The 61,896-nt window shown below is 34.8% G+C and overlaps 3 protein-coding genes and 2 long non-coding RNA genes across 7 annotated transcripts; 4 read left to right on the top strand and 1 right to left on the bottom strand.

The window, feature by feature from the left end:
* Positions 1-18,276: 18,276 nt before the first annotated feature.
* Positions 18,277-20,330, top strand: LOC120575917 (uncharacterized). Its single transcript, XR_005642163.1, has 3 exons — positions 18,277-18,947; positions 19,053-19,154; positions 19,589-20,330. It is a non-coding gene; the product is annotated as an uncharacterized lncRNA (long non-coding RNA).
* A 1,494-nt stretch (positions 20,331-21,824) lies between these two features.
* Positions 21,825-23,843, top strand: LOC120575906 (uncharacterized). Its single transcript, XR_005642152.1, has 3 exons — positions 21,825-22,474; positions 22,569-22,668; positions 23,085-23,843. It is a non-coding gene; the product is annotated as an uncharacterized lncRNA (long non-coding RNA).
* A 3,666-nt stretch (positions 23,844-27,509) lies between these two features.
* LOC11417312 (pentatricopeptide repeat-containing protein At1g62680, mitochondrial) lies at positions 27,510-28,834 on the bottom strand. Its single transcript, XM_024786585.1, has 2 exons — positions 28,564-28,834; positions 27,510-28,450 (listed from the first exon to the last, which is right to left on the bottom strand). Exons 1-2 carry the CDS (start codon positions 28,832-28,834, stop codon positions 27,510-27,512), a joined length of 1,212 nt encoding a protein of 403 aa, XP_024642353.1.
* Positions 28,835-30,641: 1,807 nt separating this feature from the next.
* On the top strand, positions 30,642-33,945 carry LOC11418273 (uncharacterized). 3 transcript variants are annotated; one of them, XR_005642107.1, is made up of 4 exons: positions 30,929-31,342; positions 32,299-32,484; positions 33,322-33,659; positions 33,696-33,945. XR_005642107.1 is itself a non-coding variant. In XM_003620313.4 (3 exons), exons 1-3 carry the CDS (start codon positions 30,929-30,931, stop codon positions 33,604-33,606), a joined length of 885 nt encoding a protein of 294 aa, XP_003620361.1. In that variant the 5' UTR covers positions 30,642-30,928; the 3' UTR covers positions 33,607-33,945. The 3 variants fall into 3 exon arrangements, 1 of the variants encoding a protein (XP_003620361.1); XR_005642108.1 differs by having other exon boundaries at positions 33,322-33,658; positions 33,693-33,945; XM_003620313.4 differs by having other exon boundaries at positions 30,642-31,342; positions 33,322-33,945.
* Positions 33,946-49,736: 15,791 nt separating this feature from the next.
* On the top strand, positions 49,737-56,337 carry LOC11422260 (nuclear poly(A) polymerase 1). The gene is made up of 13 exons (XM_003620317.4): positions 49,737-49,870; positions 49,960-50,574; positions 50,827-50,904; positions 51,424-51,531; positions 51,722-51,784; positions 51,875-52,036; positions 52,317-52,430; positions 52,522-52,584; positions 52,707-53,036; positions 53,381-53,545; positions 53,760-54,698; positions 55,342-55,412; positions 56,109-56,337. The coding sequence occupies exons 2-13, from the start codon at positions 50,455-50,457 to the stop codon at positions 56,152-56,154; spliced, it is 2,259 nt and encodes a 752-aa protein (XP_003620365.1). The 5' UTR covers positions 49,737-49,870; positions 49,960-50,454; the 3' UTR covers positions 56,155-56,337.
* Positions 56,338-61,896: the final 5,559 nt, after the last annotated feature.

Consider the following 61,896-nt stretch of genomic DNA (forward strand, 5'->3'; position numbering starts at 1 on the left):
CAAATTTGAAATGAATTTTAACAAAGTTTACTGATGACATGTTTAAAAATAATCTGAAAAGACTCAGAGACAGTCACAAGGATGAAAATGGGTCCCACTGCAGGAAATGACCAAAATACCCTTCTGTATGACTTTTTGCAAATTTTGAAATAAACTGTAGAAAAAGCAATGTAATGATTCAGAGACACTTTCGAATGACTTACAAGACAAGTAAAGACATTTTGAAAGGTTTTATGCAAGAAAAACAGAGGTAAAAATAGGATTGAAAACACTGCGTAGCAGAGACAATTTGAACTGTGCAGTTGAAATTTGATAATTGACAAAGTTTGAAATGAAATTGGGCCCAGTATTTTTAGGTCCAAAAACAGGGTATAACAGCTGCCCCTATTGAAGTTTCTTTGTCCGGAGAGTCAAGAGACGGAGTCTTTGGCTTGACAGGACGAAGATACTTAAATATTAGCATTTGCACCGTGTTTGGACGTAAAAATACGCCTACCCATTTTCAAATAATATGCATGCCATGCATCATTTGGATTATGAATGCAAGACCTCATGGGGACTGGAATTAACAAAATATGTCGTATCCATTGCGGGATTGGTAGACATTGACAAAGATAGTGAATAGCAGAGTAACGGGAAACTAGAAACAAGTTGGACAGGTACAAGCTGCTCTTGGATTCAAACTAGCCACTTGACCGGGAATGAAACAAACAGACAACTGCGAGTTGTTCTTATGGATTCGAACTGGTAACTCCACAGGGGATAGAGGTTATTGGACAAACATGAGTTGTTCTTATGGATTCGAACTGGTAACTCACTTGGGTATATTGGAAAGTGCGAGTTGTTCTTATGGATTTGAACTGGTGACCCGACTGGGAAAAAAAGAAAATTGGCAAGTACGAGTTGTTCTTACGGATTCGAACTGGTGACTCGACTGAAAACATGTAAAATTGGCAGGTACGAGTTGTTCTTAAGGATTCGAACTGGTTACTCGACTGAAAGCAAGGCAAAAAGACAGGTGCGAGCTTGTTCTTGGATGCGAACTGGTTACTCCACCGACAGAAACAGATAGCCAGGTACAAGCTGCTCTTGGATTGAGCTAGGCACTCGACCGATAACATTGAAAAGTAAACGGGTACAAGTCGTTCTTGGATGCGAACTAGTAACTTGACCAAACAGAAACACATTCACTGGGGATTGGTTTGTTGACAAAATATAGATTGAGATTGACTTGACGTCGATTTGAATTGAAAGATAAAAATTGACTGATATTATTGGCTCACAAGGTTTTGACAGAGAACCTGACATGAGTATTGAATTGAGACTGATGTTGACATTGGAAATGCAATATGCATGGATGATATAACAATTTCATTAAATGCATGGGCACGTAATATGCATGATTATGCATGTATGAATGCTTGTAATGCATGACTGTTGGCATTTTGTAGGCACGACTTCACGGGGAAGACAAGATATCAGAGTATTGGGCACGTAGTGGCTCGTGCTATATTACACATTCTTGGAAATCCTCTTTGGAGATGACGTCGTTGGGAGACGTGTCGGAACCATAGCTGAGGGCAGGTAGCTATGCATCTTGCTGGGGATAGAATCTTGGAAGACCCGACCGGGGAAAACGCCGTTGTGCTGGGCATTTCAGCGCTGGGTATGTTGTAGACATTGCATCTGTGGTCAATGCTTTTGCATGTTATATTCTCATTTTCATTCATCATTTTTTTCATCCCATTTTTGCCTGGATCGCCCTTTCGGGTTTTCGATCCACCGGGGAAATAAGTTCTTTTCAATGCCCCATTTTTGCCTGAACTGCCCTTTCGGGTTGTCAATCCAGCGGGGTGCTCATTTTTGCCTAAGCCGCCCTTTCGAGTTTTCGACTTAGCGAGCCTTTTCATTTTCATGCATTTTCATTCTGTTTTTTCATTCTTGCCATTGACCACAGACTATCCTGGAGGAGAACCTGCTTGTAGCATATATTGAAATAGACATTCACATACCCTCGCTCATGCATGTTTCATTTGATTGTACCCTGTTGCTCGGGTTTGCTTTTCAAAATAGACAAAAGGTTTTCAATTTTCAAAATGTTTGTTTCAAGCATTGTCATTATCAAAATAGAAAGAAAATGTTTTTGTATATAGCTTTGAAAGTAAAAAGAAAACAGAGTTTCAAACAAAAGCACAGTCTCAAATTGATGTATAAGAGTGGTGGTCAGCCGAAGGCATGACTCCACGGATTCACAAAGCTTGGAAAATGGTAATTTTATTGGTTGGTGGTACATTGAACACAGCAATCATTACATTTCCTGGGAACTTTGAATCCACAAGTACAGAAGCTTTTTGATGAAGACGGTCATTAACAGCTGCAGATGCCCCCCAAGGGGGACGGTGGTTAGCCAGATATAGTTACTTGCCTTTTGTTTCAATCTCATTTTTGCATGAACCGCCCTTCCGGGTTTTCGGCTCATCGAGACGCTCATTCTTGCCTGAGTTGTTTACAATCTCAGCGAGCTTTTCATATATATTTTTTTGTCCCTTATTTTGCCTGGACCGCCCTTTCGGGTTTTCGATCCACCGGGAAGCGCATTTTTGCCTAGGCCGCCCTTTCGGGTTTTCGACCTACCACGCTGTTCTTTTCATATTTCTAGGCAAAGTATTTCTTGACTATATCGGCATTCACTGGATTTGGAAGTTCTACACCATCCATGTGTGTAAGGATTAAAGCACCACCGGAGAAGGCCTTCTTGACAACATAAGGACCTTCATAGTTAGGCGTCCACTTGCCCCTTGGGTCGGGTTGCTGGCTTATCCTCCTTTTCAATACAAGTTCCCCTACCTTGAATTCTCGGGGATGGACTTTCTTATCAAAAGCAGTCTTCATTCTTACTTGATATGACTGTCCACGAGCCATGGCATCCATACGTTTTTCCTCAATCAAATTCAACTGATCATACCGGCTCTGGCACCATTCAGCCTCTGATAACTTTGCTTCCATGATCACACGGAGAGATGGGATCTCCACTTCCAAAGGAAGAACTGCTTCCATACCATATACAAGAGAGAAAGGGGTTGCCCCGGTTGAACTGCGCACGGTAGTACGGTATCCATGCAGAGCATAGGGTAACATCTCATGCCAGTCCTTGTAAGTGGTTACCATCTTCTGGACAATTCTCTTGATATTCTTGTTGGCGGCCTCAACTGCACCATTCATCTGAGGTCTATAGGGAGAAGAGTTATGGTGCTCAATTTTGAATTCTTCACAAAGAGCTTGCACCACATTGTTGTTCAGGTTAGTACCATTGTCGGTAATAATCTTGCTGGGAACACCATATCGACAGATGATGTTGTTCTTGATGAACTTAGCTACCACTTGCTTGGTCACATTGGTATAAGATGCTGCTTCAACCCACTTGGTGAAGTAGTCAATTGCCACTAAGATGAAACGATGACCATTTGAAGCCTTTGGTTCAATTCTTCCAATCATGTCGATACCCCACATTGAGAACGGCCATGGGGATGACATAACGTTGAGAGCGTGCGGAGGCACATGAATCTTATCAGCATAGATTTGACATTTGTGGCATTTCCTGGCGTATTGGTAGCAATCATGCTCCATGGCCATCCAGTAGTAACCTGCCCGTAGCAACTTTCTTGACATAGTATGCCCTGTAGCATGGGTCCCGAAGGTACCGTCATGTACATCATGCATTAACTGCTCTGCTTCGTGTTCATCAACACATCTTAGCAATACCATGTCATAGTTCCTCTTGTACAGAATATCTCCATCTAACAGGAATCTACCGGCCAATCTTCTCAGGGTCTTCTTATCTTGTTTGGAAGCACCCGGCGGATACTCACGGCTCAGCAAGAACTGCTTGATGTCATAGTACCAAGGTCTATAGTCAACCCCATTTTCACCAGCCTGATCGATCACATCCCCAATAGCAAACACATGCGAAGGTCTTTCAAGGCGTTGCACTTTGATTAATGGCACATCATTCCAATGGTTTACTCGAAACATGGAAGATAGAGTAGCAAGAGCATCAGCCATTTGGTTCTCATCACGAGGAATATGGTGCAGCTCAACCTTTGTAAAATATGTCAGAAGACGTCTCGCATAATCACGATAAGGAATCAAATTAGCATGGTGTGTCTCCCATTCACCCTTTATCTGATTGATGACGAGCGCAGAATCTCCATAGATGTCGAGGTGCTTGATTCTCATGTCAATTGCTTCCTCGATCCCGAAGATGCATGCTTCATACTCAGCCATGTTGTTGGTACATTCGAACAGAATTCGAGCGGTGAAAGGAATGTGATGCCCCTGCGGGGATACAATGACTGCCCCAATTCCCTTACCATAAGCATTGACAGCACCATCAAAGACTAAACCCCACTTGCTATTGGGATCTGGACCTTCATTAATCAACGGTTCTTCACAGTCTTTGGATTTCAAATACATGATCTCTTCATCAGGGAAGTCGAATTCAATTGGTTGATAGTCATCAAGAGGTTGATAAGCAAGGTGATCGGCGAGAATGCTACCTTTGATTGCCTTTTGAGTTTTGAACACAATATCATATTCAGACAAAAGCATCTGCCAGCGTGCAATCTTTCCAGTAACAGCAGCTTTCTCAAAGATATACTTGATCGGATCCATTCTGGATATCAACCAAGTTGTATGATTCACCAAATAATGACGCAGGCGTTTGGCAGCCCAAGCTAGAGCACAACAAGTCTTCTCAAGCATTGTATACCGAGTTTCACAATCGGTGAACTTCTTGCTTAGATAGTAGATAGCGTGCTCTTTCTTTCCAGTTTCATCTTGTTGACCAAGCACGCATCCCATGGATTCATCAAACACTGCCAAATACATAATCAAAGGCCTTCCTTCCACGGGTGGGACAAGGATAGGTGGTTCCAGCAGGTAATTCTTGATGCTATCAAAAGCTTCTTGGCATTCATCATTCCATACAACAGGCTGGTTCTTTCTAAGTAGCTTGAAGATCGGCCCGCAGGTTGCAGTCATATGAGATATGAATCGGGAGATGTAATTCAAACGTCCCAAGAAACCTCTGACTTGCTTCTCTGTCTGTGGAGCTGGCATTTCTCGGATGGCCCGGACTTTATCAGGATCGACTTCAATGCCCTTTTGGCTGATAATGAAGCCTAATAACTTTCCGGACCTGACACCGAATGTACATTTGTTGGGATTCAAACGCAGCTTGTATTTTCTCAACCTTTCAAACATCTTTGTTAAATATTCAACATGCTGCTCCTCATCTGCTGACTTCACAATCATGTCATCCACATATACCTCAACTTCTTTGTGAATCATGTCATGAAACAAAGTAGTCATTCCCCTTTGGTAGGTAGCACCAGCATTGATTAGGCCGAACGGCATCACTTTGTAGCAGAAGGTACCCCATGGAGTGATAAAAGATGTCTTTTCTCTATCTTCAGGAGACATCTTGATTTGATTATAACCGGAAAAACCGTCCATGAAGGAGAACACCTTAGATTGAGCAGTATTATCAACAAGCACATCAATATGAGGTAATGGAAAGTTGTCTTTCGGACTGGCTTTGTTCAAGTCCCTGAAGTCAACACACATCCGGACCTTACCATCCTTCTTTGGCACAGGCACAATATTGGCAACCCATTCGGGATACTCAACTGTCATGAGGAAACCCGCATCAATCTGCTTTTGAACTTCATTCTTGATCTTGAGAGCCATATCAGGATGAGTCCTTCTCAATTTCTGCCTGACGGGAGGACATTCAGGCTTGGTAGGGATCCGATGCTCCACAATCATAGGGTCTAGACCTGGCATATCTTCATAGGACCATGCAAAAATATCCGGATATTCCCGGAGGAGTCGGATGATCTTCTGTTTAACCCCTTCTTCTAGAGTAGCACCAATCTTGATTTCTCGCTTGTTTTCCTCGGTACCTATGTTGATAAGCTCAATCTCTTCCTGGTGAGGCTGAATGGCTTTCTTTTCTTGCTCAAGTAACCGAGTAATCTCATATGGTATGTCATCACCTTCCTCATCTTCGGCTTCATACACAGGGAATTCAAAATTCGGAGGAACCGCAGGATTACTGTGTTCAACGGGTTTATTATGGTTCAACCTGCATATAATGATTGGATGATTTTAGAAAGAGTTTTTTTTTTCATGCAGATTTTTGAAATTAATAAGAAAATACAAACGTTTTGGTTTTTTCTGGCATTACCATTGTTTCCAAGGGAAAAAGCACTAAAAAAAAAGTAGTCGTGGAAGAAACGACAAAATTTTATTAATCAACGGCAATGCCGAAACAAACATGCCCTTACAGAAAATATCACTCTCGCTTTGGGCAGAGCGAGAGGATTGTTATTTTGAAAACAAAGCATTAAAGCAACAAGACACATTACTCAGAAACATGCATGATTGAAGGAATGTCAATGGCATCCCAATCTCTCGCAATGCCTCCTGGTGTAACAAATGCAGGCCTGAGACCAGATCCAGTGGCTTCTTCAGAGATAGCATTAACAAACCCTGCACTGTGGAAGACTCCCGAGGAAACCCTTGATGACGGGGAGAACCCGAGACCTTCTTTACGCTTGTTCTCACAGAGCTGTATCACCTTGCCCCAGCCGGCAGTCTGACCTTCTTGAATGGCTCTCTGAGCATCCTTCAATGAAGCCATAGCAGCCCCAGCTTCCTTAGACTCTGCACCTTCAATGGTCAAACCTTGGAAAGCGGTCCCTTCAGCAGACCCTGCTTCAATACAAGAAAAAGAAGACAACTGGCTGACTAAGTATGCTTCTTCACCATGGATTGTAACGAGTTTTCCATTCTTCACAAATTTCAACTTCTGATGTAAGGTGGAAGTAACCGCACCTGCATCGTGTATCCACGGTCTTCCCAGCAGGCAACTGTAGGATGCATTAATGTCCATCACTTGGAAGGTAACCAAGAAATTCTCAGGGCCAATGGTTATCGGCAAGTCTATCTCTCCCAGCACATTCTTTCGAGATCCATCAAAAGCTTTGACCAAGAAAGTACTTCTCCTCAACGGGGTCCCACGGTAGCTCAACTGATCTAGAGTCGTCTTGGGCATTACATTGAGAGAGGAACCGGTATCCACCAACACATTTGATATCATGTCTGATTTACAATTCACCGAGATGTGTAAAGCCAGATTGTGACTCTTTCCCACTTCCGGCAACTCTTCTTCACTAAACCAGAGGTTGTTGTAAGCAGTAATATTTCCCACTATGCCACCGAAACGATCTACCGTAACTTCGTGGTCAACATATGCCTGCTCCAGCACTTTCAACAAGGTATTCCTGTGAGCCTCGGAGCTCAAGAGCAATGACAATACAGATATCTTTGAAGGAGTCTGCAGCAATTGATCAACGATCTTGTAGTCACTCCTCTTTATTATTCTCAGAATCTCATCTAAATTCGAATCCTCTATAGATTTGCCTGGCTGATTCATATCTGTAGCAATGGGTGAAACAACGGTTGGAGTTGCTTCTTCAACTTGTGGAGCGATTGGCGTAGCTACCTTCTTCTGAAATAACGGCGGACGGACTTTCCCGCTTCTTAGCGCTGCAGAAGTCCCTTCGGCAATGTTGCTTACTGTGGCAAAGGAGGCTAGAGGCACCTCTACTCCATTTTCTATCATAGTAGCATTGTATTTGTATGGAACAGCCTTATCCGAAACATAAGGAATTGGTCCTGGCAACCTTATCACCAAAGGCTCAGCATTCTTCTTCAAAGGTGTACTCTTGACAGGCGGATCGTGAAAAACCGGCACAATCACGCAAACATCACTGACAGTCAGAAGATTATCATTCATCAAGCTTTGGATGTCTTCTTGAACAGTATAACAACCCAAAGGATCACGGAGACATCCCAGACACTTGGCATGATCATGATTGAACAGAGAAGCTTTGCACAGCTTGATGTGTAGAGGTACCAGAGGAGTTGCGACGTTGCGGACATCAAGTCTCGGAGCTTCTTCACACACCTCGATCATATTCACAGCGGCATGATTTGGAAGAGGATTGTCGAGGACGTGTGGGACATTATTCTCAAAAGTCAGCTTTCCCTGATCAATGAGCTTCTTCACGATATACTTCAAAGCATAACACCCCTCGACATCATGACCTAAGGCACCTTGATGAAAGTCACATTTAAGATCAGACCTGAACCTTGGAGGCAACGGATCAGGTGGTGGCTTGCCCTGTCTAGTTGTACAATGACCTCTCTGGAGTAAGGTTGGAAGAAGTTCTGCATACAACATTGGTATAGGAGGAAAAGTAGGCCTAGCTTGCTGATTTTGTTGTTGTTGTTGAACCGGCAACTGTTGTTTCATCTGTTGGGCAATTGCATTGACGGGCACTTGAGGCTGGCCCGGTGGCAAAGGGTACTGATGATAAAACGGTGGGAAGAACGGATGCTGAGAATATGGCATATATGGGTATGACGGAGGCATTTGAGCTGCATTGATGGGAGCAACGGTAGCCATGGATTGACCGGCTCCAGCTGACACCATCCCCACTTCAGTTTCTTTCTTCTTGTGGTGTCCATTACCATACCTCTTCGATGCACTCGTAGAAGATTCAGCTTTCTCAAACACAATGATCCCATCCCTGACTGCTTCCTCAAGACGGGTTCCCATAGTGACCATCTCCGAAAAGTTGTTCGGGGCAGCGATGATCATCCTCTCAACATAATCTTTCTTCAACGTCTTTAAGAACGTCTGGGTCATTTCTTCCTCATCTAAAGCAGGAGTGATACGGGCAGCCGCCCCTCTCCACCTTTGCGCATATTCACGGAAACTTTCCTCCTTCTTCTGAGATAGGGACCTGAGAAACTCCCTATTTGGCCTCAGTCGAGTGTTAAACCCATAATGGCTCTTGAAAGCGGTGGCTAACTCATCAAAGGTGTGGATGTCATTCTTACTCAAACTAGTATACCACTCTGCGGCATCCTCCATCAGACTATCCTGAAAACAGTGGATCATAAGGGAATCATTGTCTTTGTAATTGCCCATCTTCCGGACGTATTTGATGATGTGATTTTGAGGACAAGTTAGCCCGTTGTACCGGTCGAAGTCCGGAATCTTGAACTTTTTAGGAACATCCACTTTTGACACTAAGCAAAGGTCTTGAGTTTTGACAGAGTCTGCACTCCCTCGATTGGCCTGGATTTCGTGACGGAGTTCTTTAGCAAGTTCCTCCATCATCTCTTCCATAGTCTTGGTTACGGGGATGCTTCTGCGCTGTGTGTTGATGTTAATACCTTGAGGCAGAGTGTGGACCAGAGGCTCAGTGACGGCTACTGTTGTTTGTGGCAAAGTAGCAATGACGGAGGCGGCATTTGTTGCCGGGATCAAAACATTGTTAGCAGTGCCCGAGGTACTTGCTGTAGCGACGGGAGTGAAGAACGGTGGAAGCCCATACGGAAACCCCACTGGCATAGTAAAGCGATTGTCTGCAGAAGTGGTAGGGAGCACGCTTGTAGTTACTGGTGCAGCTGTGGTTGTAGGGATAGCTGTAGCTGATTGCTCTTGAGCAGCTAGTAGAGCAGTCATGACGTCATTAGCTTTAGCCAATTCCTCCTTTAGAGAGGCTACCTCGGTGCGAAGCTGAGCGTTCTCTTCTTCCATAGCCCTTTTCTTTCTTCTGTATTCTCTGGTTCGATCAATTCTATCTGGTTCGTAAACTCTCTGAGCACGAGCCACCTTTCACACTGCGGCAGAGGAACCAGGAGATAGTGAGCACTTGGAAGCCTTTGTGACCAATGCATGATGCATATGATGCATGATATGCAAATGCGAATGCAAAAGACTTATTTTTTTATCGAAGGATTTTAAAACAAATTAGAAATCTTGCAAATAAACAAAATTACACAACATTTTCAACAAGGTAAACAAATAGAGCTCTCAAGCATAGGAAGTAGTCGGAAGATCATCGGACTCGGAATCTGAATCACAGTATCTGTCAAAGAAGTCTCGTCGTCCTCGGGCTCTCTTGGAATCCCTCATAAGCAGCTCGTCTTTCTCTTCTAGTTCCCTCCGGGCCTTAGCTAGCTCTTTCTTCAACATCAGATTCTCATGAGTCTTCTGCTCATCTCTACCATCCAAAGTCATGATTAGATTCTCGGCTTGATTGTACCGAGCTTTCCACACTTGCTTCTCACGACTCTCCATAGCTAGATGCTCCTGATACATATCCTGAGTCGCGGGGAGTAGAGGTAGAGGCATAGATGGAGTAGACGAAGACACGTATCTCATAGCTGGATAAGGCATACCAATCTCCTCAGCTCGATCTATCACCCACTGAGTATAAGCCTCATGAGCGACACCGGATCTCACACCTAGATGCTTCACACTCTTCCTTCGGACCTTAGACCAAGCATCCATGAAAGCTTTCCTTTGTCCGGTAGGAGCATTCGCGTAGAAGAAGAACTCTGGAGATGTAGCAAGATTAATGGGCTTCGATTTCATAGGGAAACCGAACTGTCTCATAGCAAGCTCGGGGTTGTAGTTGATTCCTCCACGGGTACCAAGAAGAGGTACATTGAGAAAGTCTCCACAACCCATGATGATTTCCTTGGCTTGAGCGGCGGGAGTGATCCAGACCACCTCATTAGGAGTGAGAGCCATAATCCGCTGCGAGTAGGACCAGTTTTCCGAGTTATCATGGAAGGAACTCGGAAGGTGCGAAATAAACCACCTATACAGAAGAGATGTGCAGCAAAGAATATACCCACGGCCCTTGAGAGTCCTGTCATGAATGGCGTGGTAGGTATCTGCTAGCAAAGGGGGAACCGGGTTCTTGGAATGAAAGATCTCGATAGCATTCATGTCCACAAAGTTGTCGAGGTTCGGAAAGAGAATGAGCCCGTAGATGAGCAAAGCAAGAATAGCCTCGAGTGTATCCTGACGAGTAGTACTGAGATTAGCCTGATCAAGAAGATACTTTGAAGTGAACCCCCGGATGTGAGACTTGGTAATAAGATGGTTGGAGACGTCGGAAGTCTTGAGGTAGAGATCCTTAGCGATAACCAGAGGAGTAAGAGAAGTCCCGGGACCGGTGAAAGGCGTCTTTTCGGCTATAGGTAAACCCACTAGATTGGAGTAAGCCTCGAGAGTAGGAACCAACTGGAAGTCCGGGAAAGTGAAGCAGCGGAAGCTCGGATCATAAAATTGCACCAGAGTGTGCACTAGCTTCTCGTCCACATCGGTTCGGAGCAAAGTAAGCAATCCCCCATACCGGAGTCGGAACCCTGTTTGACTCTTGACCTTGAGTGCCAACTCTCTCAAACTAACCAAATCCACTTCCTTGAACTTGTAGCACTTAGTCTTCTTCATACCTGTGATTATTTACAAAAATTCTCATTTGTTTAAACCCTTCGATGAATGCATGAAAAATGTTTATGCATGAATGCATGTATGCATGATTGTGTTGTTAAAGAACAAAGTGGGTTGAGTTTCAAAGTAACGGGGCCACGGATGGACACGGCGTCCGGTGAACTAAGGCTTTGGATAGTAGTAACCAAGGTTCTAACACAGTTCCCAAACTGCAACCTCTCTCACATATATCATGGTAGTACAGGACGACACCCGTTCCATGATTATTTGTGAGAAGGTCTAGTTTGAGTGTAGTATCGCGTGACGACTAAAGTTTGAGACAACACTCAATTTAGCCACCGCACTACGTCCTAAAAAGGCTAGGATGGGTTTGGTAACTACGGTTCATAGCTTCGTCGAACAATTGAAAGTGAAGTGCCTAAGCATGACAACACACGCCGACAATATCACCTTCAAAATGCCTCAGCTATGTGAGATTGATCGCATAATCCAATACACGAGGCAACCCCCGGATCGAATTGTCGATTATATCTCTCCCTAAACATAAGTTCACTCAGCCCGGGTTAGGACTTTTGATATTCTCACCCCACACGTCAAATGAAAGTAAACAAGTATTCACATATGTAAGCAATAAAACAAAGCGTAAATATAAACTAAGGAAAACTAGGCGCGACCCGCTAAAAAGAATCCCCAGTGAAGTCGCCATTTCTGTTATCATGGTTTTTGGGTGCCAAGCCATTAATTGGACTTGAACCTTTTGACCGTTGATATCTCTCTTTTTTCTTGGGAAGGGTAAAAGGAGAAAAACCCTTGAGTTTCCGAATTCGGGGGTCGGTTTTACTACGGGAAGGTGTTAGGCACCCGGAGTAACTATAGTCCTCTATAGGAGCCGTTTTCCTAAGTCTATATTCACGCTTATTTTTACTTACTTTTGAAAATGGGAGGTTTATTTAGTTAAGAATGGGGGGAGAGAAGTTGTAAGACTTGATTTTTATTTCGGCTTGGATGAGTTTTGACTCATTGCCTACGTACCGTTTTACGGGATCAAAACCGGCGTAGTTCTTGCTAAAAAGACTTGTTTTTGTTTTAATTGTTTGATTTTAAGTTTTGAAAAAAAAGTTTTGAAGAAGGAGATTGGGAGGCTTCATGAGCATTAGATTTAGCAAAAAAAGCGAGGTTTGATTAGTGATTAGAAAGGAAGTCTAAATGATTAAGATGGATTGAATTTTTCTTAAGAAAAAAAGAAAGGAAAAAAATGAAGTGTTGACTTCATATTTATTATGAAAATTTTTGAAGTGAAGTTCAATTGTTTTTTTTGGAAAAAGGATGGATTTTCTCTAAGGGTTTAAAACCTAAACGCTTGTCTAACCATACAATCCTATGCATACATCTAAGGTGAGTGTGTGCGTGTCGGTGCGCCATAGTGTCCATAGTTCATATTACAAAAATTGCCTAAATACATTCTATGGCCCCTTTGCCAAGCTACAAACCAATGATAACAAATTACATTACCAAATGAATTAAAACTTGTAAAAAAAAAAATAAAAAAAAAAAATAAATGCTAAGCTAAAGAAAGTGGAGAGAGTGGTGGAATGCTATGAAAGGTATGGCACATGAGATGAAATGGTTAGTAATCATAAAGCACACAATAGTAGGAAGTAATCAAAAGGAAATGCATAAAAATGGCAAAGAAAAGGTAATAAAGTGGCAATGAACCTAAAAACTTTGATGTGATACCTAAAGGTGCTTGTAACCCATAATCATCACATCCTGGCAATTTTGCAAGAAATTTGGTTTCAAGCCATGACATGAAATTAATGGAAACATATGCAAGCAAGGTATCACACCAAATTCATAGAGAAATTTGACACTTTATTCTCTAAAACAAACATTTGTTGCTTGTAAAACAAGAAATCCATAAAATCATATTCAAAACAGCAAAAAGAAGCACATGTCCAGAGGCATATTCATCATAAGATATGGTATCATTTATTCATAACACATATCAAAGTATCAAGAACAAAAACATAGCAAAAAGTATACCAAAAGTGTAAAAACACATGGAAATTTGTTCATGCCATTTTGATATTTTTTTACATGCAGGAAAACACCATAAAAATGCCAAAAATGTACCAAGAAACAACTAGGATTTTTTAGAAATTTTGTAAACAAGAATGAGCAGGCCACAGGTGCAAATAGCAAAGAAAATGGTGCAAGCAGCAAAAGAAGCAAAAAAACGTACAACAGAAGGCCCAGCCCAAAACCAGAGGAAACGGATCTCACAGGGATACTCAGGGACCGTTGGATTGATCCAAGGTCCCAAACCCTAGATCTAAGGGCTCACAACGCAGGGGATTGGACCGGTCTTGAACCGGTCCGGTCTAGCGCCCTATATAAAACCCTAACGCGCCGGTTTTTTCATTTGTCACACACCTTTCTCTCTCTAACTCTTCTCTCTTCTCTCATCTCTCTCTAAACCCTCACCGCCGGTGAGGATGAAGCCACGGCGGAGACCTTGAAGGTCCGCCGGAAGCTTCATCTTCTCCGGCGCGCCTAAACCACTCCGGTGACCTAATTTTCCAGAACTTCAAAGTTTCTACATCAAACGATTCGCCTTCTTACCCTAAACACGAATCCGGCATTTGTTTTTTTGAAAACGGCTTGGAACGACGTAGATCTTGAAAAAGCTTTTACGGTTTTGAAATGATTTTTGATTTTTTTGAATGAGATCATTTAGATCTTTAAAGATCTACATCGTTTCGTCGTTTGATTACTTTTTGACGCCTGTTTTCGCTTTCAAAACGTTGATCCTTACGGATCTAGATTTTGATGTTTACGGTTATGGTTTTCTTTGAATTCTGGAACCTTTGGATCTGTTTTGCTTGCGTGATTTTTAGGTTTAACGGTGATATTGCTTTTGAAAAAGAGTATGAGTTTTACCTAAGGTTTTGGTTGAAACCTTTAATGGAGGAAAACCTTTGGGAAAAACTTGAATGTTCTTGACGGTTTTGATGATTTTGCTTGCTTTTGGACCGAAAATAAATCGGTTTACCGGTTCATCTTCATCTTCTCTGATTCTTTCTCTGCTTCTCTGTGATTACGTGCTTGAGCTTGCTTCAACGTTTTTTGAATCTGCGTGAAAAATCCCTATGATCAGTGCTTGAGCTTGCTTCAATGTGAGCTCGCACTTTGAATTGTAGGGGAAATCTTCAATCCGGTGATGAAGATTCACACGAATCTCTGAGGATTGATGTGAAAATCAATGAATTTGTGTATGAATTTGGTTCTGGAGATCTTAGGGTTCTTGTGTTCTTGGTGATTTCTCTGTGATTTTCTTGGTTTGATCTAACTGACAAGAAAGAGAAAAATTGAATCTGTTTTGGTGAAGTGGCGTGTGATCAATGGCTTTGATTCTGACTCAATGCTTATATAGTTGACATGTGTACACTTGAGCCAATGAAAATGTGACACCTGGATTTGTATGGAAATGGCACGGCCTGGACCTGAAAAATGAACTTTGGACTTTTCTGCAAAAAATAAAACTTCAAGGACTAAACTGCAATTTGACAAAAAAGACTGAAATGAAAATTAAAAAAAGGTGGACTGAACTGCAATTTTGGAACTCTTTGAGGACAAAAATGCAAAAATAATAAAAACACTAAAAATTAAAATAAAATTGGTAATTTGACCAAACGTAAAGCGAAACACAAATAAAATTGACAAAACGGACTAAAACGAACCAATGGCCTAAATGAGGTACTTCAAAGTAACCTCCCCATGCCAAAATTTCGTGTGAAATGACCAAAATGCCCCTAGGGCTAAAAATGACCTAAACAGATTCAAATTGACTTGACGCTGACTCAGACGCAAATTTGAAATGAATTTTAACAAAGTTTACTGATGACATGTTTAAAAATAATCTGAAAAGACTCAGAGACAGTCACAAGGATGAAAATGGGTCCCACTGCAGGAAATGACCAAAATACCCTTCTGTATGACTTTTTGCAAATTTTGAAATAAACTGTAGAAAAAGCAATGTAATGATTCAGAGACACTTTCGAATGACTTACAAGACAAGTAAAGACATTTTGAAAGGTTTTATGCAAGAAAAACAGAGGTAAAAATAGGATTGAAAACACTGCGTAGCAGAGACAATTTGAACTGTGCAGTTGAAATTTGATAATTGACAAAGTTTGAAATGAAATTGGGCCCAGTATTTTTAGGTCCAAAAACAGGGTATAACAAGAAAGACATATTTTACTTTTTTATTATTTAATAATTATTAGAATACTCGGTATCCGGCATAAAAATAACTAATATGAAGGGTCGAATTTTACGTTCCACTTTCAAGAACCCCATTTAAAGCCAGAGTGAGGAACTATATAGACTAAAACCTAAAACCTTAAGAGAAATACATTGAAAAGTGTCAAGTCATGTAACATTTTACAAGAGAAACCATCTTCGTCGACAATCCTTCTCAAAAATGATAAAAAAAAAAAAAATAAAAAAAATTGTCATTTCTAATGCAATACATGATTTTGTGATGAAAAAAAAAAAGATATGACATATGTACAACCAATTATAAACTGGCATAGTGGTGAAAATGAGAGAAATGATATTAGAACAAACGTTTTGTTACAAATTTTGTGATAACTATCTCTCTCCCTCCTTCTATATTGTTTTGGTTTTCGTGCCAATACCTACATTTCTTTTTATTATTTAGTTGTACCATAAGTTGTCATAAAAATGGTTGGTCAACTAACATGCGTCTTATAATTATTATGAAGAAAGTGCGTCCCGTGAGCATAACTCAGTTGGTAGGACAATGCATTATTATATGCAGAGGTTGAAGTTTGAACCCCGGACACCCCACTTATTCACCTTATAAGGTGAATTCCAGCCACTAGACTACCTGACAAAAAAATATATAATTATGAAGAAAGTGCAAATCTTTAGTTCTATTTTTCAAACCACCGCCGGTTCCTTTTTTGAACTTTCACTCGTTAATAAGCAAATGGAAATTAGAACCATGAATTCCTAATAAATATAATTATGATTATGATATGATGGGTCACTCAAATGTCTTCTATTTGGTTGGTAATCATCATAAATAATATACACTCTTTGAAAAAAGTTACGCCATGTCAGCATAAAGGAGAGCTCTTTGACGTTTAATTGCAAAATCTTTTCGTCTATGGTGAAAATCAAGAAATTCAGGGGTTCAAATAAAAATTAACTTTATATAAATGGATTCAAACATAATTTATTTTACATTCAACTAAAATAATTCAATAAAAATTTAATTTGATCACAATAGAATCAGGCATGATAAGGTAACTCACACTCGATACATCTATCAATAACTCGCTTTGCCTTTGACACTGAAACCTCACTTTGGCAGGGTTTGTGCAAGTTTTGTTCGATATTCTAAATTCGGCGAAAGGACTATAGTGGAAGAGCACATATCTACCTTGCCCTGAACCTACGTCTTTGTTGAAAGAAATATTTGTAAACATTTTACGTGTAAAAGGAATACATGACTTTGGGGTGACTTTTCACTTTCAATTATACTCTTAATTCTTAAACATATTATCTATAAGAATGTTATATTATTGGTGTAATTCAAAAACATAAAATATATATTATATTTACTATATTATTAGTGTTATTGAAAAAATAAATAAATATATTTTGTTATAATATGAAAGCACAAATTATTCTTACATATAATTTTAACTAAAATCAAAATTTCATAAAAATTGTTGCTTGTAAATTCGTATTAACGCAATAAAAAGAACAAACGACCCGACCGAACACCATTAATAGTTATGTTCAAGCAACAGTTTGGCGGGACTCTATTCCCACGCCTTAGGGATTCTTTTTTTAGGGACTGTTTTTGTCTACCTAATTATCGGTTCCCCTAGCCTTTTCTTCTTCGTTTCCCTTTCCTTTTTTTTCCCTTGTTTTGATTTTTTGAGGGTTTTGGTTTGATTCCCATTATATATATATTTCCCTTTTTTCATTAATTTATGGGTTAATGATGATTTACCCCCCTGTAATATAGGTCATTTCCAGGTTTAGCCCCTGTAAAATATTTTTTTTATTTACCCCCTATAAAAGTTCTTTTTTCCAGAATACTCTCTAGTAGGCCATACAAAAACCAAAATTTTTGTAAAAAAAAAAAATTAAAATTCGTTTTTGTATGGCCTATTAGGGCGGTATTCTGGAAAAAAAAATATTTTACAGGGGGTAAATCCGGAAATGACATAAATTACAGGGGTAAAACACTATTAACTCTTAATTTATATTATTTGAGTGAATGACAGATGATGAGAGTTATTAGAAGTGTCGACCTAGTTGGGATGTCTAAAATTTTCTTGATGTTTTCCGCAGTTTTGCTTTTATCCAAAAAGAGAGCCATGGACCAGGGGCCCACACCCACCTCTCCGTGAATTCATCCGTGTTCTCACCTCTCTCTCACTTAATTTTACAATGGTCGGTTTTTTTTTTTTTTTTTATGTCTGGTTTATATAATGAGGAATCAATTCTTTTATAAAATAATTTTGAATCGAAACAATTACTTGGCTTTAACTTTTAAGTTAATATATTTAAAAATTTACTCATAGGTAAGTTGATGTTAAAGAATTTATTAAGGAACTTTTTTTTTATTGGTTACTTTGCTTCAAGATATTCTAGACCATTAACACTCAAATGTGATTCATAGTAGGTGGTGATTTTAATATGCAAAACAAAATAGTTTTAAAATTGGACCTTCACGTTTTTCATTAAAATAATCAACTTTGTAAAAAAGGAAAATAATTTAGTATTTTTACTAAAAATGAAGAGGACCCACATTGAATTCTTTTTAAGGAGCCCTCGTAGTTGTGGTTGCTCACCCCAACCATAGTTTCATAAAATCTCCTTAGAGTTAAATCATCGAGCCACCGAAGCTCTTTTAGAAAAACCTCGTGCAAACCTCAGATCTAGTCCAATCGTTCTTCTCGCTTTTGTTCGAGATCAAAACCTTGGTTGTGCTTCATATATTAGGTTTTTTAGATCTAAATATTTCACAATCATTAACATCGCGTATCGTCGATAAGAGTTAAGATCCACCACTTTTAGGTTTTGAAGACTAGATTTTAAACGCTTCTTGGTAAAAAGTGTATTCTATTGACTTTTAGCCCATTGTTTTACAAGTAAGTTTATTTTAGCCTTGCATGATCATTTTAACATGAGATCTGAATTGTAGTCTCCATAAGAAATCTTAGAATTGTAAGATCTGATGATCTAAATTGTTATTTACCTATCATAGAAATAATATATGGAAAAAAAATTACAGTGTCAAGATTAAACTTCAATGATAAAGTTATAACCAGCGAGCGATGATGGATACCTTATATATCAAATTATTCTTCGTGAAATATCGAATTCCAATCAAATCAACGAAGTACCAAATTTCAATCGAATTGAATCGCATGTCCTTGGACGGGATTTGTTTGATTGTCATGGGGCTAGAGCTACTACATCTGGAGGTCGAAATCAACCTCCTTATATGTTGCAGAAGGTGATTCTATATGTTTGTTACCTTTATTGCTACCATAATTTATCCAATGTTTTTGTATCTTTCATTGATAAGTTTAAAGATGAAATTTGCATTAATTTATTGCAGATCTGTCTTTAGAGAGATGAAACTGCATGATACGGATATCTTCAGTCGCAGTGGTGACGCCATACAGACATGAAAAGACAACGATGCTGCTACTAGAATGATGTAAGTTATATTTACCTTGTGATTATATATGTAATTTCATGCTATCAAATAATAGAAAATAAGACTCTTGAGGTGAACAATTTTCAAGCATTTCCAGAAACAACAAAAATGTCAACACATAATTGTTTTCATTATTTCCGAAAATGCAACGTCTTTAGATAACAAATTACCTTGCATCGATCACAATAAATCACTTCAAAAGTATCTCTTCTTCTTATTAGCAAGTTAAAATGAACATAACCTGAATTAAAACAAAACCATTTTCACAAAGTAAGCATGTCCTTAGTTTTCAAGAAATGAACAAAATTATATCTATTGTTTATTCTTTTACTGTATGATTAGAAATGGATGGCTAGGGTTTTATAGAATATAACTATATGATTCTATGATATTGCAGGAATTGTAAATAATTCAACTTATCTATGCTTTTTCAGGCTGTGACTGAGGAGTACCTTCATGAAGGACAACGTGAATCATCAAGACAAAATGTAAAGCCTTCTCAAAATCAAAACATCAACATGCTCAAGAAGGTGGAGGAAGTTGACAAAGGTAAAGTCTCTATTTCCCTTGCTGATCTTGATTTAGAAGAACTTCTAAAAGTGAAGGCTTCATTGAAAGTACTCCAGAGTGACATAGAAGCAGCAACATATTTGCTTTTCCTTTCGAAGAAACCTATATAATCAAGAGGGTCAAGTAGATTGCAGCATACAAGTCTCATTGGTTCGGATTGTAAGGCATGAGAAAAATTCACGTTCGGATTGTAAACTTCATTGAGGCAGCATCATATTTGCTTCTCCTTGCAAAGAAACCTATATAATCTTATGCTTGTGACCGAATAGCTGAAGAAGGTCGAGGATATTTCCCCTGCTGATCTTGATTTAGAGGAACTTCTAAAGTGAAGGCTTTATTGAAAGAGCTAGATGGTGACATTGAGGTCGCATCATCTTTGTTTCGCCTTGCAAAGAAACCTATATAATCGAGAGGGTCGCAGCATATAAGCGTCATTGGTTCGGATTGTAAAGTATGAGAAAAATCCAATGTTATGAAAAGTAATTACTAATTAGAGATTTTGTGTTGTTCAATTTTAGAAATTGATCATGAATAATTCACTTTGTTTTGCAATTATTAGTCACATGTAACGTATAATTCCTGATCCAGAGCGATGTACAAGTTAAGGGTGAGCTTTTTATAATATTAATGTAAATATAAATATTTACATTTTCTTGCATATGTTTGGATAAACATTTTCTCACAAGCCAAATATAAATACACTAATAAACCATTAAGCATATGTTTGGATAAACATTTTCTTGCATTATATGTTATATCTACTGTGAATTTGCAGAAGCAACAAAACCAAGCTTTCACATTAATGTGATTTTCCACGCTAGTTTTGTGGGCTAATCCATACAGAGCTCTGACTTGAAATGGTCTTTTGCTTTAAAATGTAGCAGCAGACATTGACAGATTTTTCTACAAGGAACATCTGATGCATGTGAAACTTTAGCATAATAACTGATGCAAATGTTATGGTTGTCCATCTAAAATCTCAAATATAGCATTACATTGTATTTTAACAAAATGAAGATGATTCTTGCTATCTTATTCGTTTTTTCTCTTATTTCCTTCTCTCATGCATCAGTAGTAGATTTTTATGTAAATGACCCAGCAGAAGGGACCTTGCCTAACATCTCACTCACTCAAAAGCTTGTGGAGCAACTTTTGTAGGGATTATATAGCAGATAGCATATTTTACTTGAAAAGTTTGAATTAAATTAACAAATGCAAAAGTGACTAAATGTCATTATAGGGACCGTTTTGGTCTACCTAATTATCGGCTCCCCTAGCTTTTTCTTCTTCATTTCCCTTTCCTTTTTTTTTTCCTTGTTTTGATTTTCTGAGGGTTCTGGTTTGATCCCCTCATATATATATATATATATTTTTCCTTTTTTTCCATTAAGATATATTATTTATGAGTGAGTGAGTGAGGATGAGAGTTCTTAGAAGTGTTGACTTAGTTGAAATGTCTAAAATTTTTTTGATGTTTTCCGCAAATTTGCTTTTATCCAAAAAGAGAGCCATGGACCAAGGCCCACACCCACCTCTCCCTGAATTCATCCGTGTTCTCGTCTCTCTTCTACTCTCTCTCTCTCTCTCTCTCTTTCTCTCTCATCTCTCTAATCTCTTCTATCTCATATTTATCTCTGTGTCTATATCCTATATTTTCACTTCATCTTAACTTTCCCCAACTTAATTTTACAATGGTCGGCTTGACCAGTTTTTTTTTTTTTTTTTTTGGTTTATATCATGAGGAATCAATTTTTAAAAAAATAAGAAACAATTACTTGGCTTTAACTTTTTACTTTTAAGTTAATATATTTAAATATTTACTCATAGGTAAGTTGATGTTAAAGAATTTATTAAGGGACATTTTTTTTATTGGTTACTTTGCTTCAATATATTCTAGACCATTAACACTCAAATGTGATTCATAGTTGGTGGTGATTTTAATATGCACAACAAAATTGTTTTAAGATTGGACCTTCACGTTTTTCATTAAAATAATCAACTTTGTAAAAAAGGAAAATAATGTAGTATTTTTACTAAAAATGGAGAGGACCCACATTGAACTCTTTTTAAGGAGCCCCCGTAGTCGTGGCTGCTCACCCCAACCATAGTTTCATAAAACCTTCTTAGAGTTAAATCATCGAGCCATCAAAGCTCTTTTAGAATAACGTCGTGAAAACTCAGATCTAATCCAATCGTTGTTCTCCCCTTTACCCGAGATCGAAACCTTGGTTGTGCTTCATATATTAGGTTTTTTAGATCTAAATATTTCACAATCATTAACCTCGCTTATCATTGATAAGAGTTACGATCCACCACTTTTAGGTTTTGAAGACCAGATTTTGAACGTTTCTTGGAAAAAAGCGTATTCTAATGATATATTACGAGACCCCATTGTTTTACAAGTAAGTTTTTTAGCCATGCATGATCATTTTAACATGAGATCTGAATTGTAGTCTCCATAAGAAATCTTAGAATTGTAAGATCTGATGATCTAAATCGTTATTTACCTATCATAGTGTCAAGATTAAACGTCAATGATAAAGTTATAACCAACGAGCGATGATGGATACCTTATATATCAAATTATTCTTTGTGAAATATCGAATTCCAATCAAATCAACGAAGTACCAAATATATCGAATTTTAATCGAATTGAATCGCATGTCCTTGGACGGGATTTGTTTGATTGTCATGGAGCTAGAGCTACTACATCTGGAGGTCGAAATCAACCTCCTTATATGCTGCAGAAGGTGATTCTATATGTTTGTTACCTTTATTGCTACCATAATTTATCTAATGTTTTTTGTATCTTTCATTGATGAAATTTGCATTATTTCATTGCAGATCTGTCTTTAGAGAGATGAAACTTCATGATACGAATATCTCCAGTCGCAGTGGTGATGCCATACAGACATGAAAAGACAGCGATGCTGCTACTAGATTGGTATAACTTTTACTTACCTTGTGATTAAATATGTAGTTTCATGTTACCAAATCTTACCAAAAAAATGTTACCAAATAATAGAAAAAAAGACTCTTGAAGTGATCAATTTCCTAGCATTTCCAGAAACAACGAAAATGTCAATGTAACTGTTTTCATTATTTCCGAAAATGCATCATCTTTAGATAACAAATTACCTTGCATCAATCACAATAAATCACTTCAAAAGTCTCTCTTCTTCTTATTACCAAGTTAAAATGAACATAATTAAAACAAAAGACATTTTTACAAAGTAAGCAGGTCCTTAGTTTTCAAGAAATGAACAAAATTATATCTATTGTTTATTCTTTTACTGTATGATTAGAAATTGATGGCTAGGGTTTTATAGAATATAACTATATGATTCTATGATATTGCAGGAATTGTAAATAATTCAACTTATCTATGCCTTTTGAGGCTGTGACTGAGGAGTAGCTTCATGAAGAACAATGTGAATCATCAAAACAAAATGTTAAGCCTTCTCGAAATCAAAACATCAACATGCTCAACAAATAACTTATGAGTTTGACGGAAGAGCTGAAGAAGGTGGATGAAGTTGACAAAGGTAAATTACCTATCTCCCCTGCTGATCTTGATTTAGAAGAACTTCTAAAAGTGAAGGCTTCATTGAAAGAGCTCCATGGTGACATTGAGGCAGCATCATATTTGATTCTCCTTGCAAAGAAACCTATATAATCTTATCGGTGTGACGGAATAGCTGAAGAAGTTCGAGTAAATTGACAAAGGCAAAGTCCCTATTGCCCCTGCTGATCTTGATTTAAAGGAACTTTTAAAGTGAAGGCTTCATTGAAAGAGCTAGATGGTGACGTTGAGGTCGAATCATCTTTGTTTCTCCTTGCAAAGAAACCAAGTAGATTGCAGCATATAAGTCTCATTGGTTCGGATTGTAAAGTATGAGAAAAATCTAATGTTATGAAAACTAATTACTAAATAGAAGTTGTGTTGTTCAATTTTAGAAATCTATCTTGATAATTCACTCTGTTTTGCAATTATTAGTCACATGTAACGTATAATTCCTGATCAAGGGCTCTGTACAAGTTATATGTACCTTTTTCAGATATCATTGTGAGATCCGTTGAGGATAATATTATGGGTAAACTTTTTATAATATGAATGTAACCATGACTAGTAATGATATTTCTTTTAATCTCTCTCACAAACCAAATATAAATACACTGATAAACCATTAAGCATATGTTTGGATAAACATTTTCTTGCATTATATGTTATATCTACTGTGAATTTGCAGAAGCAACAAAACCAAGCTTTCACATTAATGTGATTTTCCACAGCAGTTCGGTGGGATAGTCCATATAGAGTTTTGCTCTAACTTTAAAAGGGTCCCCACAAGTCGATGTGGGATTTGACCTTTCGGATTAGTCGGTCCTTAGGTCAGATATTGAGTTTTTTAAAATAAAAAAAAAGGAACCGGTAAGTGAGCTTCACACAATAAAACCATGACCTTTTATCGGATTGTTGTATTCCTTCTTATCATGTCCTTCTATCTTCATTGTGTTGTAGTAATTTAGCTTATGCCAGTGGCACATTGAACTTTAATATCAAATCTAAGGTGGTAGGTGATACCAGTTCTATTGCCCTAAATTCATTCAATCTTTTTGATTGGAAATAGATGAAAGACGTAGTAAACAAGACAGAATGGTGTTGAAACACATAGTACAGGGCAAAGATCAGTGAATCAAAGTGGCTGTAGGCTGTAGCAGACTGTCCTTGGAAATAGAAAAGCAGCAGACTTGTAATATGGTTTTTTGCTTTAAAATATAGCAGCAGACATTGACAGATTTTTCTATAAGGAACATCTTGATGCATGTGAAACTTTAGCATAATAACTTATGCAAATGTTATGGGTGTCCATCTAAAATCTCAAATATAGCATTACACTGTATTTTAACAAAGATGATTCTAGCTATCTTCACGTTTGCCAATATATCAAACACCAGTTAGTATCGTCTTAATAATTGAGATCAAATTTTGTTCTCACAAATACTCTTTGAAAACTTGAATATTCCTCACAACTCACAGAGAATATCAAAATGCTTTGTAATGCAAATTTGTTTCTATGTCAACATAGGAACCTAATGAAGTAATGTAAGTAATAAAAGTATACTTATAAGCAATGACAGACCTTTGAATTTATCATTTAGATTCTTTTGGGTAAAAAGTTTGTCTTGGCATTCATCAAGACAAAAATATGAAAGGCATGAGTAGCTTGTGGAGACTAAATGCCATTATAGCAACAAAGGACGCAATACACCAACAGCATGCATCAACAGATGTATCAGCATCTGCAATAGAGACAAAAGGAACAAACACCTGCAGCAAAATATACTGAGAACTGATAGAGACCCGATTTCACACAAAGAAATAAACTGTATTATTGAATTGAAAATAGATGTATTGTAGAAGAAAACCCCTGTAACCCCAGAGCAAAAGCTCCTCAGAGAAGAGACATTTCTCTCTCTGCCTAAACCTAAGGTTTCTAACCGAACAAAATGATCAAAGATAACCCTCACTCTCTATTCTCATTCCTATATATAACCAACTCTACCTTCTCTCTCTCATGTAACTAACTCTCCCTCTAAGTGGGCCTATGTGTACATATTAGATCCTATCAAGAACAGTCTCTGCACGCCTAGAGCACCATATATTCGCTGGATGTTGAATGACATCAATAGTCATACAACTTTTTCTGCCAAACTATTCCCTCAAATTGAGACACCCCAATGGATTAGTGAACCACAAAAGCAAAGAATAATCAAATCATGTTGTCTTTATTTAAGCCAACTACAAGCTAGTACTTTTACTTCCTCCACAACCCTTTCAACTTTAAAAACTATATATTCTTATAAATATGTTGGTTTTTCTACCTATAAGTAAGTATTGGATTTTTCATAATATTCACTTTTCTTAAATTGATAGCTGACGCACAGGCTGCGCGTCTGCTGTAGTGTGAATCAACGTTGTCAATGAGAGTGAAAACATATAATGTGCGAGAGGCAAAGAAATATGTGACCAAACCAACGGCATTAATAGTGACAACCCAACCAAGGATACGGTAAAACATTTCTCACATGAATTTGAAAACACAGTAACTCAGTCAAAAAATACACTTGGTTCTTATTCCACAGAGATGGTGGAAACAAAAGAATAAGAAATCAAAAGGAAGAAATATCAGTTGACACTTGACAGTGCCGGAAAGAACGAAATGGGAAAAATAGCAAAAACTGGAGAAATAGTGACATTCACACCTATCCACAAATCTCTAACAGTGTTTGAATGTAATACAAATACTACAATAGAATTAGTAAGGCCGGAACAGTGAGCAATCGAGTGAAAAATATACCTGAAATTCATAAAAATGTTGAGCAAAAACAACTACCAATTCCAAGAGCAGAAAGTTCAACCGCATTGTACATTTTTGATAGAGCCATATGAAAGGAAAAACTTTCCCAACTGCGACATACAGATCTGGTCCGAATCTGTGCTTGCCGAGAATGAATGACTTTGTTGTCGTAGTGGTTGGTTTCTTCCATAATATCGACGGGAGATAATACAGAGGAAGGAGAACAATTATATTGAAGAAAGAACCATTGATTAATGGATCAGCATTACATTAAATTTATATACAAGATGGATGAGGAGGACTATTACATTGAAGCTATAGTAATGAAAATAACAATTCAGCAAACTTTGTAATTGGCAAGAACCAGAATCAAGAATGTGTGAAGTGTGAACAATATTGTTGTGTGACCTTGTTAGGAACGAAGATATTGAATTGAATAAAAAGAACATTTCTGTTAAGAAAATAGGAAAGAGAACTCTCTTCCAAGGGTTTCCCTATCGACAACAGAACCACTGATCTATTCACAGAATATTAACAAATCTCAATTCCTCCCTATACTTCCATTCTCCTATTTATACACGCAACTCAATAACTAATCAATTAAGTAACTCCTCCTTATACTATAATGTTACTTACTTCTTACCTTTAATCCTAACAAACACCTCCTTATTCTATATTGTTACAAACTCCTTTTTATCCTAACAAACTCCTTATCATATATCCGAACAGACCTCAAAACATCATAATAGAAAAATATTCAGTGAGGGAAAATCACGAAGATGGCCTGATGATCATCACAGCTAACTTAGGGGGAAAAAAAACCTCAAACCAACTTAGTCTGGTTTAAGAATATCAAGAAACTTGTAACGCCCCCACTAGATGTTGATATCAAGAGTTGAGTATCCAAATTGTAAAAAAAGAACCGCATTCATAAAAGAAAGGATCAAATTAAAGAATAAATGGCTCAACAGATTGAGAATGAATTAATGTTCCTATCTGCTAATATTCTAATGTGAGAATTGGTGAGGGTTAGCTTAATATCAATAGAGAATTACCACTATTCTATATGACTACTAGGATTTATATACGACTATAATAGTAACTGTTTGCCTTACTGAGTATAAATTATAGACCGACTCCAGCTACAGTTGTCAAGACAAGAAAAAATAAATAAAAACAGATCATTCATCATTGTTGTTACAAGTTACAGCATCTATATGAACCTTGTAACACCTGGTTTTTACCAAAAACTAAAGCGGAAGTTAACCTGCTGCGTAGTCCAATTTCCTTTACAAGAGACAGTCAAAACAAATAAAAGATTGGACGGTCGTTTTAAAATTCAAAATAACAAGTTATAACTAGAAATCATCACACCTAGTTTACTCTTATAGTAGACCTCTAGAAATCATTTCATCAAGAAGTTTCACTGCAATTTATTCTTGTCATTTTTGAACAAAGCGCGAATGATAATTTCATAAGTTACTGCATTAGGAGTGCAACCATATGCTTCATCAAAAAGAGCCTCTCTACAAAGCCCATTAATCATCACAGTGTACAGTCTAACATCTAAACGATAGCCCTTAATCAGAAGATCATGAAAAATCTCTTGTGCATCCTTAAGTCTTCCATTTTTGCACAGTCCATCAACAAGTATATTGTATGTAACCATATTTGGCTCAAATCCTTTGTCTTTGATCTTTGTAAATATTCTAATTGCCGTGTCAAAATGACCACTTTTGCACAAAACATTTAATAAAGAACTGTATGTGATCACATTAGCTGACCGACCTGTAGCACGCATCTCATCTATAAGATCCCAAACATAAGAGATTCTTCCCAATTTGCCAAGTCCGTCAATAAGGGTACTGTATGTTATAGTATCAGGAGTCATACTTTTGAATTGCATTTCTTTAAAGAGAATCACAGCTTCATCCACCATTTTAGCCTTACTTAATCCATTAATCATTATATTGTAGCTACGAAGATCAATAGTCACTCCGTTTTGAGCCATAGCGTTGAATATATATCTAGCCTTGTTCGCTTTTTTAACCAAGAAATACCCATCTATTAAAGAACTACAAGTAACAACATCAGGTTTCACACTTTGTTTTATCATAACAGCCAAAACACTTTTACCTCCTTTCACATCACCTTCCTTACATAAACCATCGATCAATATATTAAAACTACAAACATTTGGGACAATGTTTTTCAATCTCATTTCATTAAACAAACGAATAGCATCTTCCAATTGACCCACAATACAAAAACCATATATTAGAGTATTATACGTGACAACATCAGGAAAAATTCTCTTGACAACCATCTCACAATATAAATCATACGCATCAACTACAAGTTTATCTTTACAAAGACGATTAATAATCATGGAGTACATAAACTGATCTGGCTTAACCACCACCAACCCTTCAATCTTTCCAAGCAACTTAGGGCAGCTTTTGTTTCTCCGGACTTACATAACCCGTTGATCAACGTTCCATAACTAACATTATCAAGACGAAACCCCTTAGCTATAACATCGTCATGAAAATGCAATGCTTTCTTAACTTCGTTATTAATACAAAGACCTTTCAAAAGTGTAGTCAAAGTTACGGTATCAGGCTGATAACCTATCTTGAGAATCTTGGCCAATACGGAAAATGCATAATTGAGTTGACAGAGGTGGTAAAAAGAATTAATGAGGATGCTTAAATTAATAATGTCTCTTTGAATTCCTCGGAGTTCCATTCCTCGGCTTATAAAGATAGCGACACCGTGAATGAATGGATAGAGTACTGTGAATGAAGTTAGAGGAGTGAGCGAGAGAAACAAGTTGAGTTAGTTACTAGTAAGCAAAAGAATGCTAAGGAGAACCGAGAACCCACCTGATTGGTAAGGTGTTTTTTGAAGGGAATATATGTCCAATTTTTATTTTTATTTTGGACTAAAACACAACTTTTTATTTTTTAAATAAAGTATGTTAACGAGTATACCAGAGTTAGCTCAATTAAATTAATACTGGAGAGAATCGAACCAGCGACCTCGAAAAGGAGCACATTTTCGAATCCTGAGCCAATACCACTAAGTCAACCTAAGTGGAATAATATTCTTAAATAAGTTAAAATATCTTTAAATAATACTTTTTTGGTTTAATATGGTTTCATCCTATAATCTATTTTCTTTAGATTCTTTTTTGTAAATTAAAAAATCTAAAAAAAAAACACAAGGGGCTAGATCAAATTTCGCCCAAATGAGAGGAGTGAAACCTTATTAACCAAAAAAACTAATATATGATTTATTCATTTATTTTAGGGTTTATTAAGTTTTTAGTCCCTATAAATATTCACAGTTTTGTTTTTAGTTCCTACAAAATAAAATCACACTTTTTAGTCCCTGTGACATTTTCCTTAAGCATTTTAGGGACCAAAAATCTTGATGGAAATTTTTACAGGGACTAAAAATGCTGGTGGAAAAATTTTATAGGGACTAAAAATGTTGATGAAATTTTTTATAGGGACTAAAAAGTATGATTTTATTTTGTAGGGACTAAAAACAAAATTCTGAATATTTATAGGGACTAATTACTTAATTAACCCTTTATTGTATGGTGAAATATGTTTTTGGTCCTTATAAATGTACAAACCTTTGTTTTAAACCCTCTAATTTTTTTTTCGATTTTTAGTCCCTTTAAAGTTTTTCATCTTTACTTTTGGTCTCTCCTTTTAAGTAAACTCATATGAAGCATTTATATTTTTGAATAAAATTTTGCATAAAAGTTTATAATATTATAAGAATCTCCCAAAAAAATTAGAATTGTTTAACAAAACATGAATTTAATATTATCATAAATAATAGGATCGAATAGATGTAGATTAGCTTCCCAGAAGAAGTTCTCGTGAACTTAGCTCAGTTGGTTGGGACAATGCATAAAATATGCAAGGTTTGGGGTTCAAACTTCGGCCACTACAAAAAAAAAAAAAAAAAACTTGATCGGAGAAGCATGATTGAGAGGAAGAAACATAGAGAAAACCCTTAGAATTCATTATGAATTGTAATGAAAAAGATTGATGAATGAGTTCATGGTTGATCATATTATAGACCTCAATTACCCTAACTACTTGTAACTAACTATAGTTCTCTCTAACTACCTTAACTAACTCTAGTTATCTCAACATTTAACAAAACTTGAATTTTTATGTTTTGGTGGTTAAAAATTCATATTTTGTTAAAAAGTAATAATTTTTTTTTTGGAGATTTTCATAATATTTTATACATAATTTCATTAAAAAAAATACATGAGTTGATTTAAAATAAGGATGACAAGTTGTGATTGTAAATTTTATAAGGATTAAAAGTCTAATTTTTTTTTAAAGGGATTTAAATGAAAAATTTGTATATTTATAATAACTATAAACATATTTAATTTAACCCTTTAATGAATATTTTAAAATAGATAATTAAGATTTTACATGTCAATTTAGGATTTTAAAAGTAACAACTTGCACATACTTTATATGTTAGTGTAAAATCTTACATTAACTTCACAAAACATTAGTCACTGCCTGCTTAGATGCTAATGCTTGCTGTCTTTCACAAAAAGGTCACAATCAAACTCAAATCTCCAGTTGTACAGATTCTTCCACTTTCCAAATAATTCTCATCTTTCTCTTCAAAAACAAAAAAATAACCAAAACTAACCCAAACCACAAATCATAAAATCCCTTAAAATTTCTCATACCTTCGTAATATCATTAGTTCATAAATCTAGTTCATAGAAATAGAAGAAAAAACATAGGCAACACTTTTACACAATCATTATTCATCATAGAAACATAAGAAAAAATGCATACAAAAACAGATTCAGAAGTTACAACAACAAGTGTAGCAACATCAACATCACCAACAAGATCACCACCACGTCGTCCACTATACTACGTTCAAAGTCCATCACACGACGGTGAAAAAACCGTCACTACATCCTTCCATTCAACACCTGTTGCTTCACCTCATCATTCTTCTTCTTCCACTCATTTTTCTGCTTCTAAGAAGGACCAACAACATCAACATAGTGTTAATCCATGGAAGCATATTGATGTTATTGAAGAAGAAGGGTTTCTTGAGAAAGAGAGGAATGGTGGATATTCTAGGAGGTGTTATTTTTTGGCTTTTGTTGTTGGGTTCTTTGTTTTGTTCTCTTTGTTTTCGCTTATTCTTTGGGGTGCTAGTAGACCTATGAAGCCAAAGATTGTGATCAAGGTTTGTGTTTTGATTGATTTTTCAGTTTTAGAATTTGATTTGAATTGGGTGTTTATTGATTTTGTGATTTTAGGATTTGATTTGAATTGGGTTGTGATAAAGTTTGCTTTTTTAGGATGAAATTTGAACTGGGTCATGATAAATTTTTCATTTTTAGGTTGAAATGTAAACTGGGTCATGTTCAATTTTGAATTTAAGGGTTGAAATATGAACTGGGTTAAGATCAACTTTGCATCTTTAAGATGAAATTTTAACTGGGTCATGATCAATTTGGCATTTTTAGGATTATGTTTGAACTGGGTCATGATAATTTTTTCATTTTTAAGTTGAAATGTAAACTGGGTCATGTTCAATTTTTCATTTTTAAGATGAAATTTGAACTGGGTTAAGATCAATTTTGCATTTTTAAGATGAAATTTGAACTGGGTTAAGATCAATATTGCATTTTTAAGATGAAATCTTGACTGGGTCATGATCAATTTTGCATTTTTTGGGTTGAAAGCTTGAAATCTGAATGGGTTTGTGCTCCAATTTTTCACTTTTAGGTTGAAATTTGAACTGGGTTATGTTCAATTTTGCATTTTAGGGTTGAAATCTGAACTGGGTTAAGATAAATACTGCATTTTTAAGATGAAATCTGAACTGGGTCATGATCAACTTTGCATTTTTAGTGTTGAAATCTGAACTGATTTAAGATCAATTTTGTTTTCTCATGAAGAACTTGGAATTTTAGGGTTGAAATCTGATTTGGATGGTGCTCCAATTTTTCATTTTTAGGTTGAAATCTGAACTGGTTTTTGATCAATTTTGCATTTTAGAATGAAAAAATACGGTGGTTTTTTATCCATTTTGCATTTTTTTTAGGATGAAATCTTAACCGGGACATGTTCAATTTTGCTTTTCAAGAATGAACTCTACACTATGTCTTGAATCTTGATCAATTTTGCATTTTGCAGAGCATAAAGTTTGATCATGTTACCGTTCAAGCCGGTTCGGATTCGACTGGGGTGGCCACTGATATGATCACCATGAACTCTACTTTGAAATTCACATACCGCAACACTGGCACTTTCTTTGGAGTCCATGTTTCAGCTACTCCCTTGGAACTGTCCTATTCGGATATAGTCATTGCTTCAGGAAATGTAAGATTCACTAACTTGTTTGTTTGGTTTTGTAGTTAAGATAATTGATTTTTGATTATTGGACTTCGGTTAAAAGCGAGTTAAATGCAAAGTCATTTATATTTTTATACATTAAGTAAAATTGAGTTGAACATTAATGTTAAGTTAAAAATCACTTTTGATAGCAAAAACTACAAAACTCAACTTCAAGTTAGAAATCATTCCGGAGATAAATACAATTCTACTTGAGATCGCCTAATGCTTGTTTGCATTCACGGTTGAATGCTTTCCAAATTGTAACCACATGTTTGGCGGCTCCTACGAATTGGATCTTCTTATTTTCAGTGTGTTTAAATTGGTACGTGAGAAAATGTATCTCACCACCACATCAAACACAGGCTTAGTGTGTTTGTTTCTTCTGTGGTGAAAATTGATTTGCTTGGATTGGTTTTATTTAAAAGTTAGTTTAAGAAAAAAAATGATTTTTGTTTGGATTATATCACGTGAAATTGAGTTAAACAATAAATGTGAGTGTATAAATCATGTTTGGAGACAAAAGCTACAAGCTCCATCTTCAAGTTAGAATCAATTCTAGAGTCAAATCAATTCTAATCCAAATATATCAAACATACAAAAATCAATTTTTTATCTTCAGAATCACTTTTAGCTCCCCCAAAAGTGAATCAAAACATCCACTTAAACATGTCAAACTTGATTTTATGTATTTGAAATCACTTTTACCTCTCACAAAGCAAATTCAAACATGCATGTATAGTTGGTTAGTTAATTAAGAACTTAACTTCAAAGAGCATGAATGTTTCTCTTTTTTGTATTTTTCTAACACATTGATTATTGCAGATGAAGGAGTTTCATCAATCTAGGAGGAGTCATAGATTGGTGAGTGTGGCAGTGATGGGTAGCAAGGTCCCTTTGTATGGAAGTGGTGCTAGCCTTAGCAGCACCACAGGTATGCCTACACTTCCAGTGCCATTGAACCTTAACTTTGTTATGAGATCAAGAGCTAATGTACTTGGAAATTTGGTGAAGCACAAATACTATAAAAGGATTCAATGCTCCATCACCTTGGATCCTAAGAAACTTGGTGCTCTTGTTTCCCTCAAGAATTCTTGCACATATGATTGAATATTCATGCATATGGTGAAAGAAAGTGTAAAAGAATTATTAGGAAAAAAAATGATTATTTTTTTATTAATGGATTCCTTTGAGATATGGATGGAATTGATGGGGATACAGCTCAGAACTCAGAAGGCAAGATGATTAGGACACATTTGTTCTTTGAATTATGCAATGAGGACAAATATCATGTTGGTTCGGTTGAGAACTGTGAGTTGTGATGTGAGTGATCATTACATAAAGACATTTTTTTTTTTGTATCTTGTATTAATTATTTTGTCACATTTTGATTACATTAATTAATTCAAAAGTGAGAACTGAGAACTAATCTGAATTTATTTTGTCCAATTTTGACAATGGATTAGTTCAAGAAGTAGTAAGAGATTTGAGTCCCCTTAAGCAAGTGGCTAGAGATTTAATCTCTTACTCTTTTATATGGAGAAAATATAGTTGGGAGAGGAGAACCTGTGATGAAGATTAGTCACCGTTAAATGAATGTAGAAACTTCGTAAATATAACCCCAAAAAAACATACAATTTTTGCGACAATTGTTTAAATGGTTAACATGGTTTAAATATGTGGTTAATTGCATTCAGTAGTTGGTCAAAAGATATATATGATGTCAAAACTCTTTAATCACTAATGGAACTTCACTAACCACTAATTTGAACATGGTTGACTATAATGAGTAGGTTAATTTTTAAGCTCTATGAGCCATGATTTGAGAGCTGTAATCACTAATGAGTATTGAAAAAATTAGAAACGATTGACTATAATTAGAAATCATGGGACCTACAGCTCTCAAATCATGGCTCATAGAGCTTAGAAACGTTGCTTATGACGCAGATGACTTGCTTGACAAATTCTCCCTAAATCATATGCATTGCAAGTATCTGGCTCAAGTCGTTGATTTCACTATTAGTTTGTTGATATTGTTTTTCCTTTAGATCATATGCTTCTCATCTTTAACTCTTCCCCAAGTTAAAATGCATTAGGCAGAATCTTGATGATCTAGTTCGTGACATGTCAAGTTTTCATTTGAAACAGTTGAGTGTTGAATTTGATAGGAGGAGACAAACTGGGTCTTTTATTCAACAAAGAGGTTTTTATTCATGGGGAAGTATGTGATGAAAAGTTTGTGCCAATTGGGAAGGAGATTGTGAAGAAGTGTGCACTTGAAAAGAGATTGTATGTTCAAGAAAGTGAACTGTGGAATGGAATATTGGCAGCCTTAAGGTTAAGCTATACTCATTTTCCGTCTCATCTGAAAGGATGTCTTGCGTACTGTTCAATATTTCCTAAGAATTATGTTATTAAGAAGAAGAATTTAATCTTTATGTGGATTGCACAAGGTTTGATTCAATCAGCTGAAGGAGGAAAACCACTTGAAGACATCGGAGAAGAATATTTCAAAGAGTTGATGTGGATTTTTTTTCTGAGGTTGTCAAAAGGAGTAGTGATGGTGATGTAACAGAATGCAGATTGCACAATCTCGTTCGTGATCTTTTGCAATTGGTATCTGGGAATGAATCTGTGATACTAGAATCTAGTAGTTTACCGAGATATCTTTCGAAAATTCGTCACACGTCTGTGGTTTCTGACTTTGGGGCACATGTGATTCCTGAGAACTTGTACGAGGCTAAAAAATTGAGAAGTCTTCATTTAATTTTTCCAAAATATCACCTTTTTGCGTGTGCTGAATTTGAGTGGCAGTGGCGTTAAAAGGCTGCAAGAATCGGTTTCTTCTTTGATCTCTTTAAGGTATCTAGATCTCTCATGCACCCCTATTGAAACTTCAAGTTTTAGATCTATCTGACTGCTGTGAACTTGTTGAACTTCCCACAGGGTTGAGTAAATTATTCAATTTAAAGCATTTGTTTATCGAGGGTTGAAGTAGATTAACTCACATGCCAGAACACATTGGAAGGATGCTAAAGCTCCAAACACTACTAATGTTTATTGCAGGAACTCACACAAGTAAAAGCCTTGCACAATTGCAGAGACTGCAGCTGAAGGAAGACTTGCACATTAAGCAAATGGAGCATGTAAAACATGCAACCGAGGCAAAGCTAGCAAACTTAAGAGGAAAGCCACTGCTCCATTCATTAAGTTTGTCATTGAAACATTACGACGAGTTTTGCGAGCTGAGTAGCAAAGTAGTTCTTGAGTGTATTGAACCACCCCAAAGTTTGAAAAGTTTGTGCATCGAAGGATATCCGGGATTTGCTTTCCAAAATGGATCGGTGCAAGTCAACTCCCTAATTTGACCAAAATGGTGTTGATCAATTGCAGAAGGAGTGAATATCTCCCCACACTCGAAAAATTTCGATTTCCGTAAACCATTCACTTACAAGGAATGCATAGTGTGATAAACATTGGTAGAGAGTTCAATGGTGAGTGCTCAGGAGGTTCCTATAGAAAGCATATTTCAAAATAATGCTTCTCTCACTTCTCTAACCATTAGCTCCTGTCCAAATCTTCTCTCCATTCCCTCAACTTTAGGATACTTGACTGCACTTAAATCACTAATAATCCGTTGGTGCAAACGGCTTGTCAACCTACCAGAAGATTCGCATGAACTATCCTCATTAGAATGGTTGGAGATAAGTGAATGTCCTAACCTTGTTGCTTTGTCAGAAGGTATACAAGGTTTACGCGCACTCAGGTCCTTATCCGTGAAAATTGCAATAACATAACATATTTACCAACCGGACTGCAACATTTCACTTCCGTTGAGCACTTGGTCATAATGTATATCCCGGTTTTGGATCATTTGCCAGCTGAATTAAGCAATCTTTCCAAACTAAGCAGTTTGTATATCTTGAGCTGCCAAAAACTTTCATTTCTTCCTGAAAGTTTGAAGCATGTGACCTCACTACAAACTCTTGAAATACATAGTTATCCTGACTTAAAATCTCTTTCGAGGTGGATCGGTAATCTTACATTTCTGGTCATTGGTCATATCAGAATGTCATGGTATAAAGTCACTCCCAGAAGATTTGACGAACTTGAGCAACCTACAGCACCTATCAATACGTCAATGTTCAGCTCTTGAGGTATGCGGAGAAGGTCTTGATAGAGACTGGCCAAAGATAGCTCAATTTACTACCATGATTTTCTTATTCCATTTTATATATCCTGCAGAGGTTTGTATTGTTTTTCAGCATATTTAGTTATTGATTAATGAGAGTATTTGTTCATCTTCTTTGGTCTAAGTTTCAGATTTCATTGGTTTAGTTAATTATGATCCATGTAATATGGTACAATACTAAACTATTTTTTTCGGTTTCCCATAAGCAACCTCCACTAGAGGTCATTCTATTCGAGACATTGTCGGATATTAAATGTGGATACTTCTCTCATCCACAATTCGAACACGGGTTCGCCAAGTGAGAGTCTAACCCCTTCTCCGAGACATAACCTGCATTAGCTACTATTTAAAATCAATGAAACTGACGTTAGTTACACCCTCGTTACCAGATTATTAGTAAAAATGTCTGATTTTATGCTTACTTATATTATTGGAAAAGTACTTGTATTTTTCAAACTGCTATTAAGAGAAATTTCGTGAGTAAACCATCAAATTCACCGGTAATTTTGTAGGACGCTCGCAAATAAGTCCCTAAGATTACATATATTTTAAATTTGTATTTGACTCTGTCAAACGTTACACAAATCCGTCATTCTGTCAAACACCATCAGTTAATGGCTTAATGTTGTTTCACTTGTTGACGTGTCGGGTTAGTGCCAAATATTTTCTTCTAGTGAAAATACATTTTACCGGCACAGAATATCAGCCACACCACTTATCGTAAATCACTCTTAGATAGATGATGATAAAAAAACTGAAATATGTTAATTTTTGTCTGTGTCAATTAGATATCTTATTCTTCTATGCAATTAAAGAGCCTAATTCATAGAGTTATGACACAACGGATAACAAATTTCTCCCTTAAAAGTGTTAACGTTGCTACATTATCATACAGGGATTGCCATCTTTGCTTCTTCCCCTTTTCTTTTTTTAGTAACATTTTGGTCTACTTTTTTAGATTCTCTCATTTGTAATAGGGTGCAGGCCCACTCCTGACTATTTTTAATGCATTTTGGAGAGCCCTAAAAACAATTTAAGTCTTTAAGAACATATTATAAGTTGATTTTGAAAGATGTCACAAATAAGGCAATTCAAACATACTTCTAAAAACCCCAAAAAAATTATTTAGTTTAGTTTTATTTCTTTACTTTATCTAGTATTTTCTTGTAAATATCTTTATGTTATTAGGTTTAGTTTTATTTTTTTTTCATTATCTTTTAGTTAGATTTAGTTTTCTTTTCGGTGGGATTAGATTTATTTTGACTGTGTTTGTTTTAAGTTTACTAAATTTATTCTTAACAGTGTTATTTCTAAGAATATAAAGAAGGGAGCTTTATTCCTGGGCATTAAAAAAAAGATATTTAATTAATATTTATTTATTCCTAGAAATTATTATAATAGAAAGATTAATGTGTACGTGAGAACTTTTATTCAAACCATTTTTTATGGGAATATTTTTCATTCTTAGGAATCTTTTATATCCAGAAATAAAATTTAATAAAATCTTTTATACCTAGAAATAAAATTTGATAAATCTGTAACAAATATTGAAATGTGTATTTCTATCATTTTATTTCTAGACCCCCACCAAAAGTTAAGAATTTACTATGGCGCATGTGTGAGGCTGCCTCCTAACATGAGTCCGTTTGTTAGATAAAGGAGTTGTATGCCCGACTGATTGTGCTAGTTGTGATTCAAATCATGAGGATCTTAAACATACATTTTTTTATTGTCCTTTTGTTGTACAAGTGTGGAACATAACCGGCTTGTGGGGCTCTGTACAACATGCTCTTACTTCTACTGTTTCGGTTACGGATCCTATTTTCTCACTACTAGAGCAACTGTCTGTGGAATTAGCTCAGCGTATGGCAACAGTGTTTTGGAGCATTTGGAAACACCAAAACCTCAGAGTTTGGGATAATGTCATAGAAACTAGTGCAACAGTAGTGGAGTGTGCTAGAAATATGGTCGTTGATTGAAAACTGGCTAATACTCATGTGGTTCTTGCATCAACAGCGCAGCATCAGCCTTCACTGACCCTTGCGTTGTGGGCTTCCACTTCGGCACAACCTGCCACTCATACGTGGCAGCACCCTAATCCGAGGAGATACAAATGCAACATTGACGCGCCATTTTCCTCTCAATTCAATCGCACATGTATTGACATTTGTGTTTGTGACTCAAACGGTACTTTGTTTTGGCCAAGACAGTCACATATCCTTGTATGGTTTCAGTTGATGTGGGTGAAGCTTTAGGTATGCACTCGGCTCTACAATGGCTGAGTGATATGCAGATGGATGGCGTGGATTTTGAAACAGATTCGAAGCTGACATCAATCTAGGAAGGACACATCCGAATTTGGCTCTATTATCTCATCTTGTCGTTTACTTTTTAGTTCTTTCTTTTCTAACTCTAGGGTGGAGTTTGTCCTACGACATGCCAACACGGTTGCTCATGCTCTTGCAAGAGAAGCCACGTTCTTAGCTAGTTCCGTTATTTATTATGATATGCCTGAATGTATTGAATCCTTAATTATCAATGAAATGTTTTTTTTTTTTTGAGGGGATCAATGAAATGTTATAAGCATGTTTCCTTCAACAACAAAAAAAAATCTATCATTTGAAAAAATTGAAGTTCAAAGTAATGTTGTTGAGAAAGGAGGTGAATGTGAAAAGAAGATGGTTGAGATTAAGATCATGCTGCAAGAAAAACACATGTAGAACAAGAGTCGTCACGTGAAAGAAAAGCCACAAGTGATGCGTGTCAATTTGTACCTGATGGTGGAGACTTAATCAATAGAGGTGAAAGAAAACATTCATTTGCAATAAGGAGTCAAAAATTATTCTTCTCCAATGTGGAATAACACATCCCAAAAGTCTAGTGGTGGGAGCATGACATCATCTACTTCTTTATGTCATGTTCATGGAATTCCACCATACAAGAGAAACAAAGATCATGTATTCTTCCTTTCTTACATGACACCCTAAAAGGTGGTGAGGTGTCAAGTTAAAGATGTAAAATAAGCACTTCATGGGAGACAACACATGCGCTAGTTTTTTTAAAATTAATAATAATTTAGATAAACCTTGATTCTCTCAAAATTCTGCCATAATCTCCTTGATCTTCTCAATAACCAAAAACTATACACCTTAAACCTCCATTACCACCTTCATCCATAACCTTTCTTTTCACCATTATGAAAACACACCCTAAACCAAATTTCCACTCTAACCTTTTGCGGCTCATATTTCAATCTTAACACTCATTCTACCATATTCATCAATCTACAACTTAAACAAGAAAAAAAAATACCTCCAACTCATCAACAAATAAAAAAATTACCACTATTTCTTCCCATAACACCTAAACCTACCGATTCCCTAAACTTCATAGAAACTCAACATCATCATACAAACTTACAACCACTTCCACACGATGGACTACATTGGTTTCAGAAGGAGATTGCTTTAACCCTTTTGGTTTTATTTTAAGTTTTAGTTTGAAGTATTTTTCTTTTATTGAGTCAAGTCGTTTATTAGTCGGTCGTTACAGTCAAGTATGTTATGATTATTGTTGTGAGTCCCATTGTTCTAACACGTTGTCTTTTTTCTTGTTTATTATCAATACAATAAATCTTTCAATTTAGCCAGTGGCGGATCTTGAGTTATTTTTTTGGGGGTGCCAAATATTCGTAGAATATATATTAATCAGTTTAAAACCATCATCAGAATTATGAGTTGTTTTGGTGGTTTGCTTGCTTGAGGGTTACATGGATGACCTTGGTTCAACTCAAACCATGATATCCTTTTTTAATATAAAACATTAAAAATACAATTGAAATATAAAAAAGAGGGTGTGGAAGGAGTTGAACTCAAGATAATTGGGGGGTTGTCTGACCACTACAACAAGGAGATCCAAGGAGATCCGCCCCTGCTAATTTATAGAGAAGTTGGGGGGTGCAGTGGCACCTGTGGATCTCCAAGGAGATCCTTGGAGATGGAGATCCTTGGAGATCCTCTTTCTGATTGATCGGAATCCCAAAGTCTAAGTTCCACTTCTTGTAGATAAAGTGAAATGCATTGCTCAACGGTTCAAAGGAGGAATTATCTGAAATAAAGAAGGAAGCATCTCATATGTTAGCGAGCATAACCTTCACTAAATCATGACGAGTGAGATCTTTGAGCCAAATATATATAAATTCCAATTTCTCCTTTCCATTGCCTACTCTTTCTTTCTAATGGAGTGATTCCATCCATGTGTTCATTTCTTGAGCTTGCATTCATTCTCTACTTGCGTATTAGTTCTACATACACAAATTGAGATATTTTATTGTTAACTAGAGTCTTTTTTAAGCCATCCTTGATGCTTATAAAATCCTATGCTAAAACCACTTTGAGCTTTATCGCTTTCTTTTGGTGACAAACCATAATATAAGTCAATTTAGACCATTAGAATTGTTTTGTAATTGTTTACACATTACTTTTGATATATTTTGGGTTGACTTTTTTTCTTTATTAAATTACCCTCAACTTTCAATCAAATAACACATATAACAAATAAATAAAAGTAAATTCAAATATTAAAATATTCAAATAGTTTTTCTATCATGTGCAAATTTACACATGTTAAGAAGTTTTAAATGGTAATTTTGCATTGTAACTTGTATATTTTGTATTAAATGTATAACTTTTTGATAAATAATTGTATTTTTTCAATAAAAACTTACTACATTTAGTTGCGTTAACATGTGCAAATTAGAGGTGAGAATAGGCCAGACCACCCGTTAGGGGCCTATGGTCAGCCTAGCTCGTTTAATAAATGGGTCAAATTTGAGCTTTTTAAAAAGCCTATTAAATTAAATAGGTCGGGCTTAGGCTTATAAAAAAACCTATCAAGCCTATCAGGCCGGCCCGTATATTAGTATATTACTTTTTTCCACATTTATTATTATTTATATTTATATATATATATATATATATATATATATATATATATATATAAATTATTGATCCTTCATATTCTCGTACTACAATTATTATTATTTCAGTTTTTTTATTTTATTTTATATTTTGTATTTAGGATACAACACAACTCTTGGGATTCCTTCATATATCATATGAACTTCATCTAACGAGACAAGAGTTACTCATACCAATTACCGATAACCAAAAAATTAAAAGATAACATACGATACACACAACCCAAAACAATCCAATTCCAATTCTAATGATTGATGAGTTACAATTACATATTAGATATATATATCTATACTTACTTTATATAAAGAAAATATAGATTTTGGCCGGGTTTTTTAATATCCTAATTATACCCTTAAACAAATTTTCTATAATAATGATTATTGTTGGTGTAATTAAAAAGATAAGAATTTAAATTATATTTTTTTTTTGTTATACTGTTGGTGTCATTGAAATAGATGAACACGGTTAGTTTGATTTGTTATAATAGGAAAACAACAAACATTTATATTTTTACTTTTAATCAAAATTTCACTAAAAAACACCATTCATAATTTTCAAATGTTAGCGCGATAAAAATAGCGAAAAGAGGAGCACGTGAGTACCCGTCTTTTCACTAGTTGTGATAATGCGTATAAATTTCTAATATGATTTTTCATTAAATTTTTAATTTGGATTCAATTGTTTTTCTTCAAAAAAAAAATTTTATAGTAAATATATTTTTAATTTTCAAATTGTAACAAACAAAGCTCCTCTTTTTCAATAATATTAACAATATAATAATTATAATATAATTTTTTTTAAACGACACCAACATTATAAACAAATTTGTTTTTGGATAAAATAAGAATAATAAAAAAATCCCATAATCTCACTATTTAGGGTCCGTTTGGTTCGAGAGTTTTGGAGGGGAGGGGAGGGAAGGGGAGGGGAGATTTTTAATTTGAAGTGTTTGGTTCAATTTTTAGAAGGGAAGGGAAGGGGAGGGGAGGGGAGCAAATCTCTTTAAAATTTTATTGCATTGCCATAATTATCCTTAAATTAATTTCAAATCTCAATATTAACCTTGTAACAACTTTTATTATTATTAGATTATATTATTTTTGTAAGAATCTTATTATTATTATTAGGTTATCTTATTCTTGTAACAATTATTATTATTATTTTGTTATATTTTCCTTGTAACAATTTTTATTATTATATAATCTACCACTCTTATTTGTTAGATGTACAAACCGCTCTTACTACTACTTTGTTGTTGTCAACGACTGCTTGAGGCTTCCTCCAAAGTGAATTGTGAGTAATTTCATCATCTCATTGTCTATATCGTAGTATTATTAATTACATCGTTATTGATTCGCTACTTTATTATCCTTGTTTAATCGTTATCGTTGTTGGAACTTTATTGTTTAAATTGTTGCTTTATCCTTACGGTGGCTTGTTTGTTTCATAGTGTGTTTTTTCTTATGGTATTGATCCATTCATTTGAGAGTATTGTTTTTTTTTCACTTTTAAAATCGTTGAAGTCTTTTTTTTTTTGATGAAATCGTTGAAGTTTTATTATTATTATTATTATTATTATTTTATTTTAATTCAGCTTATTATACTTGTTGTTGCTTGCTTTTTTTTCACAGTTAATTCACCTATCCATGTCTTGTTGTGTAAAATCTTGACCAGAATTTTTTTTCACTACACAACCTTACTATTATCGGATTAGCTGAATATAACTCGTAATCATTGAATCAAATTGAAAATGAAATTCACTAAAAACGCACATAGTTTTAAAATAATTTACCATGAGAACAGAAATATACAAATAAAATTTTGCATAAAATAGCTACAGCCTACAGGCAAACGAACAGTAAAAACTCAGGACATGTTTACATTTAACATGTTCCCACTTAAAACCTCTCTCAAGCATGCTGATGTTGGCTATTGAACTTGTTCCTGTTGGCACACTACATATCCATCCTCAAAGCTGTGCATTATTTTTATTGATACTTATTGTTGTTGGAGTATCAGATACAGCTTATATAAAATGCAAATCTTCACTTCTAGCTAAAATAGGATAATCACAACCTAGTAGTGTTTTTTTTCACTGTTAATTCACCGATCCTACATGTCTTGTTGTGTAAAATCTTGGCTTTATTTTTCTGTACATTAATCTATATGCTTTGTTTCATTTTTTTTATCTTCCATATATCTATACATTAATCATGATTTTTTTTTTCTTTTTTACGTTCTGCTTTTCTTTCTATATGTTTTGTTTCATTTTTTTTTCTTCCATATATTGATCATGGCCTCGTTTATATATAAATATGTTTGTTGTAGTTTATTACATGTCTATATGTAATTGTAGTATAAGAGTTATATAATCTAGAAATTAATTTTATGCGATTAGATGGATCATCAAGATCAGGAAATTGCTATCAATAGATGGTTTGATTTGCGCCGAAGAGCTATAGCTTAGCTTATGTGTGCTGTTGTCTTTTGTTATATTCGAATCTCTCGTAAAAAAAAAATAAGTTATAGTATGAGCTCTCAGAGAGAAAGGGTGCGTGAAGAAGTAATGTATCAACTTAAAAATAGTGAAACTAGTAGAAATATAATAAGAATGGGTTCTCAAACTTTTTTAAAGTTATGCGATATGTTAGAAAGAGAAGGGGGCTTACGACCTACAAGATGGTCAAGTGTGGAAGAACAAGTTGCAAAATCACTTTACATACTAACCCATAATGCTAAAAATCGTGAAGTCAACTTTTGGTTTCGTCGTTCGGGTGAGACAATTAGTCGTCATCTCCATCAAGTTTTGAAAGCTATTCTTGAATTGGAAGAAAAGTTTATTGTACAACCTGATGGATCAACGATCCCCTTGGAAATTTCTAGTAGCACTAGATTCTACCCATATTTTAAGGTACATTTTTATATTAATAAAATATTAGCAAGACTTGAATAAATTATATATATATATATATATATATATATATTGATAGAAAAATACTATATTGTGTCAGGATTGTGTTGGTGCTATAGATGGAACACATATACGAGTCAAGGTATCTGCAAAAGACGCCCCTCGTTATCGTGGTAGGAAAGAGTATCCAACACAAAATGTTTTAGCAGCGTGCACTTTTGATTTAAAGTTCACGTATGTGCTTGCGGGATGGGAAGGCTCCGCCTCTGACTCAAGAATAATAAAGAATGCATTAACACGAGAAGATAAACTTAAAATTCCTCAAGGTAATATAAGAATCAACATAAAGTTATAACTACTTATATTATATACTTCAAACTATCACATTTATTATTTACCTTTACTATAGGAAAATATTATCTAGTTGATGCTGGTTTCATGTTGACAAGTGGACTTATTACGCCTTATAGAGGAGTTCGGTATCACTTGAAAGAATTTTCGGCAAGAAATTCACCCCTAAATTATAAAGAATTGTTTAATCTTCGGCATGCGTCTTTACGAAATGCAATTGAAAGAGCCTTTGGTGTATTAAAAAAAAGATTTGAGATTTTATCAAATTCAACAGAACCCGCTTATGGAGTCAAAGCTCAGAAATTAATCATTTTTGCATGTTGCATTCTTCACAATTATCTAATGAGCGCAGAACCAAATGAAGACCTTATAGCTGAAGTAGATGTCGAACTTGCAAATCAAAATGTATCCCATGACAATCATGAGGCATCAAGAAGTGATATGGATGAATTTGCTCAAGGTGGAATTATAAAAAATGGTGCAGCGCATCAAATGTGGTCAAATTATGAAAATAATGGTCAAACCTAAATGGATTACATTGCAATTTATATTATTATTTTGATTTTGGTTTTTCTTTGATGAAGTAGTACTGAATTTATTAAATTATGGTGTTTTTTATATATGTGTGTGTTTGGACTAAATGTATATTTGAAATTGATGTCAAGTGAATGATATTGGAACTTCATGTTAATTATATTTATTAATGTAGTTATGTTATAATTGACCATTTTTATAGATTATGACATCGAAAAAGCAATTGTCAACCAACAATGGTAATTCTGGGTCTTTGACCTGGAATAAAGCCATGGATGATGCTCTTGTTGATGCTCTCATGCAAGAATTTGAAAACGGTAACAAAGTTAACGGTACCTTTACGTCAATAGCATATAACAATGTTACAGATGAACTCGTGAGATTGTTTGGTGACCAAATTGATAAGGTGAAGATACAAAATCGTTGGAAAACTTTGAAAAGAAACTACAGTGAGTATCACGAAATTTTTAAAGGTGGTATGAGTGGGTTTTCTTGGAATTCAACTACACAGTTATGGGATGCGGAAGAACCAGTTTGGGCTGCTCTAATTGAGGTAAATTTTGTAAATCTTGTATTTTGAAATATTTTTTGATTGATAAAAAATTTTACAACTTGTGTCAAACTTACTTTTCAGTCGAAACCAAAAGCAGCACATTGGAGAGTTGATTCATTTCCAAACTATAAAAAGATATCAATACTTCATGGGCCTAACCGAGCTGATGGAGATGAATCTGGAACTTTTAAAGAGACCAGAAAACGAGGGGCATCTATCACTGAGGAAGATTTTGTTAAAACTATTCAAGATATTGATGACCGTGTTGCTCGGAATGAGGTAACTTTGGAGAGCTTTGATGCTCCTGATTATGACTTTACTTTACCTGAAACACAATCATATGATCCTTCAACCATGGCAAGTGGTGGAAAAAGGAAGAGATTGAAAGTGGCTAAGAATAAAGAGACATACAATGATATTATTGAACTTAAAGAGTCAATGAAAGTGGTTGCAGAGGCACTCAGAGAAGGAAATGCTGCAATACGGGAAGTGTAACACCCCGTTTTCCCAATATCAAAATTTCTTTAAAAACATAACATTTATCAGAGTAAACATCAAACAACGGGATATCACATATAACGTAGTCCAACAGTTAAATAATAATTTAACCAATATCTTAAACATTGCAGCGGAAAATCATAAACATAATTCATATGAAATGTTTTGGCACGCAGGCCCCAACAGAGTATCTCAAAAGAGTTTATCAAACATAAATTATCATGACAGTTCACGTAAAAGAATGAAGCATGTTATAGCATTAACCCCATCCCGTTACGTATCAGAGCGACCTAGACGACATAGTGAAGGCAAGGCCACTCACGACGGCAACTGCACACTAAGCACGATCACCTGCAAGTTACCCATACGAATGGCAACATTTTCAAGCAGAAGGGGTGAGATTTCATAATAAAATAACATTAATCAATGTAATTGCGAATCATAAATTAACATCATAATCATTCCATTATTAACTTTGCATAAATGCTAAACAGTTATCACGTAATCATATATCCAATTCATTATGAACAACATAACATAATCAACAAACACTTATCACGTAATCACATATTCATTCATTATCAACAAGACATCTTAATCGTGACAATGTGACAATGCTCCTAGACTCCTTATATGCATGTGGTACCAATCGTCATCATAAGTATTAATATACTTTAATCGTGCGGAGGACAAAGCTCCTATAAAACGTGCGGAGGACAAAGCTCCTAATATTCGTGGTGAGGACTAAGCTCAATGATATGCTATGCATGGACACAAAACATCGTAATCAACTTATCGACATGCATCCAATAATTTGGAGCTTAACTTCATCATATACTTATGCACTTAGTTAAATAACGGAAGCAGCATAAACAGGTCACATAACAAGATGATATCATTATATCAAAGCACATAATTTGTATCTTTATCACATCTTCTTATCTTGCATGAATATACAATACAACAGTTCATATTCAATTAATATTAATATAACTTAAACAACTCTACAGTCTGCATTAAACGACATCACTAGGTCTCATTACCAGTTAGGGGTTCACTCTTGATCATCAAGTGCGACACAGATCGCACAAACACATAAACAATTCCATATTGGTTGTGCTCGCGAGGCGAGAGTACTTACTCGCCATGGCGAGTACCACTCAACTCCCAAACCAAGGTTGTTCTGGGTTCCTTCTGATCCTACATTCATTCCTAATCAATACTAGATGTGTTCAGGTACTCAAAGGCATACAAAATTCAACTAAAAAGGTCGAAACACGAAATCTAACATGCACTCTGCCTTAGCTCGCTATGGCGAGTAAGGTGGCTCGCAGTGGCGAGCTGCGTCACACAACTCGTGAGGCGAAGGGGATTTCTCGCCATGGCGAGTTGAACCAAACAACTCGCAAGGCGAAAGGAAAGGGCTCGCGTGGCGAGCGATGAAGTTCATCACTCGCGAGGCGAGGATCATCACTCGCCAAGGCGAGCGATGAACAGAAGCTCGGGCAGACTAGGGTTTTTCTCAAAAATCCATCAAACAACATGGTTCAAAGCGTGGTTTTGATTCCAGAATTCATCCTAAACATATTCTAAGGTTAAAGGACGGTTCTTTCATCAATCTAACAAGTTTTACCGTTTGATCATCAATTTTTAGGGTTTTGACCTAATTCCAAAACTTCTCTAAATCAATCCTAACTTGGTCAACTAATCATCAGAATTACAGCAAATAACATTATTGAATTATTAGTCTCACCCTTACCTTGTATGAAGAAATCGCAGCCCTCACTCTAGGTTCCTCTTCTCTTGGCTTTTTCTCCCTTTTCTCCAAAAACAGTCGTACGTACGTTATGTTTTTCTAAACTAGGTCTAACCTTTTATATCTCCTCTTAAAATACTTATCTTATCTCACTTTCTCCCCCAACACTATCTAAAATATCAAAACAGCCCTCAACTAAATATTTTATATTATTTTCAAATCTTTATTCTATTTAACAATAAAATAAATCTCATATCATAATCAAATCCTCCAAAACTCATAACTTATCACGTCATCAATCAAATCACTAAATTCATCGTGAATCACCAAAACATAACAAAATCACGCATATATTATATAATTATAATATAATTGCCTAAACTCGATTAAATAACGATTAAACGAAAGTGGGCGTTACAGGAAGGAAATGAAATAACGAGAGAACGTCATAAACACGAGTTGCCTCCAATTTCAGGAGAAGAGACTTGGAATTTATTAGAGGAGTGTGGATGTGACCCAAATTCATTGCCTAAGATATATCGTGTTGTCATGAAAGATGTAGACATACTTAGAATGATTCTTCAGTGTCCACCCAAAGCACGCAAAGCAGTCATAATGGAAACTGTCTTTGGTTCTTCTGATTAATCATACTATGATGGTGTTATGATGTTTATGAGTTTTTTTAGGGAGACTGTTTTGTTATGATGTTTATCATTATTTTTTTTAAGGAGAAATAGTTAACAGTAGTCATAGTCACTTTCATGTGTCTTATTTGTTCATATGCAACAAATTTCATTTATCTTACAATTGTTAATTAATAAGCACTATCCATGATTTTGAAAATTCTTATGTCATATATTTAAGAGCTATGCTATTTTTTACGAAAGTAATTGGAAAAAAATGCAAGGATTACAAAGAATTGCTCTTATAAAAAAAATATTACAAAGAATTGCTCCGATAAAAAAAGCCAAAAAAAAAAAAACAATATGATGCTTGGAGCAAAATACATGAGCCAGTTTAAGATAAAATAGCGGCTTAGATGTGTGCTTGTCTTTGTCAGTTTCTGAAATCGTAAAAACAAACAGTTTCTTTTATTTAATTAAGTTTAAGGGTAAAACGGTAAAATACTGTTAAAATCCCTCCCCTCCCCTTGTGAACCAAACACACTTTTAATTAAAAATATCTCCCCTCCACTCCCCTCCGTAAAAATCCCTCCCCTCCCCTCCCCTCCTAATTCTCGAACCAAACGGACCTTAATTGTAACAAACAATAATTATCTTTTTCAACAATACTAACAATTTTATCTTTTTTTAATGACACAACGATATATATCCATAATCACTTTTTTAAATTGTAACAAACAATACTTATCTTTTTCAATATATAACAATAACAATATAATAAATATAATATAATTTTTATTTTATTTTTAAACGAGACAATGTAACAAATTTGTTTAAGGGTAACCTAGGAATAATAAAATAACATCCCACAACCCTTATTCCTATAAATAGTATAAGTATCTATATAAATATAGATTCTATTTATCCGTTCCTTTCTTCTCCAAACCCATATCATTGCATCCTTTTCCTTCCTCTCTGTAATCTCTCTCTCCAACCTTTTCGTTAATTTTCATCCTTATTTGTTTAATTTAATTTAATTTAATGAAATATTTTTTATGTTTTGAAGCTTTCAAGGTTCAATTCAACAATCGAGAATTCATCAAGTTGAAGGCTTTCTGCACTTCTGATCGCGTTTTTCACAAATTCATTCATCTGGGTCATCGTGATTGCTCGGAATTGCTGATTTAGGGTTACGGTTCAAAAAGCCCCAATTTGAAGATTTTTAGTATTTGTTCAATTATTATATGAATTTATTGTTTTTAGCTGTGTAATTTTATTCCCTTTTGTTATTATCGTAAAAGTTCATAGCTTTGGAAGGTATCATCATAAGTATTGTAAAATCAAAAACAATTATCATCATCATCGTCACATTGTTATAGTGTTTGTAATTTTTTTTTGTTCCTTAAGTATTTTATTTTGTTTTTATTTGAATTTATTGGAAAAAAAAAAGTGAAAAAAAAAGTAATTGATAATTCTCATTGCAAATTTGCAACCCTATCATTGAAAAAAAAAAGATTATAATAATTAGTAAAAAAAAAAAAAAATTTGTTTTAATTTGGTGATGGGGATCCCTGGAATGAACAATCAGAGTAATGGAAAACAATGGTTAGGGATAACTGAGCCAATTTCATTGGCTGGACCAACTGAGGAAGATGTGACAAAGACTCATGAACTTGAAAAGGTTATTGTTTTTTGTTGTTAATGTGAATTTTTATGTATTTTAGAGCTTTTGTAAGCTTGAAGCACAAACACCAAACACGACACTGACACATTGTCACTAGTAGTAATTTAAGAAAATGACATAATAGAACGTAATCATATGTGTCAGTGTCATGTCATGTGTCGGATACTGAACACGCCTTTGATAAGAAGTGTCAGTGCTACAAAGTTTGTAAGTGTTATTTTGTGCTGAATTTGGATTCTGTGTGTTCAGTACTTGCAAGGCGCTGGATTGTATGAGAGTCAGCAGGAGGCAGTTGGTAGGGAGGAAGTGCTTGGCAGACTGGACCAGGTTGACTTTGTTTAGTTGTTGATGCAATTTCATTCATTTTATTCTATCTTAGAAATATAGGGACTACTAGGATTAGCTGCAGTGAAAAACCGATATGGTTTCTAGGGTCAGAAAATTGGAGTTGTTAAATGAAGATACGACGATTCACATTCTGAGTTTATTGTTTTGTTAAATCGTATTTTTAATTGCGGATCGTGGAAAATAGAGGGTTGTTCAAAATTTGCTACGCAATAGTGCTACAATGGTGCTATATTCGTACGACAACATTTTGTTCTAAATAAAAGGCGTATCACGGAACAAAAGCGATTTGTTCAAATTTCGCTGTGCTGCAGGCTTGCAGCACTTTAACGCATCTATAGCTGCGATTTAACAACACTGATATGAATATCCAATCTTCATTGAACATCTCCGATATACTGATTATAGTGATTATATAATTTTTTACCGGGACATATACATATTCAAAATATATTGCAATGAATTTGTTTGTTTTGATTGTGCCGTTATAATGTGAATTAGATTGTGAAGATTTGGGTGAAAACCATTAGCAGGGCGAAGGGATTCAATGAACAACTGGTGCAAGAAGCAAATGCCAAAATTTTCACTTTTGGCTCCTATCGGCTAGGGGTACAGAACTATTCTTATTTTCCAAAATTTCTCGTTTGTGTACATACACTCTGTTTAAAGGCAGATATTTGATGAATCACTATGAAACCAGGGCTAAATCTGAGATTATTGGATTAGTCATCCTATATACATTTCACAATATCTGTTTTTTTTGTTTTCCTTACAAAAATTTTCACTCCGAATCTTGCAGGTGCATGGTCCTGGAGCGGATATAGATACCCTTTGTGTAGGACCTAGACATGCAACCAGAGATGTATGATAATGTTGCTTTTTATGATTAAAATATCGTTTTTTCAGACTTTATCTCCTTTTAACTCTTATCGTCCATTTAAATTGGGTATAGGAAGATTTCTTTGGTGAGCTACAGAAGATGCTATCTGAGATGGAGGAAGTAACTGAATTGCACCCTGTGCCTGATGCTCATGTCCCTGTGATGAAATTCAAGTTTAATGGAGTTTCTGTAGATCTCCTGTATGCAAGATTGGCATTGTGGGTTATTCCTGAAGTAAGTCATTTTGGGCACTTTTCTTGTTCTTCTGTTCCTGTCAATTTCTTTTCTTTGTATCTGCTTCTCAAGAGTTGTGGATGAGAATTTGTTAGCAGTATTTTTTTTGGAGGTGATTTTGAGTTTTTCATACCCAAAAATCTCTTTTAGTACTTGATTTTCTCAAAAGGTTAAAAAAAGTGGCTTTTAGAAAAAAAAGATGTGTTTTGTTCTGGTTTTACAGTGTAAATTGTATCTTACTTTAAATTTACCATTTAGTAATAATGGATTTTGTGTGCAGGACTTAGATATATCACAGGAATCAATATTACAAAATGTAGATGAACAAACTGTTCTCAGTCTCAACGGATGTAGAGTAACTGATCAAGTCTTGCGTTTAGTTCCAAATATTCAGGTGGTGGTTATGAAATTTACTCTCCTAGAAATTACGTTAAGATTTTGTGCGGCATTCTTATGAATAATCGTATTCTGTTTCTTAAATGCAGAATTTTCGCACAACATTGAGGTTCATGAGGTTTTGGGCAAAGCGTCGTGGTGTTTATTCAAATGTATGACAATGATATTGATAGAATCATGCATGATGGCGTATTTTCTGTACCAAAATTGTTCATTATTATTATTTGATTGATTCTGATTTTCCTAAAGCATCTTTTTGCCATATTATTCGCAGGTTGCTGGTTTTCTTGGTGGTATAAATCTGGCATTGCTTGTTGGTCGAATATGCCAGCTTTATCCTAACGCACTTCCAAATATGTTGGTGTCTCGGTTCTTTAGAGTATATACTCAGTGGCGATGGCCAAATCCAGTCATGCTTTGTGCTATTGAAGAAGGATCTCTTGGACTATCGGTTTGGGATCCTAGAAGAAATCCCCGAGATAGATATCATCTAATGCCAATAATTACTCCTGCTTATCCTTGCATGAATTCTACTTACAATGTGACAACTAGTACGCTGCGTATTATGTCAGACGAGTTCAAGAGGGGAACTGAAATATGCGAGGTATGATATGATATGCTGGTCTTAAAAAAATGTGTTCTTTTGGATAATCATAAAAATATTGGCAATTAATTCATGTAGGAAGCAGTAGCATTAATAAATGGATTAATAAGTGAAAAATGTTTTAAAATGTATACGTAAAAAGATTGATCAGCAATTTCTTGTTAAATATTTTATCGATCTGATAGTTTGGCCATGATTTTTGTTTGTTATAAATTTTATAATTAGATATCTTGTTCTTATTTCCACCTAGTGAGATAAGGTTTGGTTGTTGTTGTTGCTGTTGCCTATTTTGTTCTTATTGTGATATTTGGATTGCTTAAATTTTATGTTTGTGGTATTTTTAGGCTATGGAGGCTAGCAAAGCTGATTGGGATACTCTTTTTGAGCCGTACCCATTTTTTGAAGCTTACAAGAATTACCTACAAATAGACATAACAGCAGAGAATCCAGACGACCTTAGACAATGGAAAGGTTGGGTTGAGTCTCGTCTCCGCCAGTTGACATTGAAGGTATAACATTGCAAATTTTATCATTTGTAATTACTTGTTATGATATATCAACTTATAGTTTTGCTATGTCATTTGTTTTTACTTAAAAATTTCATATTTTGATTGGTATTGTATCATACGATTCATAAGAAAATTAGATTCATGATTATAAAATAGGTCTTCTAATTCCTGGTTTGAATCTTGATTTGATAACCATGGTTCTTTAAACTTGTAGATTGAGAAGTACACTTATGGTATGCTTCAGTGTCACCCGTATCCTGGCGAATTTTCAGACAAATCTAGATCCTTCCACCAATGTTACTTTATGGGTCTGCAGCGTAAGCAAGGTGTTCCGGTAAGCGAAGGTGAACAGTTTGATATAAGGCAAACTGTAGAAGAATTCAAGCATAATGTAAACGCTTACACTGCATGGAAACCTGGAATGGACATCCGCGTCTCCCATGTGAAACGTCGTAACATACCAAACTTCATATTTCCTGGCGGTGTTCGACCTTCCGTCCCGTCTAGAGTAAACGGTGAGAATAGACGAAGTTCGAAATCAAGGGTTGCTGGTCAAAGTCAATCTGAAAAGTCTCAAGGAGGTAAAGCGGTTGTACTTGGAGCCGATGATGAAAGGAAGAGAAAGCGATTGGAGGATAATAATAACTCAAGGGTTTCAAAGTCCTCTGCATCTGTATCCCCTCCCAATAGGAATGTTCCTGAAGATAGAAATCCTTTTAGTGCTACTAGTTCTTGTTCTATGAAATTTGATGACTCTGAAGTCAATAGTATGGGTGATCAAAAGAGCGAGAAACTCTGTCTGAAATCGGTTGGTGAGATTCCTGCTGGTGATAGTGTAACCAATGGATCAGCGACGGATAACAAACAACTTGATGCTCCTGATACATCTAACACTAAAGAAGAAGAACGTCTAGCCATCGAGCATATTATGGCTGGTCCGTATGAAGCGCATCAAGCTTTGACAGAAGAACCTGATGAGCTTGAACAAGATATGGGGTATAGAAATCAAGTCAATGATAATGGTGGAAGTGTGAAAAGCAACAATTTTGACTCTTCAAATCCAAATCCTGTGGTAGTGGAAGATCAAGTTATTTCAAAGGAAACCGTATGTTCAACTCATTCATTCTGTAATGGAGGCTTGGAGGAGCTTGAGGTTAATCTCTTATTATGGCTTATATTTGGAAGATTTTCACAGTCAAATTCTTCAATAAAATGTTATGCAGCTATTGTAAATTGTTATATATATGATGAGGTTATCTTGAATTCATATTGATTACACACATGTCACATAAATCTGACTAGTTATATGAATTTTTCAATGAGGGCATTGAATTTGCATTTGTTTTATCACTTAGGTTCTGTTTGGATAAAACACTTAGGCACTTATAGTATAAGCACATATCAAATAAGCGCTTGTGTATAAGCTATTTTTTATATAATAGAAGATAAAATAAGGTAGATTGTTTTTATATAAGCCGTGTTTATTAGTTATCCTGAAGAGAGTATGGAAATAAGTTGAAAAGAACTTATGAACATTTCATAGGTTGTTTTAATAAGCTCTCTCAAACAAGTGCTTATGCCTATCCAATCAAGGCCTTAATCCAATATTACATTGCTCTTTGTTTTCTTTTAGAATCCTCACATTTAGAATGATGATCCATTTCTTGTTAATTATTTTGTTCCTCAACAATTGTTTTATTTCAGTTGCATTATGTGAAAACTACAAGTTGTTTAATAGTGTTGAGAAATTGAAAGCAGCTCTAACTATTTTCCTTTTTTTCTTTTGGAATGAAAAGCCTGCTGAGCTGACAGCACCATTGTTTTGTGGGATTCCTGCTCCTGTACCACAGAAGAAGCCTCTTATCAGGTATAGACAATACTCATTGTTAACACTTGTCATGGTTTCCATGTTCTTACTCTGGACCAATTGATTTTTGGTCTGCAATGTACTAATTTTTAATAACCCATTGGTATATTATAACATAATCTATATGTTTCTTCAAAAAATAACATAATCTACGAGTTAAAAAAAATATATGACTATAGTGCTGCTTTGTTATATTACTTCCTAAGATATCTCAACAAATCAATGACCATGTAAATTTTTTTGGTGTTAATACCTCGAATAGCCCCTGTAATTTAGGCGAGCTTTGAAAATATCCACTACAAGAAAAACACATTCCACATTGTAATTTCGGATTCCTTAAATTAAAGAAATATTTGGCCGAAGTCTGAAAAAACCTTGTAAAGGGTTAAATAGGAAGAATCCATAATTAAGGGGTGGAATCTGTGGTTTTATTTTATTTTATTTTTACCGGAGCTATTTTCAGCCCTCGCCCAAATTACAGGGACTATTTGAGGTATTAACCCCAAAAAGTTTTACATAGTCATCGATTTGTTGAGATATTTTATCAGTGCAGGTTTATTAAATTCTTTATATATCAATGGCTATTATAAATTGCTCCATTATGGATAGAAACTCATTTAGTTCACACTATACTCTCCTTTAATCTTATTTAGGTTAATCTTTGCTAAATTTGGTTGGTTGACTCCTTATTTTCAGGTTGAACTTCACTTCCTTGGGGAAAGCAGTGAATAAAAGCACGTAAGAGACTTCAAAGCTTAAGCTGCATCTTGAAGATGTTTTGTAAAATATTTGTAACTCCTTTTATCTATGTAACAATTTTGGTGAAGGAAATAATCCTGACCTAAACCATCAACTTTTGTTGAGTACATGAGAATATATATGTTGCACCGGCTCAATAAAAATAGATTTTGATGTTTTATGTGAACTCTTCCTATCTTCTATTGCCAAACATGTTTAAATTTTTTAGCACAAAGTTATGATTAGCCTCTTTAATTTTATACGTTTACATTATTGTCGAATCAACTTAAATTGAAAATTGTAAAAAACTGTGTTTGGTTTTGATGTGTTAAGGTCAATAATATTCTCAACTATGTGGTTTGGTTTGAATATGTTCACAAAAAACTGTGTTTGGTTTTAGATTTGGTTTACAATGCACAAGTTTTAGTCATTAGATCGAAGTGACGATAAAAAATGAAATTTCAGTTTTAATTTTGTATCTTAGTGTTAGAGATGTAAAAACTAAAAAAACAGTTATTTGGTTTTAATGCTTATTGATAATTGATAATTCAACTTTCTTTTAGCAGTAATGTTGTTATCTTGAATGACTTCCATCGCTACTCTCCTTGTTTCTCTTTATCAAAAAGAGTTAAACTTTTGTTTCTCTTAAACAGCTGTGTCGAAATTTAATTAAAATCTCAACTAAATCAATACTCCTAACCTTATCAATCATGTGTCGTACATTAAATTTCGTTTTAGTCAAATAAGTATTCACATAAACATTCTCTATAAATACTAGCGGAAAGACGAACACGACGAACACTAATATGTTTGTCTATTTGCATTTTTTTTTCTTATCAATATTTTAATCCCGAAAGCATAACTGGATTGTTCAGTTCGATCTTCAATTACTTATGTCTTACGAATTATTTAGACTAATTAAATTGGTTCCATATAGTACCTATTAGGACCAATCGAATTCTACCATTCAAACCTTGTTTTATATGATCATTCAATTTAAGATACCTTTGTGGAAACATAATCTTTTTGTAACTATAAGCAATTAACATAATTAATGGAATTGGCGTAAACTTGAGTTCAACTTCTCGGAGGCATTGGATAAATGCTTGCTTACAGTATCATATTATGAGCTGCTGCTGAATTACATTTTATGTATCTTCTTCTAAGCTTAAAGAAGCAAGAAAGGGACACTATAAATAGTCCCACATTGGAAGAAAAAACTAGCATGATGGTGTTTATAATTGTCAAGCGCCGACACAGTGTACGGTTGGGGAATACATGAATGTGTTATTTCTTTGAAACATATTCATGTGTCTTATCCGTTTTGTCTTTTTATCATTATATCTAATATATCAAATTTGTTATGTTTAACTTAGTGTCTTTTATTTTAATAGTTTAAAAAGTAAGATTTTTTTATGCAACCAAACTCATGGTATTTAATTTATAATAATCAATGTTTTAAAATGGATTGGTCATTGTATCATAATCTCATTGACTCGATAAAGTTATTGAATCATTGGTTTACTGATCGAGCCATAAAATTATTGATGGAACTGTATGATTGAATCGGATAAAACCGGATGACTTAATCGTATGACTCGGTCTATTTTAAAAAAATTATATTTGTATTACATCGGATGGCTTGGTTTCAAAAACTTCTTAAAAAAAACTCATGACTAGTGTATAATATATATTCTGAACAAAAAAAACATATTTTATACCTACATAATACATAAAATAATTTGAAAAATTGTTTGCCACCTGCATTTTCTCAAGAACTTTCCACATCTCTCATTCAGCTTCAATTGTACTTTTATCTTTCACCCGTGTTTCATTCGTCTTTTCTCTTTCAATCACCAAATTTCTTCCATATGAGTGGAATGATTATATAGTGATTATTCTTAACGTGGTAGTGAAATTATATTTGGTCATTTGAGACAAGAAATATCAATATCACAAAGGGATAGTTCTATTAGATAAGCTTTAGAGCACAATGCTAAGTTGTATATTAGATCATCGGGCATATAGATAATCCCTTATTCCTTAGAGTAATTTTGATTCTAAAGTGGTTGATTAGACTCTGGAAATATTTTGTTTCATAGATGGTAAAGTATGCTTTCAATGTGGTCAAGTCATAACCAGAGGGATCATCTTTGGTAGCTACGACACAACCATTATCTAATCATTTAATACAAATTTAAATTTGAAAAATAATTAAACTATTAAAGATAAATTTATCCAAGAAAATGTTCCACCAAAGATTCAATGATTTTTTTGACAAAACAAACGACATTCATTCATTCAAATTGATAGAGTAAATCAGATACAAACATCGTTAAAAACGTAAAGGATGAATTTGCAAACAATCTCACAACATCCAAGTTAATAGCATACAACGGTAAAATGCCTACAAATAATATGATAAAATATAAGTCACCGAAATACCCATGATTCCAGATCTGCAACGTTGACACCCAAATCATTGGTTGAATTTGTAATTGACTTATGTCGATCTTTCAATAGGAACTAAATGAACACAGCGACAAACGCAAAATCAAACGCCGCACAAGACGACGAACAACACAACGACGTAACTTAGACGACGAAATCACAAAAAATACAAAATGAAAACTTGATATATGTGAAAACCACTAATTTAGATTGAAAGAAAAGGAGAAAAATATGTAGAGGGGTGATTCTAGGTCAAAAATGACCTAAAACCATCCATCCTTAATGGATGAAGGAGAAAAAAAATTTAAACAAAAGGTTGAGTTTCTCTCACTAGCAAACTAAAAAACTAGTGCCGTCTATTGCAAAATACCAAAGATTCAAGGCTTAAATATGAAAATAGTCCCTGCAAATATTTGATATTTTAGTTTTAGTCCCTGTAAAAATATTTTTTTGGTTTTAGTCCCTGCAAATATAAAAAATTTGGTTTTGGTCCTTGGTATTTTGTTTTAGTCCTTGTAAAATTGATTCATATTGGATTTGGTCCTTGTAATATGTAGAATATTTGATTTTAGTCCCTCAAAACGAGGACTAAAATGAATATTATAGGGACCAATTTCAATATGAAATGATTTTACAAGGATTAAAACAAAATACCAAGGACCAAAACCAAATATTATATATTTGCATGGACTAAAACCCAAAAAATATTTTTATAGGGACTAAAACCAAAACACCAGATATTTGCAGGGACCATTTTCATATTTAAGCCAAGATTCAATGATGATAGTAAACCCTTATCCATTTTCAAAAAAAAAAATAAAATGGTAAGCCCTTATCCATAAGATTCATTTCATAACTGGCGTTGCTATTTAATTTTGAGATTAAACAAAGACATATTTATGTCAACCAAATCATAAATAATGGATTTAAGAGTAAAACTTTTTAAGGATAATTTATTATTTTTTTTGAAGAGGTTTAAGGATAATTATGTATATTAAAACTATACTACACCAAAAAAATCATATAACACATTTATTAGTGTGTGTCTATAGAGTAAATCCTGAAAACACTATTCATCTACTTTGGCCGAAGATGCCAAGGAACTTTGTCAATAGAAAAAAATTAAAAGTTGAGATTCACATTCCAACCATTACTTATGTCATTATCAAAGGCCACCTCAACTGTAGTCGTATCAACAACCAATTCAACATGCAAAGAGAAAGAGTAGTCTAAAGAGTAAAGACACTGCAAAACAAGCAAGAGTAGCTGCACTAAAATGTAATTTTCACAACAATTTTTTTTTTTGAACAGGATTTTCACAACAAAATTAATGTTGGACAACAATTAAATACGGCAAAGATACAATTAATTTGTTAATTATCATTTTTCTTTTTAAAAGTCACATCAATAATTATAAATAATGAATTTTTTAATTACTTTTCTCTCTTTAGACTGATTTGGGATGTTAACATATCAACTCACAATGTTGATAGTTCGGGTCAATCCATCAACAAAAGTAAATAGGGTTAAATTTCTGGTCTACATCTGCCCCGCTAGGGCAGACCATGACTATTAATTAAAAAAAAAAAGGTCATTTCTTGTTTACTTCCTAAGAAATTTTTGGTATAATTTTTTTGAAAATTTCGGTAATATATACCTAAACCCTAATAACTGACAATTTAAGAATGTTATTTAACTTACAAATTTTAATTTTTAAACGAAAAATATTGTGATATGGTAGTCAACCCGCAAGGCACACCTATATAACCGATGAGTTCAACGGACACAACTCGTATAAGTCATCCACATCAAAACAGTTCACATTATACAAAATTTTGACCCGCACAAACTCTAGGTTAAACAAGTCAGTCCATGGACCCAAACATTTAAAACTACTTGTTCAACTTCACTCATGGTGAAAACATCCCTATGAAAGGTCATTATCTCATGGATCTTTCTTGTTAAAAGTCTTTATCATTTACAGATAAGCTGTGAGTTTGCTTACACTACATACAAATGAAAATAAAAAGCTTAATATAAGATACATTGACTCAAGATTTTAGACATGTTTAATTATCCACGATGTACCAAACTTGGGACCTAGCAAGATACATTATACATCCCATAATACACATCTATATAGATAGAACTATAGTGGCAAGGCCTAGGATGAGAAAATGAAAGTTTTAATTTTTTTTTATGGGTACAAGCATGTGATTAAATCGGAGGTGTGTGTTCGCATGGGAAAGGTTAATCATTTTCCACCATGGGAAAATTGGATTCAATGATTAGATTAAGTGAAGAACATATTCTTAACATGCTCTCTCAACACTAGATTTTTCTTGACACTATCTTCCAACAATTTAAAAATTCTGAAAATTAATTTTCAGAAATTAAAAAAATCAAAAAAATAGAAAAAAATTCAGATAATTTTTTTTTTAAAATTCTGTAATTTATTTATTGAATGTTAGAATTATTTTTTTTGAAAAAAATAAAATTTATTTCAATAAAAATAAAATTTTGGAAACTAAGATAAGTTTTTATTTTTCTAAAAAGAATATATTTTTTAATTTCATAATAAAATAAGATATTCTGAAAAATAAAATAAAAATCCTAAAAAAAATATTTTGAAATTAAAGTTTTTTATGTTTCTAAGAAAATAAAATTCTGGAAAATTCTGAACAATTTTTTTTTTTCATTTTTTCAAAAAAAAAATTCTAACATTCAATAAATGAATTACAGAATTAAAAAAAAATATCTGAATTTTTTATATTTTTTTAATTTCTGAAAATTAATTTTCAGAATTTTTAAATTGTTGGAAGATAGTGTGAAGAAAAATCTAGTGTTGAGAGAGCATGTTAAGAATATGTTCTTCAGTTAATCTAATCATTGAATCCAACTTTCCCATGGTGGGAAAGGATTAACATTTCTCATGTGAAATGCCACCTAAATTGGAAAGTGACATATAATTTCTCTGTGTGATTAAATTGGAAAGTGACATATAATTTCTCTGTATATATGGTTCACAATAGTTTCCGGAAATGGTATCTATTGAACAGCAAATCAGAAACCGAAACGTGTCATTAATAGAAATATTTATTAGATTCCACAGTTGGAATATGTCGCATGATGGGGTTAATATTACCACACAATTTAATTTTTGAGACACTATAATGGCAAAGTCCTTTTCATTGTGGACAGATCCTTCCATTCCATATGGAGTATACTTATGTCATTTAGTTTGAACCTACTTTTTCTTTTTTTAAAGAGAAATTTTAAATCACCTTATTACCCT

The sequence above is a fragment of the Medicago truncatula genome, chromosome 6 (assembly GCF_003473485.1).
Source record: "Medicago truncatula cultivar Jemalong A17 chromosome 6, MtrunA17r5.0-ANR, whole genome shotgun sequence".
NCBI lineage: Eukaryota > Viridiplantae > Streptophyta > Magnoliopsida > Fabales > Fabaceae > Medicago > Medicago truncatula.

Coding starts and splice junctions, on each gene's coding strand:
- LOC11417312 (XM_024786585.1), bottom strand. CDS start 28,834: ATGGAACTCCGAGGAATTCAAAGAGACATTATTAATTTAAGCATCCTC. Junction 28,451..28,563: donor AACGTTGATCAACGGGTTAT/GTAAGTCCGGAG, acceptor GTCTTTGTAAAG/ATAAACTTGTAGTTGATGCG.
- LOC11418273 (XM_003620313.4), top strand. CDS start 30,929: ATGCATACAAAAACAGATTCAGAAGTTACAACAACAAGTGTAGCAACA. Junction 31,343..32,298: donor AGCCAAAGATTGTGATCAAG/GTTTGTGTTTTG, acceptor TGCATTTTGCAG/AGCATAAAGTTTGATCATGT. Junction 32,485..33,321: donor TAGTCATTGCTTCAGGAAAT/GTAAGATTCACT, acceptor TGATTATTGCAG/ATGAAGGAGTTTCATCAATC.
- LOC11422260 (XM_003620317.4), top strand. CDS start 50,455: ATGGGGATCCCTGGAATGAACAATCAGAGTAATGGAAAACAATGGTTA. Junction 52,431..52,521: donor GTTTAGTTCCAAATATTCAG/GTGGTGGTTATG, acceptor TCTTAAATGCAG/AATTTTCGCACAACATTGAG. Junction 53,037..53,380: donor GGGGAACTGAAATATGCGAG/GTATGATATGAT, acceptor TGGTATTTTTAG/GCTATGGAGGCTAGCAAAGC.